At 38.3% G+C, this 55,729-nt stretch overlaps 2 protein-coding genes across 2 annotated transcripts; both read right to left on the bottom strand.

Moving 5' to 3' along the window:
- Nucleotides 1-12,090: 12,090 nt before the first annotated feature.
- LOC145780672 (general transcription factor II-I repeat domain-containing protein 2-like) lies at nucleotides 12,091-12,384 on the bottom strand. Its single transcript, XM_082592292.1, has one exon. The coding sequence runs from the start codon at nucleotides 12,382-12,384 to the stop codon at nucleotides 12,091-12,093; it is 294 nt and encodes a 97-aa protein (XP_082448418.1).
- Nucleotides 12,385-13,145: 761 nt separating this feature from the next.
- Nucleotides 13,146-42,069, bottom strand: LOC145780673 (putative helicase mov-10-B.1). The gene is made up of 20 exons (XM_082592293.1): nucleotides 41,819-42,069; nucleotides 29,324-29,413; nucleotides 29,071-29,161; nucleotides 28,160-28,316; nucleotides 27,388-27,637; nucleotides 26,928-27,077; nucleotides 26,602-26,764; nucleotides 26,362-26,513; nucleotides 24,656-24,823; nucleotides 24,271-24,415; nucleotides 18,681-18,845; nucleotides 18,072-18,175; nucleotides 17,890-17,989; nucleotides 17,211-17,298; nucleotides 16,809-16,922; nucleotides 16,068-16,264; nucleotides 14,738-14,830; nucleotides 14,393-14,569; nucleotides 14,115-14,280; nucleotides 13,146-13,768 (listed from the first exon to the last, which is right to left on the bottom strand). The coding sequence occupies exons 1-20, from the start codon at nucleotides 42,067-42,069 to the stop codon at nucleotides 13,647-13,649; spliced, it is 2,943 nt and encodes a 980-aa protein (XP_082448419.1). The 3' UTR covers nucleotides 13,146-13,646.
- Between the last annotated feature and the right edge of the window lie 13,660 nt (nucleotides 42,070-55,729).

The raw sequence follows: 55,729 nt of genomic DNA on the forward strand, positions 1-55,729 counted from the left end.
TCATCTTTATTACCTTATCTCACTTAGAATACACTGGTTTGTGGTTAGTCTATATAATACTAACGTATACACTTTGTACTAGCTTTTACTTCCAAACAGTAGATTCATCCTCTTTATCTTCACTTAATCTTACAGTACAACTGCTTTAATTTTTTCCAAACACCTCTTCTTTGGTATTTCTCTGATCATATTGGATCAAAACTTAATAAGTTTACCAACTAGTTTTTCTATCTTTACATATCCATCGTATTTTACCACCACTCGTATGTTTTTTCACAGATATTAATCCAAAGGTAAAAATTTAATTTTGTGTAACATTTTCAAAATAACCTCAAACGATTATTTAAGACATGTATAAAATATCATAAAATTATCTTTCAACCTAAAACAAGAAAAAAAAAATGTATATCTATGCAATACTTTTCACTAAACACAGATGCAAAATTGTTAAATCACTCAGTTTTGATGATCACTGTCTGTTACACAATAACAATCTATCTTTTGCATATTTAATATGATTAGGTTATGCTAACTGCAAGCTATCAAACAAATTCTAAGACAATGTAAAACTTTCACCAAAGCGTATTTGCAGAAAAACATATTATAACTAGATTATCCCATAAAATTATATTTTTTTATTATATTCTTATTATATATATATATATATACCATATTATACCTATAAAAATTATATATAATATATAAAGTATTTTTCTATATAGTATATTCTAGTTTTTCTTGACAAATGCGCTTTGGTGAAAGTTTTACATTGTCTTAGAATTTGTTTGATAGCTTGCAGTTAGCATAACCTAATCATATTAAATATGCAAAAGATAGATTGTTATTGTGTAACAGACAGTGATCATCAAAACTGAGTGATTTAACAATTTTGCATCTGTGTTTAGTGAAAAGTATTGCATAGATATACATTTTTTTTTTCTTGTTTTAGGTTGAAAGATAATTTTATGATATTTTATACATGTCTTAAATAATCGTTTGAGGTTATTTTGAAAATGTTACACAAAATTAAATTTTTACCTTTGGATTAATATCTGTGAAAAAACATACGAGTGGTGGTAAAATACGATGGATATGTAAAGATAGAAAAACTAGTTGGTAAACTTATTAAGTTTTGATCCAATATGATCAGAGAAATACCAAAGAAGAGGTGTTTGGAAAAAATTAAAGCAGTTGTACTGTAAGATTAAGTGAAGATAAAGAGGATGAATCTACTGTTTGGAAGTAAAAGCTAGTACAAAGTGTATACGTTAGTATTATATAGACTAACCACAAACCAGTGTATTCTAAGTGAGATAAGGTAATAAAGATGAAACACCAGGAACATGTGACCAAAAGACAGTTCAAAAGGAACCAAACAATAAATTTAGATGTAGGAACAAGATAAAAGAGTTAAATGAAACATGGAAATTTTTACTAAAATATGGAAACAATTAAAATATACGGTCCTTACAAGCAATCTGTTTGAGATGAGGATAAGCATAAAAGCGGAAAATTGTTCAAATAACATATTTTTAAGAATTAAACATTACACAACATACGACAAAAGAAAGTCTGAGGAACTGATTCGATGGTAAATGGTGAAAAGACAATAGAAATAGTTCCGGATAATGATAAACAAATCTTTACTTAATGGATCTGTAGAATAAATTGGTGTTATTGGTTTGCAGTTATTAAAAGTAATCATCACGCGTAAATGCTATGGTACCATGTAACAAGTAGAGTGTTCAAGTAACTTTCTTATGTTTAAACATAAGTTGGTGGTAAACAAACCGGTAAAGTCGATTACAGACCAAACAATTATTAAAATCTACGAACACAAAGTTTTTTGATGTTGTGAAACAAAATTATTGCAACTGGTTTGGTTCGTGGTTGATATACGTGGGTCATTTAATAAAGCATCATCATGTGTTTTCAAGCATATTTTCATCAAAACCGGTTTAGACCTGTTCAAAAGTTACCATGAAATGTATCATATTGCTTGATTTTTGTTTAGATCATACAAAACACTTAAAGTTGCACAAAAGGCTGAGATATTAACAAAAATTTACCAAGCAATAACACAGCAAAATGAAAAAAAAAAAATCGTACCTTTACATCATGTAAATAAATAAACATTTACCGAAAACTAAAATAAAACCTTAATTGCCACAAAATCAATTTGAAACGATATCGTGATCGATTTAAAATAAACTGCTAATTTCATATAAATCGTGTTCAGACTTGTTTAAAAAAAAGGGTTATGTCGATTCTAAACGAATGGATGGCGTTATATGGTTGGAAATAATTAATACTTTTGGTATTTCTGTATACAAACAAGTAAAATGTTATCGTAATATTTGTTTAACATTGGTTTAGTTTCAAAATTGACATTTTGTAGGCACAAACTTATCGCAAATCACGAAGGTTACACCATTCTAAGTTGAGTTTCTTTATTTATGAGCCATTTTTATTATAAGTAAACTCATGATAAGTAGATTGTAGCTAGAACACACGTAAAAACCTAATAAGTTGTTGCAAAAGTGTTGCCAAAACCTGATTGTTTGTCAGAAAGTAGTAAAATAGATCAAAGGCAAAGAGATTTTTCATCTATTTATGTTGAAATCTAAGCAAACAAAAGGTGACTCATTGGAAATTTTTAGATTTCTATGTTTTTATGTAAAAAAGGAATCTTGTTATGACCGAGAAAAAATACAACCGTGTGTGTACAAGCAACTGAAGTGATGTTAAGAAACAAAATAAATCGAATTATGCGTTAAAAAATAACCCAAAATCAAAATACTATATGTGGGATTCGACCCCATGCGGACGCTAGTTCATTCATTTGGTTCTTAAGATCAACACCTTAACTTAGTACTCAGCACGCATGACCCACCTAAGGTCTGTTTTAAACAACATAAAACAGTTTCTTGCAATGTTATTTAAAAATGTTTTGACTATGATAACACAAAGACGTTTAAGCCATACTTCGACTGTGAAAACTCGTGATCATTAAATTATGTGCTATAGCAGGAGCCTAAGCTATTCAAACCGGAGGTGTTAGCAGTTTAGAGGGTGTCATCCAATTAAGGGAAGTGATTAAGTTGTATGATACACTTCGTTAGGCGAATTTGATAGGACTTAAGGAAATATGGGTTCGTTTTTATACAAATCAATCAGTGTAACACATAAATTTTGTAGTTTGGATGCAATACAAGACAATGTATCAGGACAGGTATAAAATAGTTTTCGTTTCCAAGACCTGCTTGTGTGCTTTCACTCAGCAATGAGTTGAAGTGAAAAAATTTAGTTGTGGATTAATACTCATAGAAAGTTGTTGGTTTAAATATACCCTACCTCACTGAAATTAGGTTATAAGTAGATGTGGAAAAATCATTACATAAAGTTAGAGGCATACAGAACGTGCAAAACAATGGGTTACTAGAAAACATCTTTCAATGTGATAAAACAGTTTAGTATATCTGTTAGAGGTTACATATTAGGTTAGATATAATTACAAAACAGTTTAAGCACTGAGCTATATAAAACTGAAGAACCCTAACGAAACAGCAACCTGTTATGAAAGTTCATAAAACAACATTGATTAGTTACTTATGCAAGTCAACAAGGAAACTAAAGTGAATCTTAAGCTATAAATAAAGTGAATTTTGTGTTATAAACTTATCAACTATCAACCCTTGAATGGTAAATTTACGTCAATACTACAAAATTTTTACCTGTCAAAGCATTTCATCAAAACAATGCAACTTCGTGACTTCCTCTGTTTCTTAAACAATCTTGTACAGTGGTTCTGGAGTTTGCAAAATGCAACGCATATGTAGCCTACCAATAATACGCTTTTTAATAAAACAGCATTAAAACTGATTTATGCAATACAATTTACCACGATTCAAAAAATATTGTGTTGTTACTTCAAAACAGTAAGTTATAGGTAATCATTATCTTTAGAGATGAATTGTACTTATGGAATAGGAAGAATATACATAAGTGATCTCTAAATCGCTAAGAATGAATGTGAAATTAAATTTCAGTTGTAGCAGGTAGACGATATAAATCACTTTAAGTAATATGCTTCATAAAACTACCAGTATAAAATTTTTAGCATCTACAAAGAAAACCATGCGTGTGTTTAACAAAAATAACAGGGGTTGAAAATGTGAAAAAAAATACTTGTGAACATAGTATAAACAAGATACTAAACCTTTTTACAAATGTAAGCGTGGGATCGATCATGGATCCAAATAAAACCTTCAGAACCGAATGGAGGTGAAACCCTAAGTAAACAGTGTTGTCATTTAAAAGTCTCATGTGACACATCCAAAGTGTTTTATGATTATTAGATAAAGATTATGAAAATAATATAAGAGTTTGCAAATCATAAGTGGGCTTTAAGTTGCTGGAAATACGCTTAAGGTTGCTGGAAGTAAGCTTATGGTTGCTGGAAATACCTCATCTTTAAAAAAAAAGAATAAATAAGCAGATTTATTATACTTGAGAAAAATAAAAAATTATTTCAACAAACTGTAAACTAAAAGTTTTTGCTCTAAAAAAATTGACACGATAAAAATTATAAGAAATTGAAAATGTTAGTTCTGTAACTTACAAAACTGAAAAAAATAATTTTAATAAATCATAAAGTTTTCATTGCAAAAACCAAAAACTAAAAAAAAAATACTTTTAACAAACTACAAACTTTTAAGTTCCATAATTTAAAACTAAAAACAAAATTATTTCAACAAACTGTAAACTAAAACTTTTTAAAACATTAGCACGAAAAAAATTTTTTTAAGAAATTAAAAATGTTAGTTCTGTAACTTACAAAACTGAAAAAATAATTTTAATAAATCAGAAAGTTTTATTCTAATAACATACATACGAAAAATTATTTTAAATAAAAAAAAAAAATAGTTAAGTTTTGTTTTACAAACTAAAAAGTAGTTTTGACAAATCGAAAACTAAAAAGTTTTATTCTAACAACATACACACGAAAAATTATTTTAAATAAAAATAAAATAGTTAAGTTTTGTTATACAAACTAAAAAAAAAAAATAGTTTTGACAAATTGTAAACTAAAAAGTTTTATTCTAACAACATACACACGAAAGATTTATCACAAACATAACTTTTATTAAACTGAAAAATACTTTTAACAAACTACAAACTTTTAATTGCACAAACCAACAACCAAAAATATTTTTAACAAACTACAAACTTTCAGTTTGTATGATTGATAAATCAAAAAAAAAAACATTAACTAACGAGGTGCAAACTTTATGTTCCATAATTTACAACTGAAAATTAGTTTTAACAAATGTTTAAGTTCCATAATTTACAACTTAAAGAATAGTTTTAACAAACTACAAACTTATAAGTTCCATAACTTACAAACTGAACATAAAAAAATAGTTTTAACAAATTGTAATCTGAAAGTTTACCTCTGAAAACATACACATGAAAAATTATGTTAAGTCACAAACTTAAGTTTTCTTTTACAAACTTAAAAAATATTTTCAACAAATTGAAATTTTATTTTTACAAGCTTAAGAAACTACAACAAAATATCACAAGTTTCTGTTGCATAATTTGTAACGTTGACATCTGTGTTTGGAGGTTTGTTTGTGTGTTTTTATCAGCAGGTGTCATTACGTGTTGCAAAATTTGAGCTCTCATTCTGCAGGTTTGTATTTTTTCATGCTTGTCTTATAAATTTGTGATGTAGAGTGTGCTAGGTTTGTTAATTTTTTTTCAGTCCTCCGATTGTAGAAGTATATGTTGCAACAATTTGTTCTATAGCTGTTCATTTGGGTGTTCTCATTGTATAAAAGAAATGTTGATTGTTTAGCTGGTATTAGCATCATCTAAAATAAAAATGTAAAATTTATTCCTGCATGATAAACCTAAAGTTATATTGTTTTAACCAAGCCATTATTCTTACAATCTTTAAGCGATACTATATCAACAAAAATAATTTCCAGATTAGTTACATTTATCAAAATTACTATCAATGATAACCTAAAACCACTGTTTTAGCGAAACGTAGACCTAAAGAAATAAAGGTTTACCAAAACCAACATAAACCGAAACGAAGATTAACCAAAATGGAGATGCCAAAATGCATTATTATTAAGCTTTTGAACAAGACATAGATTATAATATATATAACCAACTAATAAGCGATTAAGCACCCCCTTTGACCATTTACTTTACAATAAACTAAAAGCAAGCCACTGATTAAAAGAATCAAAGTATAACGAAATTAACTAATCCATACAAGCCAAAAAACAGTGCAACCTCATTGATTTACCGAAATAACAGATTCACCAAGAACAAAACCCAGCATTTGGAAAGATCTGGAATCGAGCCAATAGACCTATCCACCAGAATCAATAGTGAAAACTCTATTCCTGCAAGCAAACAGCTTTACGAAAAAACATGGCTACACCCAAACCGACAAAAATTAACAAAACTTTAATAAAATAAACTTAATTAAATCCTACATATTAACAAAGCATACAGACACATACAGAACATATACAAAGCATATACATACAGACAGTTTGCTAACTTACACGCGATCAGCCCGCACGACATATTGTACGAGAAGAAAAACAAACATACGTTGACATATGTTATTTAAATCGTCATGCTTTATATGCCTAAAATCAAAAGATCTGCAGTTTAAATCAACAACACTACATTAGTTAATATTTTGTGAGATTGATATTTTTATGTTGGTTGAGCAAGAAGCATAAATAACGTTAATAAACCTTTATGACCTTCAAGTACATTTTGGTATATTTAGGACTTGTATTGTAGACAATTATGAACACCTACAAGATTCAAACGATTACGCGATTAAAGCATTCAATGTGCAGCATCATGAAACAGAAGCGATGACACAAAGGTATCCTGTAACGTTAAATAACCGCAAACATAGGTTGTTTCCTTGCTTTTAAAAAAAAAATGTAATTAAGCTCTGTAAAAGGTTACAAGCAGATTTAACATCTAATTGAAATCAACTTGGGGCTATGTTTCAGCTTTAATTATTCCATATCCAACTCAATATTAAACTTTGCTAACATATTTCAGTACAAATTATTACATCTAAACTTTACTAACATACTCTGATAATCTAACAACACAAGAAAAACTGGATAATGTTAACTGGCTAAGAGTGCATTGCACCAGCTGGTTGCTAGGCTATTCTGAACATATCATTAAACAGGAAGCAGGCTGAGTTCGTACATCCACAGCAAGAAAATGTTAATATGTACAGTATAGGTTGATATAGCATATTAAACCTTTATGATTTTCCAATATACTTTAGGAACATTTAAGACTTATGTTTATATGAAAAAAAAAAGATTGTTTTAATGTGAAAAAATTAAAACGTGTGTTTGAACTACAAACCAACAACTAAGCTAAGAATAAGTCACATTAAATCACAAGCAGAATTAATTAAGTATTGATAAGGTACTTTAAACTAAACATTATCATAATTTTTAACAAAACTATTCATCATAATATTATAAATTTAAGTTATTATTATCTTGAAACTAATTTATATGTTAATTCAAATGTCAAGTTTAAACTGTATAATTATTCATAAAAAAATTCCCCTTAAAAAATCCCCTATAAAATTTTGATCAAACCGGAAACCGACCGGAAATACGTAATATCCTGCTCTCTAGCGCCAGCGAAAAATAGCGCCACCGGAAACTGTTTGGGGGTTCTGGCAATCCTCTCCCACTACTCATGGATATTCAGCCACTGTTGTCTAGCTATTGCTGAAAATCTCAGTTCAAATTGTTGTTGAGTCCATGTGGGCCTGATCAGTAGCGCACCCAGAAAAAAAAAATAGGAAAGGGGCTAATTCAGAAATGTCGGCGATCAGTGATTTGCAATAACAGTGACAATAGGCCAATGCCAGTGGCCTAGCCAGGAATTTTGAAAGGGGGTGTTTAACGGCCGGCAGGCACGCACAGCCAGACGTTCGTCTAAAACGACACCCAACGGCGTGAGTCTGGGGGGCCTCCCTCAAAAATATTAAAAAATTACTTTGAATTTGGTGCATTCTGAGAGCATTTTCAACATAAATATGGGTATGAATATTCCTGTAAAATGGTGCTGTCCGGTGGCATAGCAAAAGGATAAGATCATGTTTTCTTCGGCAGTTTTCGGAAATAAAGCTTAGTCTCTATGCTTTCTTGTTGCTAATTCCTGGCTGAGATATCTAAATGTTTGGTAGGCCTATCGGCAAAACTCGCTCTTTTAATGCAGTTTCGTTTAAAATTAGGCAAACTTTGTTTTAGAGAAATAAAAAGACTGAAAGCATCATTTTCAATATCGTGACATCATACGCGTGCCAAAGGGGGGGGATTGAAGCTCTCATCCCCCCCCTTTGGCTACGCCACTGGCCAATGCCCATTCCTTTGATTAATATTTAAAGGACTAACAGCCATTTAAAGGACTAACGCCACTAGCACCATCAGCATCCTCATCTCTACGTCCACTCTGGCAATCGTCTATAGATCTCGACTTTTTTGTCATGTATGACAAAATAGAATTAGCCTATTGTTTGCCAATACAAATAAGTGTGAAAACAACAACCAGCACGAAAACAGTTTGAAACAAAACACTAATTTTGTAAACAGTAAATTTGATGTGGACGTTTTTCCTACTTACAAAACATTCAAAATTAGTTCGTATTTTCAACTAGTCCCAGGCGCCTTCGTCTCTCTGCTTAAATGTCGTACACAGTTTTAAATGTCCGTGTGATTTGGCATTGACGTACGGTACATCGGTATGTCCACCAGACATTTGACCACGAGAGTACGGGAGCATCTGAACTTTAGGGAGTTAAGGAAAAGTGCCATCAAAGACCATATTATGAAGTGTTCTTTTTGCACAGATCGAAAATTCTCTGCTGACTCATTCAAAATTTACACAAAGGCAAATCCCAATTTGATACCAAAGTTCAGGAAGCAGTGTTAATCAAACGCTACAACCCAAATTTAAACAAACAATTATTTGCTGGAGGTGAGTCCATTCTCCTCAACCAGGGTATGGGATGGAATGGAAGACGTTTTTTTCCATCTTCCAACCTGAGATTTTCTTTTCATCCATCTTTCATTCCATCTTCCATTCCATCTTCCATTCCATCTTCCATTCCATCTTCCATTCCATCTTCCATTCCATCTTCCATTCCATCTTCCATTCCATCTTCCATTCCATCTTCCATTCCATCTTCCATTCCATCTTCCATTCCATCTTCCATTCCATCTTCCATTCCATCTTCCATTCCATCTTCCATTCCATCTTCCATTCCATCTTCCATTCCATCTTCCATTCCATCTTCCATTCCATCTTCCATTCCATCTTCCATTCCATCTTCCATTCCATCTTCCATTCCATCTCAGAAATCTCTTCTATCTTCACATTTTGTGATCTCCACGTTGAATATGCCACAAATAAACCTAAAAACCATAGGCTAAATTTAAGCTAAAAATTTAACAGCAGTATTTTCCTAAGGATTACGCAACGTTTGAATTATTGTTTGAACGCACCGTTCGAATTGTTTCAGCAAGCAACGTAATATTTTGCGTGCGCGGACATTTTGCCGAAAGACATTTTGCCGAGACCCATTTTGCCGAAAGACATTTTGCCGAAAGGACATTATGCCGAAGGACATTTTGCCGAATGGACAAATTGCCTAAAGGACTAATTGCCGAACGGACTAATTGCCGAATGGACAAATTGCCGAAACAATTTGGAAAAAAATTACTTTGAAGTGACACAAAGTCTTGTTACTATGCAAGCAGTGCTTTTGAAATAGAATCACTTTGCTACTGTTTGTTTGCCTAAAAATTACTTTGAAGCAACACCAAGTCTCGTTACTATGCAAGCAGTGCCTTTGAACTGGTAATTATTTTGAAGTGACACCAAGTCGCAAGTCTCATTGCTATGCAAGCAATGCCTTTGAACTGATAATTATTTTGAAGTGACACCAAGTCTCGTTACCATGCAAGCAGTGGCTTTGAAATACTGTAGTAATTACTTTGCTACTGTTGTTTGCCTAAAAATTGCTTTATATACAGTATCCACAGTTTTTGGAAATCAGTATTAGTTTGAAGTGACACCAAGTCTCATCTATAAGTATAGGCTATAGGCTATGCAGTCTCCACAGGTTTTGGAGATCAGTATTAGACGTTCGCTTATACATATAACACTTCTGTCGGATACTTAGCCTACGCGCTGTCGCACATAATTTGTGAGTGAAATCTGTTTGTGAATGACATTTATGTGTTATTAGTAGGGCAACCAAAAGTCAATAAAGTCAAAATTTTTCTGCCTTGTTCAAAGTTTATAAAACGTCCAGAAACTAAATTTCAGGCTGACATGAAGAGAGGTTTCAAAGTTATTAAGTCAAAAAAAAGTCAAATTTTTTGGTTAGGTCAAAATTTTCTTTTAACGTAGTTTTTCTTCTCTCTATTGATATTTTATTAAAGCTACACAGATACTGATTTTTTGTTGCAATTTATGTTGCTATTCTGACGTAATAATCCATTTGTTGCAATTTCTGTGGTAAAAGTCTTGTTTCGCCTTGCCAAATTGGAAAATGGGACGAGATGATATTTCACCACATTTATATAGCCTGCTGAGGAACTCCCAAGCAACTTCTGTATCAGTAGTGAGAAGTTTGTCCATTTTAGAAAAAAATTTGACGAGAGACAGGAATTTCAAAGGCGATAATGTGAAACATTACTTGATGTTGAAGTATAATACTGCAGAAACCCCTCAGTAATTTCGGGATATTTAAAGACACTCCATATTTATCTTTTGCAGTTTTTCGAGTGATTTTCGTTAGGCCTACATGTTCGTTAGCTGTGGTGTCATTGAGTCTTCCACATTTTTCTTTTATTTTATTAGAAAAAGAAGATATTCTTACCTTACGGTTTGATTTCTAACATGCTTTGTATTTCGCATTTGGGTTGCAAACGCAGAAAGTTATTGGTCAAAATTAGGTCAAAATTTGTAAATTATAAAGTCAAAATTTTAAGTTTTTAGGTCAAAAATTTGGTTGCCCTAGTTATTAGGTTATGATAATACAATAATTTCGGCAATTTGTCCATTCGGCATTTAATCCTTTCGGCAATTAGTCCTTTCGGCAAAATGAGTTTCGGCAAAATGTCCATTCGGCAAAATGTCTTTCGGCAAAATGGGTTTCGGCAAAATGTCCATTCGGCAAAATGTCTTTCGGCAAAATGTCCATTCGGCAAAATGTCTTTCGGCAAAATGGGTTTCGGCAAAATGGGTTTCGGCAAAATGTCTTTCTGCAAAATGTCTTTCGGCAAAATGTCCGGGTACCATATTTTGCATGTCCACAATTTGTAAATATGTAAAATATATTGTTATACTGTAATGCTCAGCCCTGTTGTATTGTTGTGTCTTATTCATATCTAACCTGTAAGCAAAATGTATAAATGGGGAAAATACAAAAACTTTGTGTTTGGTGGCGGGTTTGGGGGGGGGCTTGAGTCCCCTTAGACCCATGCTGGGTGCGCTACAGGGCCTGATATATATATTTTTTGTGCCACAAGAAAGTTTTAATTTGATGGTTTATTTCAGGGGTGGGAAAACTTTTTGTACTGAGGGCCACATTTGAAAAAATGTTGCAGCCGGGGGGCCGCACACTCTCATTACAAAGTAGGAAAATTTACCCGGTGTGTAAATAAACGCATATTCATATTAAACACAATTTTTGTATTTTACACTCAGTTACGTTTAAAGCTATGCAATCATCATCACAAAAGTTAATGAGACTTGTGCAACTGTTCACAGTTTTTCACAATCTTCTGCAAATTGAGAGCAAGTTTTCTGGTAGATATCCTCATAACATCATGCAAGTTGGTGTCTGTCAGCAAAGACCTGTTCTTCGACTTGTTTATTTTTAAACAAGAAAATGCTTGTTCGCATATGTATGTGGATCCAAAACAGTGTCAAAAACTTAGCAGCAAAGTTTTTTAAGTTTGGAAACAAATCGTCAGACAATGACTTGTAAAAGTCAGGCAGTTAATCTGACTTAAACTTTTCTTTCAAGTCATTATTTGCTTGCAAGTCCAGCAGTTCCAGCTGTAAATCCTCAGGAGCCGAATAAACTTCTGTAGTAAATGGAGAGCTGAGCATATTAAACTGCGGTTCCAGGTTTTTTAAGTCTTGGAACCTTCTGCCGAATTCGATAGCCAAGGTATCCAACTGAACTTTATACTTTGTTGCAAGTTCACCAGAAATGTTTGCTTCTTTCAGCAAAGGAAAGTGACAAAACCTGTTGTTACCAGCTTGTCTGAGGAACAATGACAGCTTCATTTGGAATGATTTACATAACGTGGACGTACATCTCGTGTGAAAATAAACCATTGCCCTCAAGTTTTACATTCTATTCGTTCAACTTTTCCATGATATCAATGGCAAACCTAAAGTCCAACCTCCACTCTTCATCAACTATGTTGGTACTAAAATCACATTGAATGCTTTTCATTTCCAGGAACATCACGATTTCTTCTCTTAGCTCCCACACTCTCCTCAATACTTTGCCCAGGCTCAGCCAGCGTACATGGTTGTGGTAGAGGACATCCAAATGTTCAGATTTCTAAATCTGCCAGCAATGCCCGGAACTGCCTGTGGTTAAGCCTCCTGGCTCTGATAAGATTGACAACATTGACAATTGAATCAGTAACGTGCTTAATGTTCAGTGCACCTTTACACAAGTGCCAGCGAGCCGCATAAAATGGTCTCGCGGGCCGCATGCGGCCCGCGGGCCGTAGTTTGCCCACCTCTGGTTTATTTAATTGGATCACAGTCAAGTCTATGAATGTAGATTAAAGTTTATTCAGCCTTGATTTGGTTTTGTATGTTTTTTCTTGCCTGTGTTTTCGTAAATGGCCAAGTGTATGCCTTTGGAGTTATTAGACTACACTACCTCAGCAATTGTGAGTAATGTTGCGTTTTTGAAAACACTTTTGCCAAGACTAAAAGGTTTTACTCTCCTACGGCTATGTGTTGAAAACCCCTTTGGCGATGGAGCCGACATAACTGGGGCATGAGGAAAACAGCTCCTATGAGTTGGTGTAGAATCCATCACAAGAGAGGGACAAGGTGGCGCCGAGGGGGAAGCCGGATTAGACAGGTGTGGCCAGGGTTAGCCACAATTAACACAAGTTGACGACATGGCAGAATGAATTAGGAAAATGTGGGCTACGAAATATGCGAAGACCAACACGGAAGAATGTACAAAGCAAACACACATTGCGTTTCAAAAAATTACTGTATTTCATTATTACATAGAAAGCGATTGTGAACGTTAGTTTTGACACGCACTGTTTTAACTTCTATCTTCATAATACTGCCAACTAGAGAAAACAATTTAACAAACTTCGCCGTCTCGGTGAAGTTTTAGAAACAAAAAAAAAAGTTGTCATCACGCAAATAATGAAACAAAACCAGAAGAAAGACAAGTTGGTTATACAAAGGCGTTCCATAAAAAGTTTAAAATTAGCAAAGTTAAAATCTTGATATACTTCACAATTCATACAATTGCATATGTGGGTTCATTGAGTTGCATAGAAATCCTAAATTTCATCTCGCCATGGGGGATCCACTTGCTCCTGGATGTCACTCAGCCCCGTGGCCTCAACCATGTCATTCAAACAAAGTAATGACATCTTTGTCATGACGTCACCAAAGCTGTCGTCTGAAATATGACGACATAAGCAATCAGTATTTGTAGCCTATTTTGTAATAGCGAATGAAAGCAGTGAACCGAGACATGCTTCAAACTTGCTCGTTTCAATCTGTAAGTCGGCAGATGTTGGTTCCACATCATGCCAGGTCATACCAAACGTTTTATAAAAATTTCACTAAATCAGTATTTGGGGTAATGATAATATACTTTGTTGCGCCTCTATAAGGCTGCGTTGATACTGTCTGCGCTTGTAAAGCGCCGAGAGCAACGCGCATCTGCCACGAATACAATGCTATATGTAGGAATATGTAGAATTTTAAACAATTAAAACAAATTTCGCTTATTACAACCCCACCTTTCCCTGGCTCCTCAGGGCGGGGTTCGAACCTGACCCCTCTGTACCCTCCGTTCTTGATGCAATACGTCAGGAATGAGTTCCAGTAGTAATCCAAGGACAGCACTTCAGGGTTTCCAACCACAATAAGCAAACCCATCGCGCGCGATATCGCGACGTTGAAGCGCTGGAAGAAAATCGAATTCATCAGAAAGATGTAGCTCCGCTTGCAGAGAACATCATCACTTTGTTTTAGTAAAAGGGATTGGAACATATTCCTCCATCCATCTACCGCCTACCTTTGGGTTTCTCAGAAATCCTAACTTGAATCTTTCATCCTCAACAAGATGGTCGCAGTTGCTCCTCACGGTGGAGACAATGATAACTCTCCTCTCCTGCCCCTGGAACTCTTCTACACTTCCAACCTTTACTTTCTTCCCAACCTTCACCCCAAGCATCTTCCTCAGCTTCTCGACCTGAATTCATGAAATCTTCAACTTATGCTCAATTAGAAAAACAGAAAGATACAATAAAGCATCATTCGTCATCCACATGGATCACGAACGATGACTGTGATGAGAAGGATCCTCACAACCAAATTAGCCAAACAAAAAGTTGCTGAAATGTCCTCCTCATCATCTCACCTGCTTCCTGTATGGCGAGATGATCCCGATCTGCTCCGGTGCCAATGCGAGCCTCCGTCCCTCCGAGACCAACTTAGAGACGTACGAATGAACCTGATGGAAGACAGAATCCATCGCTAGATATCGGACGGTAAATGATTACTTCATGTCAGTAGTACATCATACACTAATGCCATCGTCGTGGATTTTCAGTCACGTTACATTTATGTAGTTAACTCATTTGCTTTTTTTTTCAAATTATGTTCAACCACGTTCCCGCGTTTTTACCATTTTTCATTTTCTATGATTTCACTTCATTCAGCGTTTTAAATGCACTTTATATTGCGTTGCTAGTTGTAACAAAGTTTTCACTTCTAGATCTACAACATGGGTTCTTAAAACCGGGGTCCATGGACCCAAAAGAGATGCGCGTACCAGTTTTAGGGGGTCCATGAAGGCCCAATGGAAATCTTAGCGTCTATATTCAAAACTGGAATAAATTTTTCAAAAGAAAAGAGATTAAGTTCAAACAACGCTGATGATTTCTAGTTTGGCGTTTCCAGATAATTGTTATCGCATTGTACTGTTTTTTGTGACCTGCGTTTATTATGTCATTTTCCACATTGTTGTTTTTGCCGCCATTTAAACATTGCAAAATTTTATCAGTTGCAAGCTGCAGCTAAGCTAGACGTTAGCTAGGCTAGGTTAATGTGAAAGGTTTATGCAGATCCTCTTTTGGTAAAGAGGGTCATGGCTGCTATAATCCCTTTCGCGACTACATATTTATGTGAGTCAGGATTTTCATCCTTGGTAACTATCAAAACAAAGAGTCGAAACCGGTTGCATGCAAAGGATGACATGTGTGTTGCCCTATCAAAGACGAAGCCACAATGTTCTTGTTGAAGACAAACAGCAGCATCCTTCACATTAATAAAATTAAGTCGACGGTATTGAAAAACAATCTGCATTCGCTATTTCTTAAGCTTAATAAAACATAAATTTTGTTACCTCAAATCAAATATAGTTACTAATCTCTAAACCCTTGACGGCCTGTTTCACCCTAAAAGGAGGATCATCAAAAGATTCTTATTCAAATCGAAATAAATTTTGTTGCCAATTCATTTTATTTTTATTGCGTTATGTCCAATTCATGCTGATAAAAAAAGTTTCTCGGACTAGGCCAAAAAAGGGGTCCACGCAAAACAAATTTTTTTAAGGGGTCCGCGTTAAAAAAAGTGAAAAAACCCCTGATCTACAATAAAGTGGTATCTGCATGACCCTAATTGTATGAGGCAAAACCACAACCTCGAAGCCGCATTGTATGTAAGACACTACCTCACAAAGAACTTACCACTACAGCTTCCTGTGTGTTAAAGAATGATGGGCTGTTTTCCTCCCTCGTATCCTCCCCTTTCACCCCGTGGAAGATAATGGGAAATCCCCGCTCTGGTAACTCATCCCACCGGCAGAACTGCTCCCGAATGATTTTATCGGCGCAAACTTCAAGCTCGTTCTCATAAAAGAGTTGGTTTGGAATTTCCAAGATCGCTGAAAGTATTTCATAACTCAATCGTCTAAAATTGAATGATTAAAAAACTGTTTTTACGAAAAATAACTGCTCACGTTAATGGTGGCCGTTTCCATGGTAAAGAAAAAATATGACGTCACTGTAAGGTGTAAGCTGATGATGTTGAAGCAACTGTGAAGGCACAATTTTGTGTGAAAACAACTCTCCAAGTTAAAGCGTCCGCCCAGATAGTTCAGTTGATTAGCGCGTGACTTCTGGAGCGAAGAAGCTTCAAGATCAAGCGGCGCTGGTTCGACTCTCGGGGCGTGTACTTGAGCAACGCATTCTAAGGACTGCTTTTCATTTAGCGGCACCTACTGGATGGAATAATTTCCTGGCGACAACACTTCAACTATCGAAAACTTCACTCTGTCAATTTCGGTAACCGGCACTGTGTCAAGAGCCTCTAGAAGTATGTGGAACAACCAGGAATAACCAATCAAGGCTTGTCAGTCTGAGGATTAAGATTTAATCAATCAACCAATAAGTCAGAATTCAAGCATTTACACTGCCGCAAACATCTACCTTGATGCGAGCGATAATTCCGCAGCAGCTTAGTGATCACGTGAGGATTATAGCTGTCTTTGATTTGTTGATAAGCTTCGACATTCTTCATCAGCCGCTCGAGGAAGGAAACGTCTGGAAGGATAAAATATTTCGCGTCATCAGATTCAGAGCCAACATGATGCAACAGCCTAGCTCGAAGTGAGCAAATAAAACGCTTTATGAGAAAACAAAAAATACCTTGGTTTGTTGATCGTATTTACAAAACATCTCTTTAAGTTTTAACAAAGATGAAATGAGCAAGAAGTAAAACCTTGCAACGAAGATCAACATTTTTCAAACGGAAGTTTTTAAGTTTTCGTGAGCTGGATTCCCACTCCCGGTTCACTCATGTACCAATGGCCATCATAACAATGCACTCACCCAGGCCGTATCTTCTAGCCGCAAACGAACGTAGGATGGGCCCCAACTGTTCTGGATCGCCCGCCAACACAACTCTCCCATCAGGTCCCTGTCCAAGGTAATCAACCATTTGTTAATTGCCCGAACAGGTCAGTTAATTGGTCACAATTAGAGTCATCAAAGTGCAACAATGTATATTTTCGACACAGCCTTCAGAATAAGTAAACTTTAACGGTTCCAAAATGCAGTTTCAAAGTGACATTCAATCTCCAGGTAAAACTGCTTAGTTGCTGCCATCTTGTTGATTTCTAAAGGTGTGTTATCATCAATTGTCTTTCCTAAGGACGCAACAGGCGAACTTGCCTACTTTTCTCTTCTACAGTATTCTCTTCTGCAGTAAGTATTCTCTACAGTATTCTAGTATTCTGCAGTACAGTATTCTCCAAGCGTTCAGTATTCTTTTCTGCAAGGTACCATCAGCCTAAAAAGGTTGCTAGTGGATCGAATAATTCACGAACAACACTTCAACCAACGGAAACTTCACTGAAGAATGAACTTTTATCATTTTTATTGGCAAGTCTCATCCGCTGCCATGGAGGAAACTATGACGTTATTGAGCTTCAATGCGAACCCTGAGTGATCAAATCCTGGGTGAGTTACGTAGTTGATCGAGTCCGGAAATAAAATGTCAGATTCTCACCAACAAGTGATCGATTGCTATCATGCACTCTGGCTCCACCCCGTGGCCAGCTTCGTCGATGAAGACGAAATCAAAATGGTTGACCTCCCCAGATGACAACCTGTCAAGTAGAAAGTATAAGGGAGATATTCGCTCACAACAATCAATGTTATGACGTGACAACACCTACGCGCGCGTCATACCTTCCGGCGGTGATCAGGGTTGTGGCGACTACTTTGAACTTCTTCAACTCTTCCTTGGGAGGGTAAAAGTAATCGCTCCCGGCGCGCGCGCGGTTGGACACCTCCTGTGACGCAAACAATTGACTCATGATGACGTTTTATCTTCTTTACTACAATGACGTACAGAATGGGAAAAGCAGTATCGACGGAGTTCATTCATTTGGGTTCCTCCGTGAAAGATCTCCCGCCAAATATGCACAATTTGAAGCTGATATTCAGTAGAGTTTTGGTGAAACCACAATGCCAATACACGTTGGTGTTACTCAGAATACAGAACCGAGTCGGCTGCATGCATAACCAAGTGGTGAAAGCTATGGTTCGACGTTCGAAAGGGCGCCAAGTTCACCGCTCAAGAGCATGTGGCTGCGTCATTGTCAAGTCACTTAAAGGCGTGCCGTCGATTGCGGAGTGACGCCCTTTCGACTATAGCCCTTGATTTCTGTCATTTATGAACAATAGCATGCTCTAGAGAGAATGCCTACGGTCCTTTTTAGGGCTACGGCCTGGTGAACTGTACAGAAAACAATCTAAACACAACATTAATCTAGTTAATATTGCTTGTGACGTCACCTTGACGTCAGGAGGTACGTCATTCCAGGGTCGCGACAAAGCATTCATCCGGAACATTTCGGTGGAAGAGATGTGTCCTCCAGTCTTCAATCTCTCTACAAGTAGATCACAGGCACTGTTGGATGGAGCGCAAATCAAAACTCTCTTCCTCTGCTTGCAGACGACCTGTGAAAGTGCTTCAGTCTATAATTTGATTCGTTATTATCGTGGCCTACGAAAATAGACGGCCTAGACACCGTGCACGAAATTTCAGAACTGAAGGCTGAAGCTGATTGCAGATAACATTATACTTGGGTTCTACATTTGACTAAAATGTTTCTTCAAGTGTTTTCAGTTCTATTGTTTCAGATCAAAAGTGGGAAAAACTAACTGGAAAAGGCGATCTGGTGCTAAGACACTTCCTCAAATAGGGGATCTACCTAGCCCAGAAGCAATCACTAAGAAAATAAATCAATAGTTTTTTCCGCGGTTCTGCAACATAAAAGAAATTATTGAAATAATGCTGTGATAGCTAAATGATTGAAGGTTTAGGCTTAGAAAAAAAAAGTATTGATTTGTTTCCATTGCTTCAGTATTCAGTGCTTTTTTTCATTTTGTAATCTGAATTTTAGCAAACTGATAGTTATTAAAATAATACTTGCCAATGAAAACTGTTGAATTTACGTGTAGAAAATTCTATTCATTGTTTTAACTAATGAATTGTGTTGACGCATTGTTTGATAAAATGCTAATTCTTATCATGTTGAAGGTTTTCATGATAAAAAAAAAATACTGAACAATGAAACAATTCAATAAAAAAACTTTCGGCATATTTAGGACCCAAATAACACATTTAGGCTACTCTATCACGTTTTATCTAACTTCATCCTTCGGTTCAGAAGGCTTGCGCACGGTGTCTAGGCCGTCTATTTTCATAAGCCACGGTTATGATCAGGGCCTCCGAGAGAAATCAGCACTGTTCGGGAAACAACACGAAAAATGGGTCCTATAATATTTTTTAGCAAATATTGTATTGCATGTTTGTGTTAAGCTAAAATTAGTCGACTTTCCTCAGCATGAAAAGAACTTCGTTCAATGTAAAAATCATCAATATATAATCACTGGATTATACTTGCAGCCAGGGCCCACAAGAGGAGGGGACAACCGGTGCATTGCACCGGGGCCCGGTGAGTTCAAAGGGGCCCGACAAAATGTCTAAATTCACGCGATAAAAAGATTGATTTCAACGATTTTGCATAAAATATTGTTTTTATATTAGTTCCATATGTTGAATTGGGCCCCCTTATGGGTAGCCTAGGCTATGCCTTTTTTTTAAATTACAGAATTTTCAATTTTTTTAGTTTAGGAAGCCCGACAAAATGTTTAAATTTGCGTGCTCAGGTCGATTTTGCATAAAATATTGTTTTTTATATGAATATTAGTTTTGTATTTTGAATGGGCCCCCTCATGGGTATGCCCTTTTTTAGAACAACAATATTTTCATTTTTTTGCGTTTAGGAGGCCAATAAAATGTTTAAATTTGCGTGTTAAGGTCAATTTTGCATAAAAATTTTTTAATATTTTGAAGTTGGTATTTCTTATATGAAGTTGGTATTTCTTATATTGAAGTTGGTATTTCTTAATGTCATGAACAATAAGCAATGCATTCATCCTAAGTTTGCTGCCCTAGTCTCTGCAGATTTCAAGGTCAGAAATGGTAGGGTGAACTACCCTAATTTAGGCATGGCCCTAATTTGGGCATGTTTGTACTTTATCAGGTGTGACAGGTTCAGCCTTGGTGATGCAATGATTATTTTTGCATGATTATGTAGGGCACAATCTCTCACTTCTCAATAATATTGATTTAGTGCATTTCATTAGCCGTCCTTGCAGTTATAGACCATGAGTGATGGAAAGGAAGGAAAACTTTGCGGGAAGTACCGCTCCTACTCTGATAGTGACTTGACAAAGGCAATGAAACTTGTACGCGAAGGAAAACTTTCGCAAAGAAAGTCATCATTGGACTTCAATATACCCCGTCAAACTCAAATAGGTTGTTGAACAACAAAAACTGCTCTAAACGTGGTGGGAGGCCAACAACCTTTACTCATGAAGAAGAAAAAGTTCTCGTCTCCGCTCTAATGGATATGGACACTTGGGGATTCGCCCTCACTGAAATGCAGCCGCTAATGTGCTGAAATATTTTGTTAAACTAACCGGAAGAAAGAACGTTTTCAAATGTGGAATACCTGGAAGAAAATTCATGAGACTGTTCTACCAGAGGTGGAAGAACGAACTATCCAAGAGGCGACCAGAGTATTTCACCATGGCTCGCGCTACTGCATGCAACGCCACAATCAAAGGAGATTTGATAACCTTTATCTGTCCTTTTCTTTTTTTAAAACACTTTCATCGTGCCCAAATAAAGATATTAGGTGCTAAATTGAGCTTTACTTCATTTATCGTAGTATGCCCAAATTAGAACCAATAATGCCTAATTTAGGCATAGTGGCCACCAAAAAAAATATGCACATTTGTTCCTCAGTTACAAAAGGTGGATGTTTTGCTTCTATAGGACAGCATAGCCAAGTGATCTGTTGCACAATTGAAATAGTAAACTCAACCCTACCCGTAGAATCCACGGCACTGCGTAACGAAACATGCCAAAATATGCCCAAATTAGGGCAGTTCACCCTATTGTATGTTAATGTAAAGCTGTAAGCACACATATGCAATGCTATGTCAGCCATGACGGATAGTATTGCAATTTTTATCTTCGAAATGGCTGATTTTACCCACTTGTTGTCATGGTTACAATCCGGTGTTGCCAGAGTTAGGAAGGGTTAGACTGGGTTTTGATCTTTGCCCAGGACTAAAAAAATATTCAAAATACAAGTTTTTGTTTTCAACAGCTATAAACTTTTCCTCAAATTAGGGCAGAATTCCATAACTGACAACGCTATTGAGGCTATATTTACACTATGTAGTGTTTTAGCATTTTATAGCATTTTTATCTTTGTGTATAACTAGTGTGTATCTGTGAATTTAAAGTTATATTTACAATAGTGCATTGTTTGTGAAATAATGGAGTGTTAATATTTTAACCTAATTTATCCTTTGTAAGAACGCGCACCGCAAATTTTGCTTGTGATTGCTGAGATATCACGCGACATGTCGCGCTGGGGGGCCCGGCAGCAACATCTGCACCGGGCCCGGCAGGGCTCTTGGAGGCCCTGCTTGCAGCAAAAATGCCATTGAGGCAAACTATTTTGTCTAGAAAGCTTTGTAAACACACAATAGGCCGACAGGCAACGAAAATAGTTCAACCTAGCATTTAATTCAGGAGTGACCAAACTTTTTCCCACGCGAGCCAGATTTGATAATAAGTGTTCGCGGGCCAACAGCCACAATAATTTTTCTGAAAACTGCAAGTTGAATTTATATGATTTTTGTGTGTCTGCAGGCCAAAAATAACACATTGTACAACAACAGGCGCGAGCCATACAAAAACGTCTCGTGGGCCGGAGTTGGCCTGCGGGCCGGACTTTGGACAATCCCTGATTTAATTCAACCCTTTCTGGATTTTTTGCAATGCAAAGTTACGGATCACAGCATCAAATGATAAAATTTTGCGAAGTCTGAATTTATGCACAACATGTATTATAGTTAGGCTTTTCAATCGGTTTTGAGTCATTTGCCTACAACTGGAGCGCAAACAATTCTTTATAAATTTCAGTAATTGCTAAAACCACGTTCTCAAAGCACAACCGTTGGAGGTAGCTACAGGAACACAAAAAAATCATAACAAAACTATTTGAAAAAACCTTTCGAAAGTTACAATCAACGATTCCTTGTGTAGAGATTATGAGGTGGTTCGTTCTGGTTTGCAGCTGAAGTTTGCTGTGTGGCTTTCTGTTAAAAGTACCAACTCATCCAAAATGTCTTGAAAAATGTCATTGTTGTAGCCTACAAATGGTTTAGATTTGTCCCACATGCCCGCAATTGCACAGCAGACATACGATGAAATTTTCATGGAACTTCAAACTCATCGACGATATGTTTAAGTTTCTTGATACATTTGTCAATTCCAACAACTATCGAATCCTTTGCCATGTACGGTAGAATACATTTCCTTCGAATCATTCAGCTAGTTAAGTGGAGTTATAAAAGCGTTCTGTCCTCAGGAAAACAAAGTCCTTTTCTTTTAAATTTATAATTGCCACTGCAACTTTAGCTTGCGAGTAGTAGCCTACTCTTCTCAGCTTTCTCTTACTGAGATTACATCTTCCTTTAATTTCATTAAATTCATCAGTGAATCTTGTTTAGAATCGTAATCCACATAATGCAAAGCAGTCACAAATTTAAAACTGCTAGTTGTAGGCTACTTTAGCATTGACTCAGCTTCCGATCAAGCTCTTGTTGGTTCCAACTTGATCCATTTAAGAAATGTCTTTAGAGCTCCAATTGCAAAAGGGTAATGTAAAGCATTGGGTTTGACTGCACCACGCCTTGATTACTTTCTCGAAGTCAATTTTCTTTGCAAGATGATAGGACAGCTTTCTTTAGATTTTTCAGAAATTTTCCTCTGACTGGACTATAACTTTAAAGATGCCACAAGCTTACAGATAATTAATCAATTACTCCAAAAATGATAAGACATTTGAACAACGCTGTCTGTAGGCAACATTATGAATTCCAACTAGATTTAAGCAACAACATCCATAAACAAAAAACTCACTACCTTCCAAAATCACATCATGAGAAGCATGACCAACAAAAGGCTACTTGACCACACGAAAACAGAAGATCTTTTAACTATGACAAAATTACATCCAATTGCAGCAATATGTTAATAAAATCAAAAGTTTTAAAACTGTTCGGCCACACTAAAAGATCACAATTCGGAATCAGCAAAGTTTGCACAGAAGGAAAAGTAGAAAAAAAAAGAAAACGTGGCAAACAACCAAAACGATGGCAAGACGACATCCAATCATGGACCGGACTCAACTTGGCGACACTGGGCGAGCTGGCTCAAAATCGCCGCTCTTGGAAGCAAATAACTCATGTTGATGCGCAATCTGCTGCAGGCGGAGATAATGACTGATGATGATTATGATCCATAAACAAAAAATATACAGGATTTACTTTCTTTAGTCGTGCTTGAACTGATACCTTTTACTTTCCCAGATAACTTATGTTGGATACAACATCCTATGCCTGGAAAAATAGCTCTACCTTAACACAAAAATGATTTGTTCTTCTTGATGAGAAGCATCGAGAGTGACATTTACAATGATCGAGAAATACTGGGAACTACGCACTTCATTTAAGAATTTGTTGATTATTTAGTTGGTACATTTTTACTTTAGTTCTAAAAATGGGCCCCCCTCAAAAGTGCAAAAACAAAAATCTACTCGTTTTTCCTTTACAATGTTTTGCTAGGGGGGAAACTGGCCCGACTTTCCCCCCCTCTCGGAGCCACTGGTTATGATCCATTGGAGCTACATAGCTTTTCTCACCAGATTCTCCAAATTTACTTCAGATAATAATTTAAAACGTCACGTGATTCATGGTACAAAACTAAATGAACGCAAATGTTCCATCTCCTAACCTGAGTGATCGCTTCTACCATCGTGATCGTCTTCCCTGTTCCTGGAGGACCATAGATGATGTAAGGGATCCTAGATGTTCCTCCTGCAATAAACCGAACAGCCAATGACTGCTCCTCATTATCTGCTATCTTTCTGTTGTACATTCTGCAAAAGACCAAAACCTGTTGAAATATTATTGTGATGTAGACAAACATATGAAGATAAACCCTGGTCATCAACAGGCCCATCCTTAGAACTCCTTGAATGTTTCATTCGATAAAATTGTTCAGCAAATTTTTGCTTTTTACGCAATGGCAGGAAGAAGTAAGATGTTGGACCTTACTAGAATGAAACTTTAGAAGCTACTTCCTCACTTTGCGGAGGAGAAGGAACAGAGAGACTCACACTAATTCATCTGGCTTCTTCTTGTCGCTCACTGTTGTTGGGAAAAGCATCTCTCGCATCCACTCCTGGTTGAGGCTCTGGATGGCACGATGTTGCAGCTTCATGGGGAGTCTGTTGAAGGTGAAGCGGACATGGAACCTCATCCCCGGGATGAACATCGCGTGGAAGCTGGAACACGTCACAGTTGAATGTACAGGAGTACAGCAATGTTCGACATACAATACTAGGTCATAATAACCAGTTTGATCTGTAAACAACATACTTTGTGACGTCACATGCGCAATGAAACATACACGATGTGACCTACAAAAAACATTGCAACAACATTGTTGAAGAATAAGATCTTTAGTGAACTTGGACGAGATGCAGTGTGGACTTATGCCTGGGAAGGGAACGACAGATGCTATTTTTATTTTGAGAAGGTTGCAAGAGAAATGTTAGGACATAAGACAGAATTTGTATATGTGTTTCGTGGACATGGAAAATGCGCTTGATCGAGTTCCAAGAACAGTGATGTAATGGGCAATGAGAAAAAGAAATACCAGAGGCATTCGTGCAAGCAGTAATGAGTCTTTATGACGGTGCAAGAACAAGAGTTCGAGTTTGATCTGCTTTCAGACGAGTTTTGGGTGAAGGTAGGTGTACACTAAGGTTATGTCTTCTCTCTTCTAATCTTTGCCATTGTGATTGATGTAATTACCGAATGTGTAGGAGAAGATTCATTGATGAAGATACTGTACGCTGATGATTTGGTTTTTCTGAGTGACACAATGGAAGATCTGAGAGAGAAATTTGAGAAGTGGAAGGAGTCGCTTCAATGTAAAGGTATGTGTGTCAACATCAAAAAAACAAAGGCTGTAATAAGTAGAACGGAAGGGGAAACCACAATGAACAAAATCGACCCATGTGGCGTACGTGGAAGAAGAGTGAGGAAATACTCTATTATGTGAACGAAATGCAGGAAGTGGGTACATGAAAGATGTGCAAATTTGAAGAGGTTGACATGCAGATCCGGAAACTGATTTGAATGTGAAAGATGCAAGATTGAAGAAAGAATGTTTGGTCCTGTTGAAAAGCTGAATGACGAAGTTGAATCAGTGAATGCCTTTTGCTATCTAGGAGATAGTTTGAATGCCAGTGGTGGTTGTGAAAAAGCGCAAGGAGTGAGGTGGTATGGGCATTGGGCATGTTTTGAGAAGGGATGAAGATGATGTTTTGAGAAGTGCGCTGGAGTTGCAAGTGGAAGGTCGAAGGAAATAAGGAAGACCCAAAAAAACGTGGAAAAGGCAAGTTGCGGAGGAAAGCAGCAAGGTGGGCTTGACAAGAGAGGATGCGTTAGACAGATCGATGTGAAGGCAGGGTGTGCAGGCAACTGCGGCACGAGGAGATGGATCCGGCCACCCTTGGTGACGGGGACATCACCGGATTAAAATTGGACTACTACAACATAACAAAATAAACAAATGACATCATTGCAGCTTCGAAAGACTTCGGTTGTGCTGCAACAATGGAGCCTAAACACAAGTTAGTTCGCACTAGATGATGACGTAACAACTTCATCGTTATTTCATTTTAGCTTAGTTTTGTGAAACCTACCTGAACATGTGGTAAGCACCCCTTGAGGCAACAACAATACAGCATCAAGCTTTTTCTCAAACGATATCTCAGAGCGCATGAAACAACATTCAACCCTTCCATTCACTCACCTTCTGTTCAAGCCAAGAACAACATCGTTTTGCCTGACTTGGTGAACATAGCCCTCGTATTTCCGTGTCTCCCTTAGCCCTCTAGTGACCATCTGCAGGTATATTCTGTCTCCCCTGAGCAAGGATGGCCTCCTCTCGGATAGTCCGACCACCTACGCCCACATAACGTGCAGAGTTAAATTCAGTTTTGCTTAATATGGAAACTTTGCTTTTTAGTCTGAACATTGAATACTTCCTCACTTTCAGCTGGTACATACAAGTTCTTCCATCATATGGGAGCACTTGAGCGTCTTTGAAGTCAAAACGACGAATATCTTTCACTGCTTGCGTTTCTTCGATGTGGAGAAGCAATTTAAACCTTTTCGAGTAATTGTCGAAGGTCAAGTCACTCTTGAGCAGCTCCCTGGAAGACACATTCGTGACAAGTGAACACTGAGCAAATCGTATTGTCTCAATATTATCTCGACTTCGTAATGACCCTACTGAGAATTGACCTCAAGCCTACCAGAAGCAGTGCTGGTCGGGGAACTGGCCGGCTAGCAATATTTCTGAACCTTCAAACTTACAACATATTGTTGTCGACGTCACTCTTCCTGATTGGTTCATTTTCACTGACACGCTTGAATAAGCGCCTATCCACTGCGCTGTTGACTTGAGAAGGAACTTCGCAGATCGGAAGGTCACGTGTGAAGAGCAACTTGTTTCCCGCCAGATCTCTACAGATGAAACAACGAATCAGGAAAGTTGAGCATCACGTGTAATTCCCAGTCAGACCTTTGGCGAAAGCAGGTAACCATTTCCTTTCTTAACTAGTTACGTGCCCGGGGGAGTGCAAGATGTGGCAACTATAACCCGTTTTAAACTGTCGGACATTCTGAAATAACCAAGCCATGGCAAAAATATTAAGATGTTTTCTTTGCAATCGCTGAGCATTGTTTCAAATTGTAAAATGTTGAAAATTCGATGGAAGAATAATAAATAACTTTGTTAAGCAATCACGTGATGTAATTAACGGTAGTGACGTACATATCCGGTTTGACCCCGGGAATGATCTCCACCGGGTGGTCATCGTGCTCAATCCTCCTTTTTTGGTAGGGGGCGGTAGGCTTGAGCATGTCCATGATGCCATCATCATCATACTTAAAGAACCGCAGATACCTTATGATGATGAACGACTGTGACGTAGCAGGGGTCATGAACCGGAAGAAGAGGTCGCTACAGTATGACCCCACCTGCTTTGTTGCGTTACAGCGCACCACCACGTCATACTTGCATCCTGGAATGATAAAACGTGAAAATTAATCCCTCAGGAATGCCAGGCCAGGATCTGCAAGAGTCTTCCATGAACAACCACGTTCCAAATATCGCTAGAGATGAAACGAATGTGACATAGCCAGCGTGATAATGCAGCACCGCCGCGTCTAAGTAGCCCCTTGTTTGCTTCATCATAGTCATATAGAAATACTAACACATACAACCCAACGAGTAATTCAGTTAGAGGAGAGATGAACCGCATCTAGGCCGCTTTTTCGCAACGCACTGTCACATTCCACCGTCACAATGGCATCTTTTGATAGTGCTACTGCATTGCAGGGAATTGTATTAACATAAACTTGCATCAATTAACCGGTCTCCTCTACAGGGAACCTCAAATAGTGACACTCAACATCAAACAACTTTTGCTTGGCACCCGGGTGGCAAATTCAACTCGTGCAATGAAAATATTTTATTTCTTTTATTGGGCTCTGATGCAGTCGATGAGACGCATGGCTCTGTCATCAAACACCTGATCAGTCACCTGGTAGAATAGTCACAGGAGAAGAATCAGTGATAGAAGTGCATCCGTACTCATCCGAGAGAGTTGTGCATGGATGATCCCTCAGGAACAAACACTTCTCTAGCCTCACTTCCTGATAAGTTATGTTTTCAATCTGGACGCTGAAACTCTGCAAGTTCTGAAAGAAAAAGAGCAAAAAAATTGATAATGGACACGGCTTGTCCCATTACAACAAAATACTCCCCACGACAGATTCCAGGGATTTATGCAAGAGATTGAGTTTTGCTTTTAGCAGCATAATCGTTGCTTACTTCACAATGTAAATGTTAACGCTCTATTCTAGCCTAATGCTGCAAGTTCGCTATGGTAGCAGCGGTTTGCACTAGATTCGTCCGCCCCGATAGCTCAGTTGGTTAGCGCGTGACTTCGTGAACGAAGAATCTTCAAGATCAAGCGGCGCTGGTTCGACTCTCAGAGTGTGCTCTTGAGAAACGCATTCTAATGACTGCTCTCCATTCAGCGGCACCTAATGAATGGAATAATTCCCCGACAACAAGACTTCAACAATCGGAAAACTTCACTCTGCCAATCTCGGTAACCGGCCTTGCGTCAAGAGCCTCTACAATAAAAGTATGCGAAACTACCAGGAATAATCAATCAGGGCTTTGTCAGTCAGAGGATAAAGATTCAAAACCAAACCAACCACTGTTCCCTAGCCGAAAAGTGTAAGAGTTAGGATGTTCAGTGATTTAGTTTGCAATGGATGTAAAAATGCTTTAAGATGCAAAATTAATAAATTGTAGCCTAAATATGCATAAAAAACAACAAAGGCCACAGACAGTTTGGACAAAGCTACATTTTGTTTATTTTCATTTTCAAATACGTTCTGGATAAATAATTGAAACAATCCGTCCGGTCATGTGAATTGTTACCTGCAAGTCACAAATATAATATCCTGGCTTCTCCTCAACATAACCTGGGGTGCCAGTAATCTTCACGAAAGAGGAAGTCAGAAATTCATCTCTGCATGAAACAAGTATTAAATATTGAATGTAATTGTCACAATAATGATCTTCAATAAGACATATCGTCATTAAGATAACCCCAACAGTAGAGATTCCAAACTCAGAAAAAAAATGTAAGCAAAAAACTTCAGTCTAAACCAGCAAATAGTTTTAGATTCACCTTCTTTTAGAAGCTTTCAACAATCGAAATATTTTTTGTCGTTCTGTTTCAACTTTCGGTGACGCATGAGATTGATACGTTGACTGAACGCTGTTGGAGAATACATAACAATCATACACGAGATTCATGGCAAGGATATAGAAAACATGTTACAAGCAGTTCATAAGAATCATCTACGAGAGTACAAAATTTATCCAAATGCAAAACTAGATATTCGTCAGTTAGCCATGATACCGCAGTACTTGTAGCAGCAAGTGTTTAGTCTGGGAGCCTACGACAGAAGATTTCACCCCATAAGGTACAAAAGGTTTGACCCCTTGAAGTTACTGGGGTCAACCATGTCACTCACAAAAAGTATGGAAGATTGACCGCGCCGGGTGGATCTGGTCCCTAGAGCCCCCTAAAAAGCCCAAAAAGGGGGTTAATTTCACCCCATAAGATACATGGACCAAACTTGGTGAAAACGAAGTTCTATGTCAGGACATCACAAAAATATCAAATCTAACAATATTTTCGAGTGGAAAGGTGATGTAAGACCCCCCCGAAAGTGACCCCCTGGGGGGTTAATTTCACCCCATAAGGTACATGGACCAAAGTTGGTCAAAACGAAGTTTTATGTCAGGACATCACAAAAATATCAAATCTAACAATATTTTCGGGTGGAAAGGTGGTGTAAGATGACTTCAAAGTGACTTCCCTTAATGTGACCCCCTCGGAAGGTTTATTTCACCCCATAAAGTACATGAACCAAACTTGGTCAAAATGAAGTCTTATGTCAGGACATCACAAAAATATCAAATCTAACAATATTTTCGGGTGGAAAGGTGATGTAAGATGACTTCAAAGTGACTTCCCTTAATGTGACCCCCTCGGAAAGTGTATTTCACCCCATAAAGCACATGGACCAAACTTGGTTAAAACGAATTCTTATGTCAGGACATCACAAAAATATCAAATCTAACAATAGTTTTGGGAGGAAAGATGATGTAAGACTCCCCTTAAGTGACCCCCCAGAGGATTAATTGCACCCCATAAGGTAGGCTACATGGACTAAAGTAGGTTAAATCGAAGTCTTATTTCACGGCATAACAAAAATATCAAATCTAACAATATTTTCGGGTGGAAAGGTGATGTAAGATGTCATCAAAGTAACCCCCAGAGGGTTTATTTCACCATAGAGTACATGGACCAAACGTGGTCAAAACGAAGTCTTATAGGACACCACAAAATATCAAATCTAACAATACTCTCAGTTGGGAAGATGATAAAAGACCTACCCAAAAGTGAATCTCCTCCTATAATTTAATTTACTTCATCCCTTACTCGAACCAACCTTGGTGTAACGGAAGTGCTATGCCAGGACAGTACCAATGGATTAAATCTAAAAATATTTTTATTTAGTTTTGGTGAAATACATTCACAAGCTGTCCCATGATGCATGAAATGGAACTATAGCCTACTTTACAAAAAGTTTTTGTATAAATCATGTTCAGTCAATCGAAAAAAAGGCAACAGGACATGACAATACATGGCTTTGTAACACCAAAAACAGAAAGTAGGCTACATGAGAAGCATATAGGCTACAGTAGCCAGAAAATTGATCGAAGATCTTGATACGACCACTAAATGTGGAATTAATCGAACAACTGACTATCCAAATCAAAACGTTTCGAAGTGAATCATTTGGATTCAGGCAGTAATGAACATTTTCCAGCTGCTACAATAAATAACCCAATAAACCCAATGTAGTAAATTTTTGTTTAATGCCATTTGCTTCATGTCTCTCATCAGTTATTGTAACTGTTCATTCATAAACAGAGATTGTTTGTGTAAGTAAACGGTCGTTTCTTTATTCTTCATTGTCACTGCTGTCGCTTTCACTTTCTTCGTCTTATTCTTCGTCTTATTTGGATAGTCAGTTGTTCAATTAAGTCAACATTTAGTGGTCGTATCAAGATCTTGGATCAATTTTCTGGCTACTGTAGGGTAGCCTATATGCTTCTTATGTACTTTCTGTTTTTGGTGTTACAAAGCCATGTATTGTCATGTCCTGTTGCCTTTTTTCGATTGACTGAATATGATTTATACAAAAACTTTTTGTAAAGTAGGCTATAGTTCCATTTCATGCATCATGGGACAGCTTGTGAATGTATTTCATCAAAACCTATATAAAAATATTTTTAGATTTAATCCATTGGTACTGTCCTGCAGTGTTGTACGTTGACGGCGTCAACTTTTTGTTGACGCTGAGGCTAGCGCCGTCAATTTATTTTTCAGTTGACGGAAGTGATAGCGCCGTCAACTATTTTGCCGATTTTAAGCGTCAAGCGCTAAGCGTCATTTTTTGTTTTCTTGGAAAATCTCGTTTCACAATAAGAGTTTCACAATGTATTCTGGCCAGCGCGACTCATCCGAATTACCAGTTTTTGCGTTGGTTGGAATGGCTCCCTGGAATACATGCGGAAGAAGTTCGCCAAATGGTGATAACCCATGTATTGAGAACGAGGGATCAGAGACAGAAAGCGAAAAACCATGAATGGCATCACGGACGTTGAACATACTTTATTTCAAGAGCTCTATGCCCCTGAAAAGAGCGATGTTGGTGCAGTGGACCTCGTTAAAAGATTTATACATTCTAAACTATCACAGCACGCTTGGAACAGCGATACCTTTCCGACTAAACGTTTTCAACTTGTTTTTGAAATACAACACACCAATACCAACCAGCGCTGGTGTGGAACGCATGTTTTCACTTGGAAAGGACAACAAGCGCAGGGGCGCCGGAACCGGGGGTGGAGCAGGGGGAGCGGATGCCCCCCTGCCCTCAAATTTCTGTGGATGAGGAGGGAAGAGGGGGCAATGGTGCCCTTTTAAGGTCATGTAAGCTACTGCACACTTTGCAATATAACAATTTATGCTATTCGCTTTTAGCCTAATTATAATGTTCTATTTTTGCCTCAAAATAATATTCACGACACAAAATTCTCCATCGCAGTAAGTTATATTACATGATTATAAAATAGCATGATGCCTTTCCGTGCCATTGTTCTTTGTATAGCGGATACTTGTATCATTACTCGATAATGAGCTGATAGATGAGCATTATCGCTATATCTTATCTCAAAACTTAAAAAAAAATTGGCCTTTCAGCAACAAAAATGCCCTTATTTCATACTCCTGCCCGTCCAGTCAAAAATCGCTTCGGCGCCCCTGAATATGCGTCTTTAACACAGCAGATTGTCAGACAAACGTTTTGAAATGCTTGTTTTTCTGCAAGGAAATAACTAATAAGCTGAGCAGCTAATTACAATACAGTCTCAAAACATAATACCTGCTCTTTATTTATAACTATTGTTAGCCTGAACTTGGTTGAAATATTTGCGTTTTATGAGACGCTGGCAAAAAATAGCGCTAGAAATTAGCGCTAGAAATTAGCGCTGACGCTGACGCCGTCAATTTCTTTAAGAGCTTACGCAGTCCTTTACGCCGTAAAGTTTTTAGGCAATTCGCGCTGACGCTGACGCCGTCAAATTATTTCAATGACGCGTACAACACTGCTGTCCTGGCATAGCACTTCCGTTACACCAAGGTTGGTTCGAGTAAGGAATGAAGTAAATTAAACTATAGGAGGAGATTCACTTTTGGGTAGTGTGGTATTCGTGTGTGACGTAACAATGACCCACTGTTGCCGTCTTGTTATCGTATGCGCAATGATCAGTCTAGTATTGTAGTTCTCGCTTAGTGGTTGCTAATTGTAAACTGTTGCTCGATTGTACATAGTATTGCTAAGCTGTAGTTCTTTCACAATTCAGATATACAACATGGCGTCGCCGGCATTTTAAAGCCGAGCCAAGAGAAAGCTAGAAGGACATTAAATTTGCTTATAGCCTAGATTTATTGTCAGCTGAGTTTAGCAAGTTTTGGGTTAGCCTAGGCTACCTAGTATTTCTAATCATGCCAAAGTCGCGCAAAGAATTAGAAGCTGAACTTCAAACAGCTAAGAAGAAATTATCTGAATTAGCTACAGCGCAACCTTCAGACACTGAAGCTAATGAAGTGGCCGCAAGCTCAGCCACCCCAGCATGGCTTCAACAATTTTTAAAATCGCAATTAGAAATGCAACATCGCGCTCAAGTGCAGACAGCTGAAAGTCAGCAACAAATGCAAAATCTAATTGCCCAAATGCATCAGCCGCAAACGCCTGCAGAAGATAGCCCACCAACTAGGCACAGTGAGGCTGGGAATCATAGAACCTCAAAAGCAGATGCGCAGAAGCCGCCTGTACTTAATGTAGGAGTCTCGTTAGGCGAATTTTCAAGATGGCGGAAGTCGTACAACGATTACGTCACAGTCTCGCAAGCAGCACAGCTATCTCGGAACAGCCGATTAGCGTTAATGAGAAGTTTTTTTCTCTATAGAAATGCGAGAAGCTCTCGAACATGTCTTACTCATACCTGATGACACCGAGCTTCAACCGGAAGAAGTTCTCGATAAAGTAAAGGGTTACATTCGAAGCCAACGCAACATAGCCTTGGATTGTGTAGCTTTCGAAGAAAGAAGACAGCTCGAAGGGGAATCTTTTGATTCGTTTCTTATTGCTATTAAAACGTTAGCTAGAGAAGCCGATCTTTGTGTGAATTGCTTAGATCGCCGCTTAGTTACAAAAGTTATGTCTGGAATTTCAAACAAGGAACTTCGACAGAAATTGTTAGCTATCACGCCGCTTCCAACTCTTCAGAAAGTAACTGATGTTTGTAGATCAGAAGAAGCTGCAAAATTAGACGAAGCTGCCATGGAAAGGACGCGGAGCAGGTTCATTAACCGAAATAAATTTCCGCGACGTCCATATAAATCTAAAGAGAGAGATGTGAAATCATGCAGAAGATGTGGAAAACCGAACTGCCCACCCAGAGGACAAACCCAGTGTCCTGCTAAAGACAAGGTATGTCTAAAATGTCGCAAAACTGGACATTTTGCTTCTGTATGCCACTCTAAGATGTCAAATTCTGTCAGTCGCGTAACTAGCAAGAAACACACAGGTCAAGTTAAACGAAGTGCTATTAATTCATTGCACAAGGATAGCCTACCAGCTCCGAAAATTTTAGTTACATTGCGATCAACAAAATCTAGAAGTGTTATTGGTTCCAGTCAAGCCACGCCGGATACCGGTGCTGAAGCCACCCTTATAGGAACAGGCAAGCTTAAACAGTTAGGATACGATCTTAGCATGTTAAAACCACCAACTAACGACCCTTTGATGACCGCGAATGGACAGTCACTTACATGCATTGGCACTTTGCACTGCGAAATAGAGTATGGAGAAATGTCTTCAAAAGAAACCATCTATGTGTGTAAAGAAGTTGAAGATTTTCTACTCGCATGGTATGTTTGCAAGCAACTTAGTATTTTGCCACCAGACTATCCTAAGCCTCTAACCTTGCATCAATTGCATACTGCAAAGCAAATTTCAAGTGTAAAAGAAAGCAAGTTTCATATTTCAAATCAACCTACTCTAGAAGAAGTCGATCAGATGAAGCATACACTTTTGAATGAATTTCAAGATGTATTTGCTAACGATGGCGAACTTCGTCAAATGAATGTCAAGCCGATGAAAATCTCTTTGAAGAAAGAAGCACAACCATATGCTGTATCTACGCCTCGTCAAATTCCTTTGGCGTACAAACACCTTCTTAAAGAAGAACTTGAAAAACAAGTTGCAGCTGGTGTTATAGAACCAGTTACAGAAGCAACTGATTGGGTTCATCCTATCGTTGTGGTGCCAAAGCCAAAAGGAGGTATTCGATTATGTGTTGATCTTCAAAAATTAAACCAATACGTTCGACGCCCTTACTATCCATCAAAGACGCCGCATGAAGCTGTCACAAATATCCCATCTGGGACAAAATATTTTACTACATTGGATGCGGCAAAAGGATATTGGCAAGTCCCTTTAGCTCCTGAAAGCCAGGACCTCACTACTTTTATTACTCCACACGGAAGATTTAAGTTTCTAAGAGCGCCTATGGGATTAACTTCCTCCCAAGATGAGTACTGTGCCAGAGGTGATGAAGCAATCTACGGCATCGACTTTGTCGAAAAAGTTGTTGATGATATTCTAGTTTACAGCAAAACAGCGCAACAAAGTCTCGACACCGTTGTCGAAGTGCTCAATCGATGCAGAAAGTATGGAATCACACTCAATCCTTGTAAGTTTAACTTCATGTGCACCACCGTTGACTACGTTGGTTATGTGGTGAGTGAGGATGGAATAACAGCAGATCCTAAACAAATACGAGCTATTTCCGATTTTCCCACCCCCAGTAACCTTAAAGGTCTTCGCTCCTTCATGGGTATGGCAAATCAGCTAGGAGGATTCACGTGCAGACTGAGTGAAGTCGCTTCTCCTCTTAGAGATTTGTTGAAACCCAAAAACGCTTTTGTTTGGACCCCAATTCACGATGAAGCATTCAAGAAGACAAAAGCAATCCTTTGCAGTCCTCCCATCCTAGCTTCCTTTGATCCGAAGCTACCTACTATGCTTCAAACTGATTCGTCCCGACTCAAGGGATTAGGGTATGCTCTTTTACAGAAGCATAATGACACATGGAAACTCACAAAGGCAGGATCTCGTTTTACGACTGAAACAGAATCCAGGTATGCCATGGTTGAACTAGAGTTACTCGCAGTGGTATGGGCAATAAATAAATGTCAAATTTACCTCAAAGGTTTGCCTAAATTTGACATAGTTGTGGATCATAAGCCATTAGAGTCAATCCTGGACAATCAAACTTTGGATATGGTAGACAATCCCAGAATTCAACGGCTGAAAGAAAAGCTAGGGGGATACATATTCAAAACTGTCTGGAGAAAAGGCAAAAATCATGAAATCCCTGATGCCCTATCCCGAGCTCCATGCAGAGATCCAGAAAAAGACGACTTGATTACTGACGAAGTCGTCAGTACGACCATACACAAGGTGTTTGCAATCCTCAGAAACGAAGAAGGTGCCATCCGTGCTGATCCTATATTGGAAGAACTCAAAGAAGCCACTCGCACAGATCAACAAAGTCAAGAGCTTATAGCGTCAATCCAAAACAATTTTCAAGACAAGCAGCTGAATTCTGCTTCTCAAGTTTTTAAGAAACTAAAAGATCAATTGTCGATCGAGGATGGATTGATTCTCTTGGACAGTCATCGCATCGTGGTGCCTCAGGCTAAAAGAAAAGAAATCCTGACCAAGCTGCATTCTTCACATCAAGGTATTGACAGAACCAAACGTCGTGTCCGACAAACTGTTTATTGGCCAGCTATCAACAATGACATAAAGACTACAGTTGAATCTTGTAGCAAGTGTCTTGTAGCAATCTTGTAGCAAGAGCACTCATCCAGCCAACAGCAAGAGCCAATGAAGTTTGATCCTCCTCCAACTCGCCCCTTTGAAGAAGTATCTATGGATCTTTTCAGTTACGCGGGAAAGTGTTATCTCGTGTATGTTGATCGTTTGTCTGGATGGATAAAGATCACAGAGTTTAACCACGATCCAACTTCTCAACAGGTGATCAGTGTTATCAGAAAATACTTTGTAGATACAGGTGTACCAGTTCGCGTGAGAACAGACGGAGGACCTCAGTTCACTTCCAGTAGATTTCGACAATTCCTAAAAAGATGGGGTGCTACCTCTGTGCGCAGCACACCTCATTATCCTCAGTCGAACGGACACGCTGAAGCTGCTGTCAAGGCTATGAAGAACCTCCTTGCTAAAACGTCTGAAAGAGGCAGCATTGACAGCGAAGAATTTTGTGAAGGCTTTCTAGAATGGCTAAATACTCCGAAAGCTCATGGTTTATCACCCGCTGAAATTTTATATGGATCTCCCATACGATCGATCGTGCCGGCCCGGATCCAGTCGTTTAGTGAAGCGTGGAAAAATAAATTTGACAATTGGGATAAAGCTGCAGCAAGCATAAAGCAATATGCAGAACAAAATTACAACAAACATTCCAAAGTTCTCAAACCCCTTGTTATCGGTCAAAGTGTACGAATACAAAACCCAGTTTCACATAAATGGGATCGTATCGGTCAAGTTGTTGGCATAGGTAAAAACCGTGATTACAACATCAAACTACCCAGTGGTCGAATCTGCTGGCGTAATCGACGATTTCTGCGACCAGAGATAGATGATGCCATCGCGACTCACAGGACAACCGAAGGAGAGGATGAGATACCTTCGCCGAATCGGAAAGTTCATTTTAATGACAATGTTATTGTACGACAGATACCTCCACGACGGAGCAAGCGACGTGCCAAAGGACCGTCAAAGTTGAATGACTATGTTTGTACATAAAGCTCCGGACGTTGAGAAACAAACTGTTGCTCACAACTTCCTTGTAGAAAAAGGGGGGTTGTGGTATTCGTGTGTGACGTAACAATGACCCACTGTTGCCGTCTTGTTATCGTATGCGCAATGATCAGTCTAGTATTGTAGTTCTCGCTTAGTGGTTGCTAATTGTAAACTGTTGCTCGATTGTACATAGTATTGCTAAGCTGTAGTTCTTTCACAATTCAGATATACAACAGGTAGGTCTTTTATCATCTTCCCAACTGAGAGTATTGTTAGATTTGATATTTTGTGGTGTCCTATAAGACTTCGTTTTGACCACGTTTGGTCCATGTACTCTATGATGAAATAAACCCTCTGGGGGTTACTTTGATGACATCTTACATCACCTTTCCACCCGAAAATATTGTTAGATTTGACATTTTTGTTATGCCGTGAAATAAGACTTCGATTTAACCTACTTTAGTCCATGTAGCCTACCTTATGGTGTGCAATTAATCCCCTGGGGGGTCACTTTGGGGGAGTCTTACATCATCTTTCCTCCCAAAACTATTGTTAGATTTGATATTTTTGTGATGTCCTGACATAAGAATTCGTTTTGACCAAGTTTGGTCCATGTGCTTTATGGGGTGAAATACACCTACCGAGGGGGTCACATTATGGGAAGTCACTTTGAAGTCATCTTACATCACCTTTCCACCCGAAAATATTGTTAGATTTGATATTTTTGTGATGTCCTGACATAAAACTTCGTTTTGACCAACTTTGGTCCATGTACTTTATGGGGTGAAATTAACCCCCCAGGGGGTCACTTTCGGGGGGGTCTTACATCACCTTTCCACTCGAAAATATTGTTAGATTTGATATTTTTGTGATGTCCTGACATAGAACTTCGTATTCACCAAGTTTGGCCTATGTACTATATGGGGTGAAATTAACCCCCTTTTTGGGCTTTTTAGGGGGCTCTAGCGTCTAGATCCACCCGGTGCGGTCAATCTTCCATACTTTTTGTGAGTGACATGGTTGACCCCAGTAACTTCAAGGGGTCAAACCTTTTGTACCTTATGGGGTGAAATCTTCTGTCGTAGGCTCTCGGTCTAGCCTAGTTGCTACTGTCAGTTATTGCAAATCATTTACTATTAATAAATTTACTTGGGGTTAAGAACTGTTGAACGCAGGGAAAGTCTGGTGCTGTAATCATGCCGAGAACAATGGAACACAGTGCTGTGATTTTGTTTAAATTGTTTTGTTCACAATTTGTGGCAGCACTATGTTCTTTATACTTGAACACTTCTTTTATGATAAAAGCCTAATATACACTTGTACAATAGTGCTGTTGACACTGCATGAGAATGTGTTTATTGTAGCTCCTGCGAGCTTTAGCCTACATACATCGTGAGTACGTTCTTTGACGTCACCTATTACTAGTTCTGGATTCTGCGTAACCCAGCAGGCTCTGTATAGTTCATTCCTGCATTTTTCTCACAGCGTCTTGCTTTTCCTCACAGATTGGAATTCCATAGAGTGCTTGGTCGCCTTCTCCCAATTGCGTTAGATATACATAGTTTTGCGTCCTTCTGCGTTGTTAGTTTGTTACGTGCCGCTAATATAATTAATCAATGTGTCTTGACCACACGTTTTTAATCGAGACGAGCTGGAGGGGTCTGCTCCTATTCGGCGAATTCGATTGGGCGAGTTCCCTATTCGGCAACAGCCTTTTTCTGCGAGTTTCCCTTTCTGCGATTTTTTGAAAATCCAACGACGCCTTCTGTAAATCCAACGATTGAATATTATTCAATATTCAGACATTGAATCAATGTCAATACAAACTGTGAAGAGAGGGGCGTTAGGCTAATTGGGTTTTTTGAACAAATCGAATGGCTTTTGTAAATGTTTCTCAGGTACAACCTATACCTGGTCAGCAAAAGTTCCCTTTTGTATATACACGATTTCAACGTCTGGCGACGTTAAAACAGTGTAATTGCCTTAACATTACAATTAAAAGTTTTGTTGAGATCAAAAATTCTTTGACTGTTTTGAGTTACAGCATCGTTTTGTGAAAAGGTTGTTTTGATGTAAAATATATTTAAAATATCATATAAAATCAACAAATAGCTTATTTAAAAAATGAATGACATGACGAATGACAGAAACATGACGCAAAGAAGGTGGATGACGTAGGATACATGTCAATTTTATGTGAGCAAACATTTCAATTTAATAGGTCAAACATTTTGCGCTAAATTTCATTTCAATTTATTTTTCTTTGTCGGAATGCAAAAGAAACGATATTGTGGAATAAAATACAAAATTTTCTAAATAAACAGAAGGCGTCGTTGGATTTTCAAAAAATAGCCGAATAGAGAACTCGCCGAATCGGACTCACGGAAACGGGCCATTTCGAACTGAAGCGGCCAGTGTTTAGTTTTACAGCAACAATAATTCAATTCACTTTGTGACAATATGTATCGATATATACCAAAGAATATACTTCAGCGTATCTAGATGGTAGTATGAACGTATAACAGTATACTAGCATCCTTTGGTATGGGTATCTGTTTTTAAGTTTGAGATGTCACTGTACTAACTACAGCTCTGTATGGGCGAATTACTGCTAACAGTAAGACTAAATCACTTTGTTTTCATGCAATATTTCATTTTTTTGTATTATTTTAGCAATTAATGGAAGTGACAGATGACTTAATGACTTTGTGGTATTTTTGCTGTCTCCTTTTCATTCAATAAAAACTGTTGGTTATTAATTCTTTCTTGGTTATTTATTTCGCTGTATTTACTGGATGCAAAGATAAACCTGATCGATTATAATGTTGCTATAAAATTAACTTGCATAGTTGAATTTATGCTTTTGCCAAAGATATTAAGTGATATTTTATGGAGTTTCCAAAAATTCACAAGCTGCATCAACAAAATATATCTCTTACAAAAAATTCTTTTTGACTTACAAAATTACACGATGATGAACATTTGATTCTTCAAACGTGCTTCATGATTCTGCTGTGAACAATATCAGCAAGAAATAAAAAACAAAAGGCTGCAGCCTGATTGCAAAAATTTTTACTCTCAGACTGAGAAAGGCTCATAGGAAGCTTAATGCTAACAATATCACAATCTTGTTTAAGTTTTAAACCATTGATGCAAATAAGACCCAGAAGGCTTATAGTACAGTAACATGTGCTTCATATATGTTATGTTGTGTACATGTATAATTACCTACAACAACAACCAATTTCTCTCACAGCAGAATGCTTTACAGTTATCCACAATGAACAAACCTTCATAAATGTTTTCGTTTTCTATAGTCAGAACTGGTTTAAATAGCCTGTGCTGCAATCGACAGAAATTATTAGCGCACCAACTTATAACATATAATATACAGACAAAACAAAGTAACTTTAGCGCGTTTAACATGTCTTATTACAAGGAAATATAACATTATTCAAAATTCAACTCAAACTTTTCTACACGTAGGCTACGTGTGTCCTCATCAGGAATTAAATCTGCAATATACACAAAATGAAAAATCGTAAGATAAATTTGACTTTGCACTACAACTGTAACGACACTCTGAACCGAAAAGCACAAACTGAACAAGTGATACAAGAATAATTACGAGTGAATTACACAGCGGGAAACAGATCACATGAGGTGTAAAATACAAGCATGTGACAAACAATTAGAACACACACAGAAGGAACGATGAGCCACAGGCGAATAACTGCCGGTTGAGAGACGGATTATTACGTTTGATTCTTAAGGCTTCCATGATCTTTGTTTGAGCTGTATATGTATGCAGGCTCTATAGCTATCAGCTATGTACAATTGTACATCTATAGCTATCAGCTATGTATATTGCAGATTTAAGTAATTCTTGATGAGGACACACCTACGTGTCATGAACGTTTGATTTTTTAAGTACCGGTATGTTATATCTCTTTGTAATAAAACATGTTGAACCCGCTAAAGTTACTTTGTTCTGTCTGTTTATGGTTCAACAAAGCGAACTCTCTACCAAAGCTTTATAATCTTAATAACCTTCTGCAAAATCTGTACCTTTAGATAAATTTATTGAGATTATAACTTAAAGGTCAAATAATCAACATGGAAATTATTTAAAACCAAATATCAAGAATATTTACTTGTTTGTCCAGTGTTGTGTGTTTTTGAAAAACACGTATCCATCTTTCACTCGGAGTAGCTTTGGTTTTGTTCTACTGAGGGTATACAGAACTGAAGAGTAACATGACGATGGCCGGACAGAGGTTCTGAAACTCTCATAAATCTGCTTTAATTCTGGCTTTGGCCATGTCTTTAATTTGTTTTCTTTTTCCAAATATTCAACAAAGCATTCACCAATCTCACGAACTTGTTCAACAGTCAGTCTGACCATGTTACCAAGAAAACATCCAAAATGACATACCGGTACCTAAAAAAAAATAATCAAGAACCAATGATTCTCATCTCAATGACAAAGCCAACTCGCTTTTTCGTAACCTTAATCGCTTTTTTGAATGTGTCTGATTAAACTATGTTATAACAGCGTAGAAACTGAGGTTTGTATTTTTTATCTAGGGAAGTTTAATCTACAAAAACGATTGACTTAGGGCGGAATTCAGAAACCAGACTTAAGGCGGCTTAAGTCTGTCTGGACAAAAATCTGCGTTAAGCGTCGATTTTGCGATTCAGAAAGCAGACTTACGCTTTAGCAAGGCTTATACTCGGCTTAAAAGCCGAAAGATATAAGCCACCTGCGGAGGTGGTTTAAGCCTCTGTTGAAGGAAAAGTGTTTGGCTAATACTGGAGGTATTGAAAGTAGGAGGTTTGTTACAGCATTTTTTTTTTAAATAGACCGTCTGGTGCAAAGGTCACGAGGCCTTTTTGATAGTTTTTAATGTGAAGCAGGTGTGCCTGTTATCTTAGCTTGGTTGCAGGCAGAGTTTCGGTCTGACAGTTGGCTTGATTGTTGAATAACTAGACTTCTTTCAGACGCTGACAATAGTAGGTTACTAGTGTTATTGCTGGTGGTGTAAATTTTGAAATGCCTATTTTGTGTTGTTGAATAACCAGACGCTGACACGCAGTTTAGTAATACTGCTTGTAACATCACTTTTGCAAACATACAATTGTGATTGGTCATACTTTTTCCTTTGTCTGCAATGCCAGGAAAAAACAAGTCTATTAACTATCTTACATTTGACAGTTTTCAGACCAAAGGGAGTCTATGCGCCCGCCCTTTTAGTCATAAACTGGCAACAGTATTCCTACAATTGTACTATTTTTAACTTTCAAGGCATCAAAAATAACCTGAGTCATCTGATTCTTTCAAATTTATGAATTATTGTAAACGAAAGCCATGTGCATATTGGCATAACGTTGTTTTACGTTGTTTCATTGTTAAATGAGTATTCCTTGCAACTACAACGTTTCTACTTCAACGTCACAAAAAACGACTTTTTTCTAGTTGTAGATTTAAATAGCACAACATTGCATTATTTCTTGATTTAGCATGAATATAGCTCAGCTATACGCAAACACTTCTTCGCGTCAGTTAACTATCGCTAAGATATGAACTAGTACTGCTTTAAATTCAGTGAGCAACTTGATGATGGAGTTTACTGCGCTTTTAGATAAACATAGTTTATACAAATTCCCGTAACCCTTTAATGTAAATTGCATTATCATTTCTTATTTCAATAAAAATACCAAGAGGATTTAATTACAACGATTCTGAACGCCAACTGCTTATTGACCTCATCAAAGACTTTTCAGTGGTGGAAAATAAATAAAAAAATGATAAAAAAGCCTTTCTAAAATAATCAAGCGAGGAATGATTTAACTAATGTTTTTAACGCGAACAACTCTACTGAAAGGACCACCCAGAGAGCAAAACCCGTTATATTTACATTGATTCAACGTCTGCAGGCGTTGAATCAATGTTAAAATGACGAATCTTGCTGTCTGGGCACAGATCAGCTGAAAAAGTTAGGGTTAGTTAGTCCATCTGAAACTTGGCGTTATTGACACAGGTTTTGGTTTGATACTTAGGTCACAGTATATTATTGCATATAATTGTATTTTCGTTTTCTCACAGATTTGCAAACCATTGCTTTCAGGCAACTCTTCGATGAAGAGTATGCAAATATTCACATTGAAAGGCCTGTTCGCGATCAAGCAGATCCTTTTAATCAACTTAGCGACAAGCAGTTAATTGTCAACGTTTCCGTCTTAGCAAAACTGCAACTATGGAACTCTTTGAATTGTTTAAAAATGACGAAACGTTGACAGCCCGATCGCATGCAATACCGCCCATACTGCAGCTATTGATAAACCTTCGATTTTTTGCAACTGGCCATTTCCAGAGAAGCGATGGCGACTTGGCCGGGGTTAGTCAAAGTTCTGTTTGCAGAATTGTAGCGCGTATTTCTCGGTGCATACCTATTGTCACCCAATAAGATTCCATCAATTTCTCCATTCTCAAATTTATTTCGAATGATGCTGTTGTCAAAAATCCGCGCATCATGTGTCAATCCTGGCCATGATTGTGCAAGCAAAGTCAAAACTTTCCTATTTAGGCATCAAAAATAACTTGAGTAACCTGATTCTTTCAAATTTATGAATTATTGTAAACGAAAGCCATGTGCATATTGGCATAACGTTGTTTTACATTGTTTCATTGTTAAATGAGTATTCCTTGCTTGTGAATGAACTTTTGTGCTAGATCTGTTGCATCATGGATTACTTGGCATCTACGTTAGTTAACGAACGACTTACTGATGCAACTATAACGTATTTCAACATCATAAAAAAGTGCTTTTTTCTAGTTGTGAGTTTAAAGCACAACATTGCCTTATTTGGTGGTTCAGCAGGAATGTAGCTCAGCTTTACAGCCTTCAGTTTCACGCTCCATTACCTCAACCAAAGAGTTGCTATAGCAATTTCTCTTTCGCGCGAAAACAAGAGGCTTAATACGGTCTTATATAAGTCGCGCGTAAATCGAGTTTCTGCATCGCAAATAAGCTTCTCGTATAAGCCTGGCCTATATAAGTCTGACTTACGCATAACACTGACTTATTTTGAGACGCAAATCTGAATTCCGCCCTTAATGTGAACAACCACATTGATTGTTTCAATGTAGTTGTATTGTTATTGGCGGTAGCACGACAATTTAAAGCAGACAATTCAAAGACGAAAATTCAAAGCGGTTGATTCAAAGACGACGATTCAAAGACGAAAATTCAAAGCCATCAATTAAAAGCCGATAATTCAAAGCTGAGATTAACGACAAAAAACAAAACAGAGAAAGCCGACAATTCAAACCTAAAATAGTTCATAAGAAAACAGTTTCAATTTAATTACATACCAAAAACCGACAATTATAACAGAAAATAGTTTGCAAGAAAACTACATGCCAAAGTTGTGAGCAATTCCACGCAGATACTGAGCCGTTGTTCGAGCATCATACTGTTGCACAATGCGAAGGATCCGTTCATTTAGTTGTTCATATTTCCTTTTTCGAGATGGAGGATTGTGGCCTGCCACAAGACGTTCCATTAGGACTTCGTTATGTTTTTGCTCTTTCTTAAGAGCGTTGATGCAGCGAAAGATGGACGGACGAAAGCAACCGACAGTTGATTGAAAACGTCTATGCCACCCTTCAATGCTATTGTTGGTACAATGCTCTCCACGCAAAGTGCGCTGATAAACATTCTAAAGTTCATTTGGGAACACAGCAGGTCTTCGATGCCCGTGGCGAGTTGGTCGACCAATCCAAGTGTCCTCAAAGTAATCAGCTACAGGTTGAATTCGGTGATCAAATTCTTCATCTATCACTAGGGCTTGTAATGCGTTCTCAACGTCTTGTTCTGGTACAAAAGCTAGTGCTGCCAGGCTCCGCGCACTCATTGCAAACTTTCCATCATCTTCTTTATAAGCTGCTACCAATCCAAATTGCTGTATTTTACGCCAAACACATTGCTGTAAATGAAAAAAGCAGCCCGTTAGTGAAGTTGCGGGAAAATTGTCTTGAATGGCATTGATTGCAGCCTTCTCAAAGTCTGTCATCCAGGACATTGGATTTATTTGAGGTCGAAGGTTTTTTATAGCCTGCAAAAGTCGACAATAGGTTTGAGCAGCTTTGTTCGGAAAAAGAGCATAGACAAGAGGTACAATTGTGCCTAATTCAATACCATGGATGGTATATAGCTGTTGAAAGAGATGGCTTGGAGCTGTGCTAAACGTTCCATCAGAGAAATAGCTTTGACTCTGAGAGAGAAGTTCAAGGTTACGCTGGGTACTGAAGATGCATATGCGATCATTTCCAGGCCCAGAATCATAAAGCAGAAACACAGTACCATCATCCAATTTCTTGAATTCTAATGGAATTACCAGTTCTTCAGCATTTGACGACTCCACAGGAATATTTTGTACTTGCCTTCTGGCTCGCTGAATGCTGCGTTTTAAAACACGTTCCTCAGGAATTTGAGCTGCTGCATTTGGATGCAAATCTGCTGTTGCCGCCGTAATGATTTGCTGAGTTGTAGCGTAAGACGTTGCTGCTTGCAACTTAACCTGGGCACAAACGTCCAAAACCTGCTTACGCTGACCATTTGGAGCGTGGTTATGTTCTCCAACAAATTTCACTGCCTTTTCATTGCAGACATGCATTCTTGCTTTGCACTTATTTTCCTTCCAATACTCTTCACACAACCAGAAGCTTAACCCCTCACCAAGCTTATTATCCCTGTCGTGATTATAGCAGTAGCCGCCATGGCATGCTTTATTCCTTCCTCTTTCCGTTTTCGTGAAAGAAACATCCATACTACTCCTTGTTCGACTTCTGACTAACTTCAGCATTGCAAAACGATGGACTTTTGAGTACAGTACGAGCTCGCACTCTTATCACATCACAATAAGATTAATTAATTTCAATTATTGACTTTTCCAATCAAGCGGATTAATTATCGTCAACTTTGAACTGCCGGCTTTCAATTGTCGGCTTTCAATTGACCGCTTGGAATTGTCGTCTTTGAATTATCGGCTTTCAATCGACCGCTTTGAATTGTTATCTTTGAATTATCGGCTTTGAATTTAGGCTACCACTTTGAATTATTGGCTTTGAATAGACGCATAACCGTTATTGGCCACCTAGGTTACATACATAAGGTCACGCGAAAGCTGAGCATACACTATAATTACTAGTCCGATCTGTTAGCCTAGTAGTTACGCGCTCGACTAGGGCAGAGTAAAATCTTTTTTTCATATCAAAAAACCAGATGTCTTAAAAGTGGCGTTTAGGCTTAAACATATAATTTTTTTTTTAACTGTTGATGCATTGTCAGATACCGCATGTTTTGTAGGCATATTACCGGCTCGTTGGCTTAGTGGTTAGGGCATCTCCCTCTAAATCTGTTGGCATGGGTTCGATGCCCTGTGGGGTCATACCAAAGACTTTTCAAAAACAGTACTGCATCTTATTCCTGCTTGAGAATGAGCAATGGAATGAATTCAAGTAATGATGTACTCAGTTGCGTCTTTATACGGCTGCATTGACACTGTCTGCATGTACATTGTACAACGCTGAGAAGCAACGCATTCTGCAATGGATACAGCGCTATATCAAAACAAAAATTATTATTATTATATTTTGTGTTTTTTTGAAATACCAAAATGCTGTTTTACATCATCAGGTTCCTTCCTCTCTTCGAGGGTTGGAAGAAATGAAGAGCCAAGCTCTTTCATTTAAACACGATGTCGACCAAGTATTTTGTATTTAAATAACCTTTTGATGATTTATTTGTGTTTCAAAGCTTGAAACACAATATATACCCGATGATACTTCAAAGTTTTTTCGGTCAATGAATCTTCTTGATATTTTCTCAATCTCGACGATATAAATTGTTCCACAATGACCATCAAGCCAATTAACTTACTTGCCTACTTGGTAGGATTGTTGCACTGCAATACAGATAAGTTTTTTATGATAGCCTAAAGCATTTTTTGTTGAGCTTGATTTCTCTTTTTATATGCTGAATGGCAGGGTGTCCAAAATCCGGCTGCGGGCCAAATCCGGCACGCAATACATTTTTGTATTGTCTGATGCAAATTCAACTCGCATTTTTTTAAGGAGTTGATGGTGACAGTGTTTTCTTACATACAAAATCCAGGCGAGAAAAGTTAAAATCATTGTTGCGTTACAGTCGAGCATGGACAACGTCCACAAGCCAAACATTCATTCATTTTCTTGCTAGCAAATTCAAGGATCGCTGATAATTGAGCTTCTCTGCGAAGCCGAAAGCAACATCTTTCTCTCGTGCCTTTTTATCGTCAGCTGGATAAAAACAAATTCCTAGAAATGCAAAAACTTGCAAAACAATGTTGAGCTTGGTCCGTTCAACATGCTTGTGTGAGTATTAGACATTCTCGTTTATGAAATTAACAAAAATCGCTTGAGACTAAAGCTGAGCGACTCCCATCTAATTGACTAATAAAACTTTTCTGTTTTTATAAACTAACCCAGCAAACTGTCCACTTGAAGCGGTTGACTGTCTCGTATCATTAGTATAGTTCTGTTACTCAATGCAACAAACAGTGTACCAGCCTCCTTTTTTAATCATAAATCAATTTCGCTTTCACAGCATCCTCAGTATACTGTTCTGTTCAATAATACAAAGTGTTTGAACTCAAACGCTATATTAGAACCCTTTGGAAGCTATCTTCAGACATTTACAATATGACAATTCCATATCAACCTTTGACCGAAAGTTACATCCAGAAGCTTTGTCCACTGATGATCAAACTAAAAACAAGTGGATTGTGTTTGCTGTGTTTTATTTTTGACCATCACAGCCAAAACAAAACAGTGCCTGCCAACATAGCAAAAGAACCCAAGAAAATATCAAACCGAACTTTTGTTATATTGACACAGCAAAAACTCTTTGTAAGGATCAAGGCCGAGAACAATCGGTCGAGCCATTGGTCGAGAACAATGGCGCATTGCACCCAACCCTCAATACGAGGAAGGAACATATAATGATGATGGATCAAACATCAAAACTTATCAACAATAACTTTTTTGCCTCAAGAAGGCGAAACTGACAGAGCAAACAATAATTGAAAGACACTTCGTTCGCACCCGCTCAACCAAAACAAACATCTTTGTGTCCAGCAAATGAGGAGCCAAGATCACGTGACCGAGCTTTCAACTCGTAACAGTGACGCAAAGCAGAAAGTAATGTAGCGTTAACGGGGTTACCCGCTTCTGAAGCATCGTGAATTTATTTTGATTGCTTGAATCTTTATCCTCGGACTAGGAAAGCTTCTTGCAGAGCTTAATCCTGGCAGTTTCGCATACTTGTAGAGGCTATGAACCACTGACGCAGGCCCGGTCGTGAAATTTTTTCCCACAAACTTTCTGTCTCATTTGCATATTTCTGTAACAGATCCCTGTTCTGTAAGTGTAGCCATTACTGGTTACCGCGCGGCACACGTAACTGGTTTTTTTTACCGATTTTCGCCCTCACAGCAGCCGATTTTCAGTCGATACTCACGCTCCAAGTCCAAATCTAAACATTGAACCTGAAAAAAACGTAGCCTGGAGACACACCTGACCTAGTTAAGTTTAAAAAAGTTGAGAAAAGAAATTGATTCTGGTCACTATAGTCTAAAAGTAAGATTTCCGAATTGATTAAGAATTAATTCTAACCCATTAACCCTAACCAATTAACTCTAACCCATTAACCCTAACCCATTAACCCTAACCCATTAACCCTAACCCATTAACCCTAACCCATTAACCCTAACCCATTAACCCTAACCCATTAACCCTAACCCATTAACCCTAACCCATTAACCCTAACCCATTAACCCTAACCCATTAACCCTAACCCATTAACCCTAACCCATTAACCCTAACCCATTAACCCTAACCCATTAACCCTAACCCATTAACCCTAACCCATTAACCCTAACCCATTAACCCTAACCCATTAACCCTAACCCATTAACCCTAACCCATTAACCCTAACCCATTAACCCTAACCCATTAACCCTAACCCATTAACCCTAACCCATTAACCCTAACCCATTAACCCTAACCCATTAACCCTAACCCATTAACCCTAACCCATTAACCCTAACCCATTAACCCTAACCCATTAACCCTAACCCATTAACCCTAACCCATTAACCCTAACCCATTAACCCTAACCCATTAACCCTAACCCATTAACCCTAACCCATTAACCCTAACCCATTAACCCTAACCCATTAACCCTAACCCATTAACCCTAACCCATTAACCCTAACCCATTAACCCTAACCCATTAACCCTAACCCATTAACCCTAACCCATTAACCCTAACCCATTAACCCTAACCCATTAACCCTAACCCATTAACCCTAACCCATTAACCCTAACCCATTAACCCTAACCCATTAACCCTAACCCATTAACCCTAACCCATTAACCCTAACCTTACTTCTTTTGAAAAGCTTTTGTGCACCGCAAAATTAATGCAAAAAAATTGACTTCGATGGGCGTCAAACCGATGTCCTCACGAATATTAGGCAAAAGACGAAACCACTGAACCAAACACGCCAACGAAAAATGTTTGCATTCACACGGTATAAATACAAACTCTATGCGAAGTAACATAAAGTTCGTGGAAAAAAAAATTTTGCGGCCCGGTCGCAACTTTCCAAAAGGTACCATTAAAAAATCCCTTTTGAGCCACAAAGGAAAACGTAATTTCTAGCTAAATTAAGTCATCGGTCCGCCATCGGCTGACTTGGCTCGGAGGGTTAGGGCGGCTGTAATCATTCCATTTACGTGGGTTTGATTCCCACCACTGCTACTGCTCTTTTTTCTTCTGTAATTACCGAACAAAGTTCAAAGGGGATTTTGTAATGATACTTTTTGGAAAATTGCGGCCCGGTCACCGAGATTGACAGAGTGAAGTTTCCGGCTGTGAAAGTCTTGTTGCTGGGGAATTATTCCATCCATTACATGCCGATGAATGGAGAGCAGTCCTTAACGTGCGTTGCTCAAGCGCGCACACCTCCGAGAGTTAAACCAGCGCCGCTTGATCTTGAAGCTTCTTCGTTCCAGAAGTCACGCGCTAACCAACTGAGCTATCCGGGCGGACTTTTTTTATAGGCCTACTGCGCTCTTATCTACGTTATATGCTACGTTAAAGAAAATGCAATAAAATGATCAAGATCAATGTGTCATTCCATCTCTTGAGCATCAAAGTCATGAAAAATTTGATTAATCTATCAATTCACTGACGTTACAATACATATTATGACGTAAGTGGTTTGGGGCTGTGATGGTGGAATGACACTTTGATCCCAAGTTGCCAGATTGGCGTTTTTATCCAACTAAAAAAAAGATGTGTGACAACTGCGTCCAACTAATTCTAATCTAGCTTAAATTCTACTTTAATTTGTGAAAACTTGGATAGCTCTAATTCTAATCCTAGTATAATTTGTAAAAGCTTAAATTACTCTAATTATAATTATAGTCTAATTACGAAAGACTACAAAAATTTTAGTTGTCCAAGTCTGCAAGCAAGTCCGATGTGAGCAAATCTCATTTGGTGACTTGGCAGTAGCTTGTTTGTTTGTTTTTCATATCTTTACCCTGCATTGCGGGAAAGCGGACTTGAGCGCTATACATCGGTCTGCGCCTTCCGACGTACACCTGACCCACGCTGCAGCCGACTGCAATGTCTGTTTCCGGTTGTCTACTCTATTTATGACTTAAATTTGGTACTACCCATTATAGTCTGGGAGCGGGGATGGTTGACCCTGCATTGTTGTATTAAGTTGTTTTTACTGTTGATTTTGGTAGCCAAGGGTCTCTATTTTCAGAAACTGCTTGATGACATGTTGTCACCTTTGGGCAATTTGAGAAATTCAAGATGGCGTCCAAAATGGCCGCCATTACCTATAAATGACCATAACTCCCTATCCATTCACCTTAGGAAGGTGATTTTTGTCTCTATACCTAGGTTGTAGGGGTCAAGCTATCCATTAGAACTAAGTATTACGTTAATATCGTATTAGATAATGGTAATTTCCAAGATGGCGTCCAAAATGGCCGCCATTACCTATAAATGACCATAACTCCCTATCCATTCACCTTAGGAAGGTGATTTTTGTCTCTATACCTAGGTTGTAGGGGTCAAGCTATCCATTAGAAGTAAGTATTACGTTAATATCGTATTACATAATGGCAATTTCCAAGATGGCGTCCAAGATGGCCGCCATTACCTATAAATGACCATAACTCCCTATCCATTCACCTTAGGAAGGTGATTTTTGTCTCTATACCTAGGTTGTAAGGGTCAAGCTATCCATTAGAACTAATTATTATCTTAATATCGCATTACATAATGGTAATTTCTAAGATGGCGTCCAAGATGGCCGCCATTACCTAAAAATGGCCATAACTCCCTATCCATTCACCTTAGGAAGGGATTTTTGTCTCTATACTTAAGTTGTAGGGCTAGTGGTCAAGCTATCCATAGAACGAAGTATTATCTTAATATCGTATTACATAATGGTAATTTCCAAGATGGCGGCCATTACCTATAAATGAGCATAGCATAACTCCCTGTAGCCTAAATCCCATGTAACTATCATATTGTAGTAGACGGGCACTAATAATTCACTATTGTCTTTTTAGGTGCTGCTCGTCAGGGCCCGATTAACCATGATGCACATGAGGCACAGGCCTCAGGTCCCCTGGTTTTAGGGCCCCTTATTATTTTACATTAGTATCGTATGCGTAGGTAGTGAAAGTTGTTGTGCCAGTGTGTCCACAGTTGTTATTTTTGAGTAACAATTTCAAATTGTGTAACAATTTTGCTATAACAGTTGAGCACTCCTGCTCTGCATTGAAAGCGATTGCCAATAGGGGCCCCTAAACTTAGCTGTGCCTCGGCCCCCATCAGCCTTAATCAAGCCCTGCTGCCCGTAGCCTATAATATAGTATGACGATCACTAATAGTGAAACATGAATGGAGAACAGTGCCTTTTCGTGTCCAAATTTGGATGTGACAATAAGGCTGAACCGTTGAAAGACACTGGTCCTGTCAGTATTCAAAACTTTATCAAGCATAGCAAAATCTATGGGGACAGGTATCATGAACTTCTTGAAGAAAAAGTTAGTGAAAATCCTGAATGCACAGTTAAATGTCACAGAAACTGTGCTTCAACATACACTTCAAGCCTCCAGGTTCAAAGGCATAAAAGGAAGAATCCAGAAAGTTACTCGTTTTACATTCCGCCTAAGACCAGGAGACGGTCATCACTGCCAGGGTTTATCTTCAAAGTACGGTACATTGTTTGTTTTGTGGTGAAAATTGTGTGCTTGAAAAATATCCGAAACACCCTAAACGTTGGCGACCAGCATATTCATGTCGGGAAATAGGCAGCGCAGGTGGCAAGAAGTCACTCAAGCAAACTATACGTGAAGCCTGCGAACGGCGTCAAGATGAGCTATCAGAAGTTGTGCGACAAAGGGTAGATATCACTGTAAGTGACCTTCACGCAGCTGATGCAAGGTATCATTGTGGATTGCCGAAATAGCTTCTTGTCAGAAAAAATGTGGCTTCAGTTGCAACCAAGTCTGATAGCCAAACTAACATTGATTGTGCCTATGAATCACTTGTTGTAATGATCAAAGACTCGTCCGGCTTCTTGAATTCAGTTGAATTGCATGAAGCATAGGCTACAAAGAATTCGGGAGTGATAGTCTCACACGTCGTTTAACTGTCCCAAACCAGATTTACGCAAGGGTGATTTGCCTGCAGGTTATTGGGCGAGACAAGGTTGTGCTTGGTCATGAACTTGCGTCAGTTTCAACATCCATGTTTGATGATACTGGAGATTTGAGTAACAATTTCAAATTGTGTAACAATTTTGCTATAACAGTTGAGCACTCCTGCTCTGCATTGAAAGCGATTGCCAATAGGGGCCCCTAAACTTAGCTGTGCCTCGGCCCGAGTTGCTGGCAGCGCAGGAGGTTCTACTAACCTCTTCCAAAAACAAGAAGCAACTGATAGTTGATGATTTTGTCCAGGATAAGAAGTTTCATGAGGACAACACACAACATCATAAGTTAGTGGTAACAGGAGCAGATCCGGTGCCAATCAAAATCAGTGAAGGTGGAATTGTCATCTTATGGGCAGATCTGTTAACTTCACACGAAGAAGCAGATAACGTCATTGTTCAACAGGTCTTGAGTAGTGCCTCGCAAAATGCAGAAAGAAAAATCACTGTCGTTGCCGATGACACTGACATCTTTGTACTGTTGCTGCATTATCATCACATGGCAAATCTCAAGAATGTTGTATTGATGGAGACCCAATCAAAGGAAGCGCGGTGCTTGATATAGGAAAAAAACTCCTTCACCTCAAAAAAAATCACCTTCCTAAAGTGAATGGATAGGAAGTTATGGTCATTTATAGGTAATGGCGGCCATCTTGGACGCCATCTTGGAAATTACCATTGTGTATGTAACACGATGTTAAGATAATACTTCGTTCTATGGATAGCTTGACCCCTACAACCTAAGTTTAGAGACAAAAATCACCTTTCTAAGGTGAATGGATAGGGAGTTATGGTCATTTATAGGTAATGGCGGCCATTTTGGACGCCATCTTGGAAATTACCATTATCTAATACGATATTAACGTAATACTTAATTCTATTGGATAGCTTGACCCCTACAACCTAGGTATAGAGACAAAAATCACCTTCCTAAGGTGAATGGATAGGGAGTTATGGTCATTTATAGGTAATGGCGGCCATCTTGGGCGCCATCTTGAATTTCTCAAATTGCCCAAAGGTGACAACATGTCATCAAGCAGTTTCTGAAAATAGAGACCCTTGGCTACCAAAATCAACAGTAAAAAAAACTTAATACAACAATGCAAGGTTAAGGGAAAAAATGGCGTTTGGCTCCCAGACTATTACTCGAAATCGATCACTGGGTAGAGGCAATTATCGTAAAGTTTCTTGCCCAGAGAAACAACAGCAAGTGCGGGTATGCAGGCTCTCGACTGCGAGCCCAACGCGCTAACCACTCGGCCACTGCTGCCGAGTAAAAATTGGACTTGCAGAGTTGCTGCTCACCTGTAGGTTGTAGTTAAATGAGCTTCTTTGCGACGCCGCCGACAGTCAGAGGCGCCGGAACGATTTTGACTGGGAGGGCAGGATTATGAAAAAAGGGCACTTTTGTGGCTGAAAGGCAAATTTCTTTAAAAGTTTTAAGATAAGATATAGCGATAATGTTCATCTACAGTATCAGCTCATTATGGAATGATGATACAAGAGTCCGGTATACAAAGAACAATGGCACGGAAGAGCATCATGGTATGTTATAATGAATTAACCAGGCCGGTCTTTGGGGTGTGAAAACCGTACAATCGCACAGGGCCCGCAAATTAAGGGGCCCGCAATTTACTCAAAAAATGCAGTAATTTTTGTCATTTTTAATAAAAAAAATTCAATTCGATGCACAAGCTAGTACCAGCATCCTTGAAGTCAGTTGCGGCTAATATGCATACCTAAATGTTTGTTGAACATGCTATCAGAATGCACTAAATTCAAAGTATTTATTTTTTTAATTTTCAGGGGTAGGCCCCCAGGCTCCCTTCCGCTGGGTGTCTTCGCCCGCCGGCCCTCAAACCCCTCCCCTGCCTTTTCAAAATACCTAGCTACGCTACTGAATTGGATCATTGGCATTGGGGGACGCAAAGCATATTCCGCACAGAGCTCGAAATACACTAAGATCGGCACTGATGTAACCCACTGTGATAATGAATTTGGTTTCGTGAATATTATTTTATGGCAAAAATAAAAGATTATAATTAAGCTAAAAGCGAATAGCAAAAATTGTTATATTGCAAAATGTGCAGTAGCTTATATGACCTCAAAAGAGCACCATTGCCACTCCATCAACATAAAAATTGAGGGCAGGCTGCCCCCCGCTTCCAGCGCCCCTGCCGACAGTAACACCTTTCTTTCATCTCTTTTCACAAGCT

Source organism: Aplidium turbinatum, chromosome 12 (genome assembly GCF_918807975.1).
Source record: "Aplidium turbinatum chromosome 12, kaAplTurb1.1, whole genome shotgun sequence".
NCBI lineage: Eukaryota > Metazoa > Chordata > Ascidiacea > Aplousobranchia > Polyclinidae > Aplidium > Aplidium turbinatum.

Excerpts from the sequence above, each read along its gene's own strand:
- LOC145780672 (XM_082592292.1), bottom strand. The coding sequence starts at position 12,384 with ATGAAGCTGTCATTGTTCCTCAGACAAGCTGGTAACAACAGGTTTTGT.
- LOC145780673 (XM_082592293.1), bottom strand. The coding sequence starts at position 42,069 with ATGGTCAGACTGACTGTTGAACAAGTTCGTGAGATTGGTGAATGCTTT. Across the intron at positions 29,162-29,323 it reads TTGAAAGCTTCTAAAAGAAG|AGATGAATTTCTGACTTCCT; the intron begins GTGAATCTAAAA and ends TGTTTCATGCAG. Across the intron at positions 26,765-26,927 it reads GACGTCGACAACAATATGTT|GGAGCTGCTCAAGAGTGACT; the intron begins GTAAGTTTGAAG and ends TGTGTCTTCCAG.